The sequence below is a fragment of the Gopherus flavomarginatus genome, unplaced genomic scaffold, assembly GCF_025201925.1.
Source record: "Gopherus flavomarginatus isolate rGopFla2 unplaced genomic scaffold, rGopFla2.mat.asm mat_scaffold_43_arrow_ctg1, whole genome shotgun sequence".
NCBI lineage: Eukaryota > Metazoa > Chordata > Testudines > Testudinidae > Gopherus > Gopherus flavomarginatus.
Window position 1 is genome coordinate 458,022 of NW_026115085.1, and position 71,092 is coordinate 529,113.

The following is a 71,092-nucleotide window of genomic DNA, read 5'->3' on the forward strand; positions in this document are numbered from 1 at the left end:
GGGATCTCTGAGTGTCTTAGGTGTTTGGTGGGAGGCACAGATACCTACGTCCAGGCTGCAGGGGTCTCGGAGGGGCTTAGGGTCTGTCACGGAGTGTGGGGACAGTCCGGTCCTGCACCCCTCTTCCTGGGACTCACAGTGACTCTCAGCCAGTCCAGTAAAACAGAAGGTTTATTGGACAACAGGAGCGAAGGATACAGCAGAGCTTGGAGGCACAAGCAGGACCCCACAATCAAGTCCTTCTAGGGGTTCAGGAACTTAGTTCCCAGTTTGGGAATCCCTGAATTCCAACCACCCAGCCCAAAACCGAAACTGAACTAACCCAACTCCCTCCAGCTGGCCATTTGCTGTGTCCAGCTTCCCGGGCAAAGGTGCTGACCCCTCCCCCCGCCTAGCTCAGGTTACAGGCTGAGCACGTGTCCGGTCCTAAAGTTACCCCCTGCTCTCCCATCCCCCATACAGACAGTCCCTACTCCATCACACTAATGCACAGAGCATTTCCCGCTTGGAGCAACAGTGACACAGTGTGGCCACACTGGGTAATGCACAGAACATTTCCCGCATGGAGCAACAGTGACACCATGTGACCACACCAGGTAATGGACAGAGCATTTCCTGCATGGAGCAACAGTGACACCATGTAGCCATGCAGGGAAATGCCCAGAGCATTTCCTGGATGGAGCAACAGTGATTCCATGTGGCCATGCAGGGTAATGCACAGAGCATTTCTCTCATAGAGGAACAGTGACAACATGTGGCCATGCAGGGTAATGCACAGAGCATCACGCCTATGTAGAGGCTGTAGAGATCCCTGGGGGGCTTAGGGGTCGTGGGGGGCACAGATAGCTACGTCCAGGCTGGAGACATTCTGGTGGGCATTAGGGGCTTCATGAGGGGCACAAATATCTACGTCAGGGCTGGAGAAGGTCCCTGGATGGCTTAGGGGGTTGTGGTGAGCATAGTACATACTGTCCACGCTGCAGGGGTCCCAGAGGGACTTAGGGGGTGTCACGTAATGTGGTGGAATCTGGCCCTGCACCCCTCTTCCTGGGACACACAGTGACTCAGCCAGCCAGTAAAACAGAAGGTTTTTTTGGCCAACAGGAACGAAGGATACAGCAGGGCTTTTGGGCACAACCAGGACCCCTCAATCGAGTCCTTCTGGGGGTTCAGGAAGCTTAGTTCCCAGTTTGGGATTCCCTGAATTCCAACAACCCAGCTCCAAACCAAAACTGAACTAACTCCCTCCAGCCAGCCCCTTCCTTTATTCAGCTTCCTGGGCAAAGGTGCTGACCCCCTCCCAGCTGCCTAGCTTAAGTTACAGGCTTAGGTCTTGTCCCTCACCTAAAGTCACCCGCTGCTCTCCCATCCCCCACACAGACAGTCCCCACTCCATCACAGTAATGCCCAGAGCATTTCACGCATGGAGCAACAGTAATACTGTGTGGCCACACAGGGTAATGCACAGAGCATTTCCCGCATGAAGCAACATTGACACCTTGTGACCACACCAGGTAATGGACAGAGCATTTCCTGCATGGAGCAACAGTGACACCATGTGGCCATGCAGGGAAATGCACAGAGCATTTCCTGGATGGAGCAACAGTGATTCCATGTGGCCACGCAGAGTAATGCACAGAGCATTTCTCTCATAGAGGAACAGTGACAACATGTGGCCATGCAGGGTAATGCACAGAGCATCACGCCTATGTAGAGGCTGTAGAGATCCCTGGGGGACTTAGGGGTCAGTGGGGGGCACAGATAGCTACGTCCAGGCTGGAGACATTCTGGTGGGCATTAGGGGCTTCATGAGGGGCACAAATATCTACGTCAGGGCTGGAGAGGTCCCTGGATGGCTTAGGGGGTTGTGGTGAGCATAGATACATACGTCCATGCTGTAGTGGTCCCTGGGGGTTTAAGGAGTTGGTAAGGGTCACAGAAACCTACGTATGGTCTGGAGGGGTCCCTGGGGGACTTAAGGGTTTGTGGTTGCGCAGATACCTACGTACCGGTTGGAGGGGGCCCTGGGGAGCTTAGGGGGTTTGTGTGGCGTACACATAGCTATAACCAGGCTGGTGGGGGCCCTATGGGTCTTAGAAGGCTGGTGGGGGGCAGAGATACCTATGTAGGGACTGGAGAAGTCCTGGGGAGGGCTTTGGGGGTTCCTGGAAGTCACAAATATCTACGTCCAGGCTGGAGGAGTTCTGGGGGTATTAGGGAGTTGTGCGGGGGCACAGATACCTATATCGAGGCTGTAGGGGTCCTGGGGTTGCTTTGGGGAATTTTGGGGTACAGATACCTACTTCCATGCTGTAGGGGTCGCTGGGAGGATCAGTGGGTTCGTGAGGGTGCACAGATATCTACGTCCGGTCTATAGGGATCCTGGGGGGGGGCTTAGGGGTTTGTAAGGGGCACAGATACATTCATCCAGGCAAGAGGGGTCCTAGGGACCTTAGGGGGTTCATGCTGGGCACAGATACCTGCGTCTAGGCTGGAGGGGTTTTGGGGGTCTTAGGAGGGTTGTGTGGGCACAGATACCTATGTCGATGCTGGAGGGGTCCTGTCATGTCTTAGCGGATTCGTGGGGTCAGAGATACCTACATCTAGGCTGGAGGGGTTCCGGGGGGATTAGGTGTGTTTGAGGGGGGGAACAGATACCTACATCCTGATGGTAGGTGGCCCTGGGTAGCTTAGGCGGTTTTTGTCGGTCACAGATACAAACATCCATGCTGTAGGGGTCCCGAGGGACTTTGTGGGGCTCTAGGGGTCACAGATACCTACCTACAGTCTGGAAGGTTCCTGTGGGTATTAAGGGGTGTGTGGGGCATACAGATGCCTACATCTGGGCTTGTGGGTTCCCTGGGGGGCTTAGAGGTTTGTGGAGAGCACAGATACCATTATCCAGGCTAGATGGGTTCTGGTGGGATTAGGGGGTTGTGGGGGCACAGATACCTATGTAAGCAGAAGCAGGATGAACTCTACCCTCACATCTGGTGGTGAATTATGGCAAGTGTGGAAAAGGATTTCAGGGTCTGATCATGTTTGCATAGACACACTCACCGTGCGTGACACGGCCACGGCAGCCTGGGATGGTTACTTTGGCAGCTATGGTATCCCCAGTTTATTTGTTGTTGGGGTGTGAGATGTGGAGTGTTGTCACCCTGATTGTGTGGATGAGGAACTGTGAAACAGCTTTGAGACAGGGATTCTCACCATCAGTTGAGTGGCACTCACTAGACAAGGGAGTGGGCTCCTTGGGTGAGCTAGAGTCACCAATTGCACTTTTTTTCTTTTAACAGTTGAATAGCAGTGTTGATTTTTTATTCTCTTAAAAGTTGAATTTCTAGGTTCTTGAGCTGAAATCACTGAAAAGATGTGTTAGCTTGTGGGGGACTCTGAAACTGTATTGCAGAACACAGTAGTTGGCAGACAGGAGCAGTTTGTGGGAGTGTCCCACGGAGTGAGGTGAGTCTAGCAGTTTTGGGGGATAGCTGGAGCAGAACACAGGTCGGCTGGCAGAGCAGCTGGTGGACCGAGCTGAGCAGTTTGTGGGGAAGGCAAAAGCAGAATCCCATGGAGAGGCAGAGCAGTCAGCAGTGGACCACATAAGGTGCCCCTTTCTACTCAGGCTGGCAGGGGGAAAAACCCTGCAGATAGACTCTTGAACTCTGGGGTTGCGCAACTGTGGGTGATTTTGGGGTTGCTGGACTCTTGAAACGTTGGAGATATTGGACTTTGGAGCCTTGGGGTGATTTGGGGATTGCTGGACTCATGAGCCCAGGGAAAAGGACACGGCCTAGTTGAGGTGTTTTCCCAATTTAATGCTATGTTGTTTATCTCACGTTATTAAACATTTTCTGCTACACCCAGACTCTGTGCTTGCGAGAGGGGAAGTATTGCCTCTTTGAGGCACCTAGGAGTGCGTATGTAAAATTTTCCCATGTCACTGGGTGGGGACTCGAGCTGGTTTGCATTACATTGTAGGCAAGGGACCCCTATGTATTGAACCCAGTCCTTGCTGCTATCAGTTCAGCCTGGCAGAAGGGTTCCACCTACGTCCAGGCTCAAGGGGTCCCTGGGGGGCTTAGGGAGTTCGTGGGGGGCACAGATATCTAGGTCCAGGCTGTAGGGGGTCGGGGGGGGCTCAGGAGTTTGGTGGGGGGCACAGATACCTACGTCCAGGCTGCAGGGGTCCCAGAGGGACTTAGGGGGTGTCACGTAGTGTGGTGGAATCTGGCCCTGCACCCCTCTTCCTGGGACACACAGTGACTCAGCCAGCCAGTAAAACAGAAGGTTTTTTTGGCCAACAGGAACTGAAGGATACAGCAGGGCTTTTGGGCACAACCAGGACCCCTCAATCGAGTCCTTCTGGGGGTTCAGGAAGCTTAGTTCCCAGTTTGGGATTCCCTGAATTCCAACAACCCAGCTCCAAACCAAAACTGAACTAACTCCCTCCAGCCAGCCCCTTCCTTTATTCAGCTTCCTGGGCAAAGGTGCTGACCCCCTCCCAGCTGCCTAGCTTAAGTTACAGGCTTAGGTCCTGTCCCTCACCTAAAGTCACCCGCTGCTCTCCCATCCCCCACACAGACAGTCCCCACTCCATCACAGTAATGCCCAGAGCATTTCGCGCATGGAGCAACAGTAACACTGTGTGGCCATGCAGGGTAATGCCCAGAGCATTTCCCCTGTGGAGCAACAGTGACACCATGTGGCCACACAGGATAATGCACAGAGCATTTCCTGCATGGAGCAACAGTGGCACCGTGTGGCCAAGCAGGCTAATGCACAGAGCATTTCCTGCATGGAGCAACAGTGACACCATGTGGTCACGCAGGGTAATGCACAGAGCATTTCCCTGCATGGAGCAACAGTGACACCTTGTGGCCACAGAGGGTAATGCACAGAGCATTTCCTGCATGGAGCAACAGTGACACCATGTGGCCACACAGGGTAATGCACAGAGCATCGCACCTACGTGGAGGCTGTAGAGATCCCTCGAGGGCTTACGGGGGTTCGTAGGGTCACAGATATCTACATCCAGTATGGGCGGGACCCTGGGAGAGTTAGGGGGGTTGTGAGTGGCATAGGTACTTGCATCCAGGCTGTAGAGGTCCTGGTGGGGATTAAAGGCTTCCTGGAGGACAGCAATATCTACGTCCAGGCTGAAGGGGTCCCTGGACGCTTAGGGGGTTGTGGTGAGCACAGTGATCCCTGGGGGTATAGGGACTTGGTGAGGGGCACAGATACCTATGTATGTCCTGGAGGGGTCCCTGGGGGGGGCTTAGTGGTACTGTAGGAGACACAGATACCTACGTCCAGGCTATAGGCATTCTGGGGGGGCTTAGGGCTTTAGGGGGGCACAGATACCTACATCCAGGCTGGAGGGGTCCCGGTTGGCTTAGGTGGTTTGTGGGGAGGGGCACAGATATGTACATCCAGGCTGGAGAGGTTCCGGAGAGGATTAGGGGTTTTTGCAGATTGCAGAGATATCTATCTCCATACTCTAGGGGTCTCGGGTGGCTTAGGGCTGGATGTGTCCCGAGGAGCTTAGGGGGTTTGTGGGGTGCTCAGACACCTGTGTCCAGGCTGTAGGGAACCCTGGGGGCTTAGGGGGTTCGTGGGGGTCACAGGTAGTTACGTCCACGTAGGTGTGATGCTCTGTGCATTACCCTGTGTGGCCACATGGTGTCACTGTTGCTCCATGCAGGAAATGCTCTCTGCATTACCCTGCGTGACCACACGGTGTCACTGTTGTTCCATGCTGGAAATGCTCTGTGCATTACCCTGTGTGGCCACACGGTGTCACTGTTGCTCCATGCGCGAAAATGCTCTCTGCATTACCCTGCGTGACCACATGGTGTCACTGTTGCTCCATGCAGGAATGCTCTGTGCATTACCCTGCATGACCACATGGTGTCACTGTTGCTCCATGCGGGGAAATGCTCTGTGTATTACCCTCTGTGGCCACACGGTGTCACTGTTGCTCCATGCGGGGAAATGCTCTGTGCATTACCCTGCGTGATCACATGGTGTCACTGTTGCTCCATGCAGGAAATGCTCTGTGGATTACCCTGCGTGGCCACACGGTGTCACTGTTGATCCATGCTCTAAATGCTCTGTGCATTACCCTGTGTGGCCACACGGTGTCACTGTTGCTCCACAGGGGAAATGCTCTGGGCATTACTGTGATGGAGTGGGGACTGTCTGTGTGGGGGATGGGAGAGCAGCGGGTGACTTTAGGTGAGGGACAGGACCTAAGCCTGTAACTTAAGCTAGGCAGCTGGGAGGGGGTCAGCACCTTTGCCCAGGAAGCTGAATAAAGGAAGGGGCTGGCTGGAGGGAGTTAGTTCAGTTTTGGTTTGGAGCTGGGTTGTTGGAATTCAGGGAATCCCAAACTGGGAACTAAGCTTCCTGAACCCCCAGAAGGACTCGATTGAGGGGTCCTGGTTGTTCCCAAAAGCCCTGCTGTATCCTTCGTTCCTGTTGGCCAAAAAAACCTTCTGTTTTACTGGCTGGCTGAGTCACTGTGTGTCCCAGGAAGAGGGGTGCAGGGCCAGATTCCACCACACTACGTGACACCCCCTAAGTCCCTCTGGGACCCCTGCAGCCTGGACTGTAGGTATCTGTGCCCCCCACCAAACTCCTGAGCCCCCCCGACCCCCTACAGCCTGGACCTAGATATCTGTGCCCCCCACGAACTCCCTAAGCCCCCCAGGGACCCCTTGAGCCTGGACGTAGGTGGAACCCTTCTGCCAGGCTGAACTGATAGCAGCAAGGACTGGGTTCAATACATAGGGGTCCCTTGCCTACAATGTAATGCAAACCAGCTCGAGCCCCACCCAGTGACATGGGAAAATTTTACATACGCACTCCTAGGTGCCTCAAAGAGGCAATACTTCCCCTCTCGCAAGCACAGAGTCTGGGTGTAGCAGAAAATGTTTAATAACGTGAGATAAACAACATAGCATTAAATTGGGAAAACACCTCAACTAGGCCGTGTCCTTTTCCCTGGGCTCATGAGTCCAGCAATCCCCAAATCACCCCAAGGCTCCAAAGTCCAATATCTCCAACGTTTCAAGAGTCCAGCAACCCCAAAATCACCCACAGTTGCGCAACCCCAGAGTTCAAGAGTCTATCTGCAGGGTTTTTCCCCCTGCCAGCCTGAGTAGAAAGGGGCACCTTATGTGGTCCACTGCTGACTGCTCTGCCTCTCCATGGGATTCTGCTTTTGCCTTCCCCACAAACTGCTCAGCTCGGTCCACCAGCTGCTCTGCCAGCCGACCTGTGTTCTGCTCCAGCTATCCCCCAAAACTGCTAGACTCACCTCACTCCGTGGGACACTCCCACAAACTGCTCCTGTCTGCCAACTACTGTGTTCTGCAATACAGTTTCAGAGTCCCCCACAAGCTAACACATCTTTTCAGTGATTTCAGCTCAAGAACCTAGAAATTCAACTTTTAAGAGAATAAAAAATCAACACTGCTATTCAACTGTTAAAAGAAAAAAAGTGCAATTGGTGACTCTAGCTCACCCAAGGAGCCCACTCCCTTGTCTAGTGAGTGCCACTCAACTGATGGTGAGAATCCCTGTCTCAAAGCTGTTTCACAGTTCCTCATCCACACAATCAGGGTGACAACACTCCACATCTCACACCCCAACAACAAATAAACTGGGGATACCATAGCTGCCAAAGTAACCATCCCAGGCTGCCGTGGCCGTGTCACGCACGGTGAGTGTGTCTATGCAAACATGATCAGACCCTGAAATCCTTTTCCACACTTGCCATAATTCACCACCAGATGTGAGGGTAGAGTTCATCCTGCTTCTGTTTACATAGGTATCTGTGCCCCCCACAACCCCCTAATCCCACCAGAACCCATCTAGCCTGGATAATGGTATCTGTGCTCTCCACAAACCTCTAAGCCCCCCAGGGAACCCACAAGCCCAGATGTAGGCATCTGTATGCCCCACACACCCCTTAATACCCACAGGAACCTTCCAGACTGTAGGTAGGTATCTGTGACCCCTAGAGCCCCACAAAGTCCCTCGGGACCCCTACAGCATGGATGTTTGTATCTGTGACCGACAAAAACCGCCTAAGCTACCCAGGGCCACCTACCATCAGGATGTAGGTATCTGTTCCCCCCCCAAACACACCTAATCCCCCCGGAACCCCTCCAGCCTAGATGTAGGTATCTCTGACCCCACGAATCCGCTAAGACATGACAGGACCCCTCCAGCATCGACATAGGTATCTGTGCCCACACAACCCTCCTAAGACCCCCAAAACCCCTCCAGCCTAGACGCAGGTATCTGTGCCCAGCATGAACCCACTAAGGTCCCTAGGACCCCTCTTGCCTGGATGAATGTATCTGTGCCCCTTACAAACCCCTAAGCCCCCCCCAGGATCCCTATAGACCGGACGTAGATATCTGTGCACCCTCACGAACCCACTGATCCTCCCAGCGACCCCTACAGCATGGAAGTAGGTATCTGTACCCCAAAATTCCCCAAAGCAACCCCAGGACCCCTACAGCCTCGATATAGGTATCTGTGCCCCCGCACAACTCCCTAATACCCCCAGAACTCCTCCAGCCTGGACGTAGATATTTGTGACTTCCAGGAACCCCCAAAGCCCTCCCCAGGACTTCTCCAGTCCCTACATAGGTATCTCTGCCCCCCACCAGCCTTCTAAGACCCATAGGGCCCCCACCAGCCTGGTTATAGCTATGTGTACGCCACACAAACCCCCTAAGCTCCCCAGGGCCCCCTCCAACCGGTACGTAGGTATCTGCGCAACCACAAACCCTTAAGTCCCCCAGGGACCCCTCCAGACCATACGTAGGTTTCTGTGACCCTTACCAACTCCTTAAACCCCCAGGGACCACTACAGCATGGACGTATGTATCTATGCTCACCACAACCCCCTAAGCCATCCAGGGACCTCTCCAGCCCTGACGTAGATATTTGTGCCCCTCATGAAGCCCCTAATGCCCACCAGAATGTCTCCAGCCTGGACGTAGCTATCTGTGCCCCCCATGACCCCTAAGTCCCCCAGGGATCTCTACAACCTCTACATAGGCGTGATGCTCTGTGCATTACCCTGCATGGCCACATGTTGTCACTGTTCCTCTATGAGAGAAATGCTCTGTGCATTACTCTGCGTGGCCACATGGAATCACTGTTGCTCCATCCAGGAAATGCTCTGTGCATTTCCCTGCATGGCCACATGGTGTCACTGTTGCTCCATGCAGGAAATGCTCTGTCCATTACCTGGTGTGGTCACAAGGTGTCAATGTTGCTTCATGCGGGAAATGCTCTGTGCATTACCCTGTGTGGCCACACGGTGCCACTCTTGCTCCATGCAGGAAATGCTCTGTGCATTACCCTGTGTGGCCACATGGTGTCACTGTTGCTCCACGGGGGAAATGCTCTGGGCATTACCCTGCATGGCCACACAGTGTTACTGTTGCTCCATGCGCGAAATGCTCTGGGCATTACTGTGATGGAGTGGGGACTGTCTGTGTGGGGGATGGGAGAGCAGCGGGTGACTTTAGGTGAGGGACAGGACCTAAGCCTGTAACTTAAGCTAGGCAGCGGGGAGGGGGTCAGCACCTTTGCCCAGGAAGCTGAATAAAGGAAGGGGCTGGCTGGAGGGAGTTAGTTCAGTTTTGGTTTGGAGCTGGGTTGTTGGAATTCAGGGAATCCCAAACTGGGAACTAAGCTTCCTGAACCCCCAGAAGGACTCGATTGAGGGGTCCTGGTTGTGCCCAAAAGCCCTGCTGTATCCTTCATTCCTGTTGGCCAAAAAAACCTTCTGTTTTACTGGCTGGCTGAGTCACGGTGTGTCCCAGGAAGAGGGGTGCAGGGCCAGATTCCACCACACTACGTGACACCCCCTAAGTCCCTCTGGGACCCCTGCAGCCTGGACATATGTACCTATGCTCACCACAACCCCCTAAGCCATCCAGGGACCTCTCCAGCCCTGACGTAGATATTTGTGCCCCTCATGAAGCCCCTAATGCCCACCAGAATGTCTCCAGCCTGGACGTAGCTATCTGTGCCCCCCACGACCCTAAGCCCCCCAGGGATCTCTACAGCCTCTACATAGGCATGATGCTCTGTGCATTACCCTGCATGGCCACATGTTGTCACTGTTCCTCTATGAGAGAAATTCTCTGTGCATTACCCTGCGTGGCCACATGGAATCACTGTTGCTCCATCCAGGAAATGCTCTGGGCATTTCCCTGCATGGCCACATGGTGTCACTGTTGCTCCATGCAGGAAATGCTCTGTCCATTAGCTGGTGTGGTCACAAGGCGTCAATGTTGCTCCATGTGGGAAATGCTCTGTGCATTACCCTGCCTGGCCACACGGTGTCACAGTTGCTCCATATGGGAAATGTTCTGTGCGTTACCGTGCGTGGCCACATGGTGTCACTGTTGCTCCATGCGGGAAATGCTCTGTGCATTACTGTGATGGAGTAGGGACTGTCTGTGTGGGGGATGGGAGAGCAGGGGGTGACTTTAGGACCGGACACGTGCTCAGCCTGTAACCTGAGCTAGGCGGGGGAGGGGTGAGCACCTTTGCCCGGGAAGCTGGACACAGCAAATGGCCAGCTGGAGGGAGTTGGGTTAGTTCAGTTTCGGTTTTGGTCTGGGTGGTTGGAATTCAGGGATTCCCAAACTGGGAACTAAGTTTCCTGAACCCCTAGAAGGACTTGATTGTGGGGTCCTGCTTGTGCCTCCAAGCTCTGCTGTATCCTTCGCTCCTGTTGTCCAATAAACCTTCTGTTTTACTGGCTGGCTGAGAGTCACTGTGAGTCCCAGGAAGAGGGGTGCAGGACCGGACTCCCCCACACTCCGTGACAGACCCTAAGCCCCTCCGAGACCCCTGCAGCCTGGACGTAGGTATCTGTGCCTCCCACCAAACACCTAAGACACTCAGAGATCCCTCCAGCCTGAACTTAGGTATCTGTGCCCCCCACAAACCCCCTAAGCCCCCGAGGGACCTATACAGCCAGAACATTGGTATCTGTTCCCCATATAGACTCCATAAGCCCCTTGCAACACTCCAGTGTGCACGTAGGTATATGTGCCCCTCAGAAACCCTCTAAGCCCCCAGGAACCCCTACAGCCTGGACATAGGTATTTGCACTCCCACAACCCCCCTAACCCCCCCCTCCCGGGACATCTACAATCTGGACGTAGATATCTGTGCCCCTCACGAAACCTCTAACCCCCCTGGGAACGATACAGCCTGGACATACGTATCTGTGCCCACTCGAACCCCTAAAACCCACTGGTACCCCTACAGCCTGGACATCATAGGTGTCTTTGGCCCCCACAAATCCCCTAAGACTCCCAGGATGCCTCCAGCCTGGACGTAGGTATCTTTGCCCCCCACTAACCCCCTAAGCCCCCCTGGTAACCCTACAGCCTGGATGTAGGAATATGTGCCCCCCACGAACCCTCTAAGCCCCCATGGGACCCTAGAGCATGGAGATTGGTATCTGTGTCCCCCCCAAACTCTCTAAGCCCCCCAGGGACCGCTATGGCCTGGACATAGGTATCTGTGCACCCCAAGGCCCCTAAGATCCCCCGGACCTCTGCAGCCTGGCTGTAGGTGTGACGGTGCTGCCCGTGGGAGCCAGCTCAGCTCACTCAATCAGAGTGAATTGCAAACAAAACAGGGCAGACAAATCCCAAACGCTGCTGGTTATTTCAATACTTAGATTTACCAAGCCAGCACAAAACAGCTTCTGTAGTACCTCACTGGTTACTTAGAAGTTTAAACCACGCAGTTCCCTTAAATTACCCAGCCTCAGGCCTCCGTCCAGACACACCTGTTAGATATGATGATGATTCCTGAAAATCTTACTTCATCATATAAAAGAAAAGATTCTTCCGATCCCAAAGGATCAGCCACATAACCAGGTTCAATTATAACTTAGATTTTACCTAAAATACATGCTATAGCCAATTCTTATTAACTAAGCTAAAATTTATTAGAAAAGAAAAGAGAGAGAGTGAGTGTTGGTTAAAAGATTAATAGACATATAGACTTGAATTCAATTTTTGAGGTTCAGATACAAAGTAGAGATGAGCTTGTAGTTGCCAAAAGTCCTTTTAGAAATAGTCCATAGGTTATAATCCAATGTCCATATTCAGGGTGGCTCCAGTCAATGACTGGGGATCTCAATCCTTGTGGCTTAAGGTTTCCCCCTCTTGAAACCCAAAGCAGATCTGAGATGAAGAAGGATCGTGTCCCAGGTTCTTAAACATTTCCAGCAGCCTTTCAGCCTGAGAAAACAATAGGCTTAACTCTTCTTCCAAACATCCTGGCAATTAGTACATCCATCAAACAGTTCAGATACAGATTACCACAACCTTCAAAGAGACACAGACAATAATACTATTTCACTCAAGTATCATCATAAATGTTAATATTCTTTTTTTGCTCTTTGAATTAAAACTAGAGCAATAGACAAGACTTGTTTGCTGACATCACAAGACCTGAGCAAACACCTCCCCTTCTACCTCTAACACTGCAGACTTGCATTTCAAAGCTCTGTTCATTTACATATCTTGTTAACCAGTTTTTAAGGTTCACCCACGGGTCAGGTCAGTCGGTGAGGTGAGTTAATTAACTCTTTCTGGCCCTGTCACCTTTCAATGAGATATTAGATTATACTTATGTCAGGGACTCTAACCCAGACGGCAAAGTTCGTTGTCTGACCGCGAGAGAGACAGGCAACACCAGCAAGGTCCGATCAAAAGCTCTTTATTGACAAGTGCACGCATCAATAGAGAGCAGCTCGTCTCCAGAGAGAACCAGCCTGCTCTTTACATCTTAGTATAAGCCTATGTAGACAGTTCCGTCGCGTCATAAATTATTCACTGGAGCAACCCACCCCCTTCTTCTAACAACTAGAAACTAGACACCTTTAGTATACATGCATGCCTAAAGTTAGAAATGTAGGGGAGTTAAAAACAAACAAAGAACAAAACCAGGGAGCGAAAACAAGGAGGCTGGGAAACTAGGACTCTTATCAGTTCTTCGAAGGAGCTGCCCGAACACAGCACATCTGGTACTATGCCAGGAATGCAGCTTCTCTCTTATCTCACTTTTTCCCAGCGCTTGTGAGACATGCTGCTGCTTCTCAGTGTTTTCCACTCAGGGATTACCCACAAACCTCTGTTAGCCTGACTTTGGTCAGGTTGGCATACCTGGTTTTGTCTGCTATATCTTTATTCAGGCCTAACAATCCCCCCTTTGTCCCTAGAGGACCATAATGGGACTCTTGGGACACATATCCATTTAACAATTGTACGGGGGAGGCTAGTAAACCATGACCCAAGGTCTGAGTGGAGGTCCTTAAAACTAAAAGTGTGATCAAGAGATATAGCATGGAAAACAACAGCAACATTCTTAATAGCTTGTAAATCTTTGTCAATTAAGCCAGAGTGATTAACAGCAAAGCAACATTTTTCCCCAATGCGAGCACAAGCCCTTCTCTAATTCAGCATTCATGGCATTTAGCACACGTCTATTTTGCAAAGTTACTTCTGCTACTTCATCAGTCTTTCGTTGCAACTTTTGGAAAGCGTCTATTAATGCATTAGCTGTTTTTTTTCAAGCTCTGCAGAAATATTTACAACTGCTCTCTTGAGCTTAGCCACCCACAATCCAGGAATGAGTGCACGGACAAAAGAGTGGAATCCTGTTTGTCTGACAACTAAGGGATTGGGGCACTGACTATAAATCAGTTAGGTATACCAAGTGGTCTAATTTCCCAGATGTTTCGGTGAATAATCCAGTCCCATGTGCATCCTCCCCATGGACCCGTCAGGATTCGGTATGTGGAAGCCCACACCCCCCAGTCCAAATGCTTGGAAGGAGCACTGTAAATGTTTACACTTCCACCCAGAAAGTCTTTAGTATATCTCCATGACCACAGATCAGATGGTACTCCTGATGTGTCTGTAAGGGCAGTGGGCCAAGTCTGGTACTCAAGATCACTCCAAATGGCCATCAGCTGGTCATTCAGGAAATTCTGAATCTCCAAACATACTAGATCCCACTGCAATGCCTTCCCAGCCTCAGTGATATTTAATACCATCTTTCCTTGGTGTAGTACTATATTACATTTGTTATTTAACTATTTTCAGGTACTTTTAAAAGGCATTGACATTAATAGCATAGGAGGGGGTTACATTATTAGTCACTGGAATGGTTTCAATACAGGTAAAATTTCCAGTGGCAGAACAAACTCTTCGGGTACTTGTTATTTAAAATCCAATTAGAGAGAGCAATACATGCTGAAGAATTTATCCACAACACAGGGCACAGCCTGTAGAATAAACCCCAAAATCCAATCAATACCACATTCCCAAGCATGGGTCCCACAAATTTTTTCTGCCAGTGTACAATTCTTTGTTTCTTCACCGGGGTCAGTTCTTAATGTCCTTTCTAGTCAGGAATTCCTGGACTTTAGCAATTTCAGTGGAGTGAGTGTTCCTTCTTCTTTCCCAAAACAGTCTTGGTGCAGCATCATATAGGGGAGAGGTTACTAGCACATCACCCTGTAATGGTTTTGCTTTTTCTAGAAAAATTCAAAGGCACAGTAGATCTGTCAGTGGATAAGGGAGAGGCTACTAGCACTTCACCTTGTACTTTTTCCCTACTGTCCAGAAGGCACAGTGGAGCTAGAAGGTGAAATAGGCTAATCATCAGTAGGAGAATTCTCCCAATGTGGAGGGGTCTTTTTGCAGTGAGAATCTTGGGTCCAAGCAGTCAGTCTTTGGTACTTCACAGCGGTGTTGGTAGTCATCAGGACTTAAGGGCCTTTCCAGCATGGAGCCAAGGCAGTCTTTCGTTGGTGGACCTTTACATCAATCCCGTCTCCTGGTTCCAAGGAGTGGCAGGGCTGCTAGGGTCTTTGGGTAGCGCTTCCTTACCTGTGAGAAAAAAAACTTAACACATTTCATTAGTGCCTGGCAGTGTTTTTCAGATCTCATAGCTGCATGGGCAAATTCAAGCCCTCCTTTTCCTGGTTGTTAACCAAGTCTTAACTGTGAGCAGTGTCCTTGAATGGAGTCAGTGTCTTATCTATAGCCTGAGCTTGCTATTTTATTTTATTTTATTTTTTCAGTTAATTCATTCTGTTCTTTGTGCTTCTTCCCTTCTTGGCTTCTTTTAACCTGCAAAGGAAACTTTCACTTTTTACTTATACACCTTTTTCCCAACAATGAACACCTACACATTGTCATTATACAGTACATTAGTCTTATTATTTAATATATGCCACACACACCCTTTTACTAAAATAACCTTATTACAGAGCTTTCGAGCAACAAGCCAGGACAAGCACACCCACTTTGAGGAGTTCACTCAATACAACCTCTAGTCCAATAGCCTTCCACCATCCCCAGCCCTCTGGCTAGAAATCTGAGGTAGCCAGAAAGATCCCATGTACAATATGGGGAGTGGGTTAACTTTTCATGTCCTTGCTTTCAAAGACTGTTGGTATGCAAATTTTAACAACAATTTTTGCAATTAACAATTTGACCAATAAAGTTTCTTTTCCTTACTTAAGGAAATGCATTAGACTTTAGTATATCACATTCTCCTGATTTATCTAAACACTTTGTATTCCAAGTTGAACAAAACAAGTATCTGCATTTTAATTTAACCTTTTTGTTTGATTTTAAACTAGATTATTTTATAAAAATATTAAACACAAAAATTCCGGCCACAAGACAAACACCACAAGACAGAACATAGAACACAAAACATAATTTCTATTGTGCCAGTAAATGCATGGTACGTTGAATGCTGTTTAGCTGGCATCAGTTTTCTCTGATTATCTGAAAGACAAAAAAACAGAGGTCTACCCCTTCTGGGCAGACAATCATTGCTTAAAATAGACAAATACCCTTGTTGATTTCAGGAAAAACAGAGGAATTATCCCATATTTTATGTGTTTCATAGGCAGCCCAGGTTTCAGTGGCTCCTACCTTATCAGTTAGATAATTTGCATGAATACAGATGCTTTCTGGCTTGCTTTTTACTTTTAACTCTTGCTTTCAAACACTGAAAGAAAACATCACTACTTATAGTGCCCTTACAGCCTAATAAAATTTCAATTACATAGCACTATATACATTTCTTCAGCTAATTTAACTAAATTCTAAATGATTGCAATTAACAATTTCTTTGCCTCAATTTATTTACAAACATTTCAAAGACACCAAGAACTTTCCTCTTTAGCATTTTTACAAAGTTCAACTGCTGTTTCCTCCAGCAACTACAGAGTTAACTTCTCACTCTCCCTTAAATCACTTGCTTGTCTCCCAACAGCCACTTTTATCAACTCAAATCACCATTCCAAGTAAGTTCTGGGTATTTGAAATCCCCATGCTTACACTTACTTACTCCTTCCTTCCACTACACCCTTAAAGTTTTCCAACCTGTTTTCCAATCTCTCTGTCTGTTGCCTGCCCGCCTGGGCCCGATCCTGCTTTTCTCACTGAACCGTCCCTTCCATAGGCACCAACTTCTTCCACTACCAGTTTAGCTAGGAGGGTGGGCTTCTCAACTAGCCCCCCACCCCTCCTGGTCTCTTCCCTTAAACATTCTTACTCACAAGACTACCCGAGTCCTCCTTCATGAGGCTTGCCACCTAGACGAAGACACATGGCCCATTGGGCAAAGGCCATTTACTTAACATATAATTTGAAGGACTACTCTTAGAGGGTTTACCCAGAGACTCATTCATCTGTTTGACACTTAAACAGAAAAGAGAATTACACAGAGAGCAGAGGGAATTACAGTCTAAGCCAGACTTTCCCACTTCTATACACTGACCGCTACAGGGGACAGGACAGAAGGATCTCAATTTAACCTCAGAGCTGTCTCGCACACATGGCTTCCACTCCGAGGAATTACGAACAAGAGGTTCAGTTCCACCCACACTCCTAACACCCAAATGAACAGAGAAAAAAAACAACAACAGTAACTGGTTAAATAGAACAGAACCAGAACCAAATAGTGTTTCCTTATCCTATTAGGACTCACTTTTACTCATGCAGTTCTCAGCATATAACACCAACAGTACCAAGCAAAGCAAACACAAAATAACAAGGGTAAAACAAATAGATGGTGTAAATTCTGCAGGGCTCCCCCCTTCTTAATTGCTCACCAAACTGTGACAAATTTCTGTTACCAATCTATCCCTCATGTCAGATGATCAGGCTGACACTACAGGATCGTTGGGGGAAGATAAAGAAAACACACCATATAACTGAATTTTAAAGCTTCATTAATAAAATAATAAAACAACAACGGAGAGTGTTGGGAACGCTCTCACATCACTCAGGAAAATATTAATGCCCCAAGCCCGAAGCTCCTTTCATACTTACACACGTACGTCCAGACTGGCCACTTCTGTGTATAATGTTCAGAGGAGGGGGAGAGGTGGAAGGGAGATTATCCTGTATACAGCTTGTCCAGAATTTCCAACATGCTTCTGCTCTTGGGAGGGCTGTTCTTTTACACCCTGGAATCTCCTGCGGCGTCTCTTTCAGAGATTCCAGTCCAGGTCGGCTGCCTGTGGCTTCTTTGGTGTCACCAAGCCACACCGACTCCAGGGTCACAAAGGCACACTGTTGGATCTTACTGGACAGTTAAGCTTTGCAAATGTAATTTCAGTTCTGTAACTTGTATTTCCTTTGCTTCGCCTCTGTCTATATTTTTTCCTTCACAGCCAGCTGGGGCCGAAAGCAGCCCCTCCCTGCACCAAGCACAGTCCGCGCCGATTCCTGACCCTGAACGCAGAGCACCCCCCTCCTTCCATCCCGGGGCCAAGATGATTTTTAAATTAACCCGTTCCTTATGTCTTTTTCTTTCTTTTTCTCTTTCCCATTAAACATTCTAGTAGCAATGCTAACTACTTCAGACAAACTTTTCCCTTGCGTACCATCTGGATGCTTTCTAAATCTTTTTGCAATATCCTTTGCACATTGTGTCATGAAAACCATTTTAACCATCTCCTTTCCATGATCAGTTTCAGGATTTAAATTCCCATGCTTTTTAACTTCACAAATCAGTCGAGCACAAAAGTCAGAGAGGTGCTTATCTGGATGCTGAACACAAGCAGTCACCTTGCTCCAATTTGGAGTAGCCTCCCCTGCATCTCTAATACCATTCAAAACAGCTTTTAAAAATCCATCCAACTTTGTCTTTTGAGCTGGATTATTGGGATTCCAGTTAGGGTCAGTAATTAGCCAAGGTGCATTCAAATGAGCTGCAGATTTTTCTTTTACTTTTTGTCTTTCATCTTCTGTCATGAGAGTATCTAATAACTGATTTACATTTGCCCAAGTGGGCACATGAGTGAAAAAGATTGTGCAGAACATTCTTTCCACTGCCTCAGGATTGTCTCATAAGTGAGGCATAGTGCACTGCCAGTTAAACAAATTTGAAGTTGCAAACAGGGTATGGGTAAAACCATCTCATGTTCCCCAGCAACCAGTAGAACCAGATAAGTTCTCAATGAGGCTTGTAATATCAGAGGTGTCTCAGAAACATTCTCTCTCATGGAGTTAAGTAACCTAGTGGGGGTCCACAAGGGCAAGGACAAGGGCTGCTGTAATATTGGGGGTGTTTGAAAAGCAGTCCCTGACCAAGTTTGCAAAAGGCTGGCTGGAGGCTGCACAGAGGGGGTGAGGCTGCCTGATTCCTCTGAAGATGAGGGAACATCACTCTGAGCTCCCCCTTGATTCTCCTCTGTCCCTGAACTGTCCCTAACCTGCTTTTGAATCCTTGCACTCCATCAGACGGGGAAGAACAGGAACAAAATTGTCCTCCTCCCGGTGCGGCTCTGGTGCATATGGTGGGTGATTTTTTTACAAGAGCTCTCCATACAAACAGCTTCAAAAGCTACCCATCCCTCCATGGGTTTATAATTATACCATACAAACAAGTAATCCATTTGTCTCGGCCTAAGATCAACCAAAATATCCCTTAAGGAGTTCCTCCTATCTGTGGAAAAGGTTTCACCCACCGGCCAGTCTCTAGTTGGGGACAAATGAAAGGTAAATGATGGCCATTGGATCCAACACAGATTTCTCATCTTAAATTTAACTAGATCAGCTGTCTCAGAAATCTCTTTCCAATCTCTAAGTATCAGAGACAACGGGGCATCCCCCGGGCACTTACTGCCAACTTGTCTCATTTTAATGAAGGGACTCTAACCCCTCCTTCATGAAGGGACTCTAACCCCTCCTCCCCGGGTCGAGGTAAAGGGACTCTAACCCCCACCTCCCCGCGTCGAGCGCTCGCTTACCTCTCCAGGGACTTGAACACCTGGACTGAGACTCAAACCCAGGCTGGGACTCTAACCCAGACAACTTGGATCCTGTGCAAACCTGGACTGGGACTCTAACCCAGACCTGGACTGGGACTCTAACCCAGACCTAAGTAGTCAGGGACTCTAACCCCGACAACCTGGACCCTACTCAATGGGTAGGTGGACGTTGCTGGATTTCCAAGAGTTTCAGCTGGTTCACAGAACACGCCTTATCGCCAACGCAGAGATCAGATCACCAGGCAAGGCTCCTCTAAACTGGAGGATGCGCGCTGCGTTGCCTCAGGGTCCGATCCCCCGCCGGAGAGTCAGACGGGTCCCGGCGGAGTCGCCAAAGATGTCAGGGACTCTAACCCAGACGGCAAAGTTCGTTGTCTGACCGCGAGAGAGACAGGCAACACCAGCAAGGTCCGATCAAAAGCTCTTTATTGACAAGTGCACGCATCAATAGAGAGCAGCTCGTCTCCAGAGAGAACCAGCCTGCTCTTTACATCTTAGTATAAGCCTATATAGACAGTTCCGTCGCGTCATAAATTATTCACTGGAGCAACCCACCCCCTTCTTCTAACAACTAGAAACTAGACACCTTTAGTATACATGCATGCCTAAAGTTAGAAATGTAGGGGAGTTAAAAACAAACAAAGAACAAAACCAGGGAGCGAAAACAAGGAGGCTGGGAAACTAGGACTCTTATCAGTTCTTCGAAGGAGCTGCCCGAACACAGCACATCTGGTACTATGCCAGGAATGCAGCTTCTCTCTTATCTCACTTTTTTCCCAGCGCTTGTGAGACATGCTGCTGCTTCTCAGTGTTTTCCACTCAGGGATTACCCACAAACCTCTGTTAGCCTGACTTTGGTCAGGTTGGCATACCTGGTTTTGTCTGCTATATCTTTATTCAGGCCTAACAATTATAATGTCACAGTCTCGGGGAGTTGACTGCTGCAGCTCCCCGTAGACTCTGCCTGCGCCTCTCACCGAGCTGGAGTACAGCAGGCGAGGGGAGAGCACTCAATGTATTGCATCTACACTAGACGCGATATATCAACCCCCGCTGGATCGATCGCTGCCCACCGATTCGGCAGGTGGTATAGACATACCCCGAGTATCTGGTGATCGGAGCTGGACCCCCGAGGGGGACACATTGAAGGAACTCAGGGGTTAAGGTGCCTCTATTGTCAACTGTCAGGGCTGCTGTGGCTCAGAGGAGGGTGCCTGACTGCCTGGCAGGCTTAGGCGCCGCAAGCCTTGGAGGTGGGAGAAGTGAAGCGGCCACGGCGTGCTCGGGGTGCTCGTGCTCGGAGCAGGGGTGAGCTCGGGCGACGGGGATGCCGCAGGGCAGAGCAGGAGAGTTGCCACAAGAGGGGAGCCTCAGGGTGGAGGGGGGAGCTGCCACGGGTGGGGCGCCTCAGGGCAGGGGTGCGGGGGGGGGAGGGTGCAAGGTGGAAGTTTCGCCTAGGGCATGAAACTTCCTTGCACCGGCCCTGCCCCACGCCCTGCCTGCAGCCAGCCCTGCACCCCCTGCCCTGCCCTGCCGGCAGTCAGCCTCTGTCTCCAGCCAGCCCTGCACCTTCTGCTTTGCCTGCACCAGCCGCATCCTCCCTGCCCTGTCTCCAGCCAACCCCTGATGCACCCCCCTGCCATGAAGCCAGCCAGCCACGCAGCCCTTGCCCTGCCTGAAGCCAGACCCTACCTCCAGCCAACCCCACATCCACTGGTGCCCTGCACTTCCCAGGGCAGTAACCCTGCACATCTGCTTCACTGAGGGGGGCAGGGAGCAGCTGGGACCCACACATGTGCACACCCTAGGGTGACCAGACAGCAAGTGTGAAAAATCGGGACGGCGTGGGGGGTAATAGGATCCTAGATAAGACCCCAAAATTCGGACTGTCCCTATAAAATTGGGACATCTGGTCACCACAGCACACCCCCAGGACTCCTGAGTTCCATTGCTGGGTTTCCTATTGGTTCCTCTGCTGGTTGTTTTCCTTTTTCTGGGGACTTTGGGCAAGTTGCTCCCCACTCTCGGGCTCTGTCCCCAGCAGTCAAATGGGGATTTCATACCTTCCCGCTATTGGAAAGTGCTGGGAGAATCCCCCAGCAAAAGCTGCTCTGACAGTGCTAAGCAGCATCTGACCATTCAAGGTCGGAGCTCACTGCCCAGGAGGAGTGCTTGGCTCTGGGGTTTCACTTCAGCCCAGTGTAGAGAGAGAGCCCTAACCATGGAGTTTGGCTCAAGAAGACCAAGTCTCCAATTTGTTAAGGGTGTTTTGAATTTCAATCCTGTGCTCCAAAGTGCTTGGTGTCAGTTGTAAACTTTAGGAGCATGCTCTCCACTCCATTTTCCAAATCATTCATGAAAATATAGAATAGTACCTGACACCGGACTGATCCCTGCCAGACCCACTAGGTTCACCCTCCCCGTTGGGCAGCTAAACATGGAGAAGGGCTCCTGGAGTCTTGGCTTTCAACCAGCTCTGCACCCACATTACACTGATTGCAGCTGGACTACATTTCCCTCGTTTGCTTCTGAGAATGTCCTATGGGACTGTGTCGAAAGCCTTAGTAACACCAAGCTAGATCCCATCTATTGTTTACTCACCTCTACCAGGCCCAGAACCCTGCCAAAGAAGGAAAGAGGATTGGTTTGGAATGATTTGTTCTTGACAATTCCACGCTCACTAGTCATAAGAACCAAATCATCCTGTAGGTGCTGCTGACAAACTGAGTGTTTAAGAATGTATTGCAGGATCTCTCCAGCTATGGCAGTCAGGCTAGCTAGTCTGTAAGTCCCAGAGGTCTTTTTGTTCCCCTTTGAAAGATAGGTCCTGTCTTGTTCATGGATGGGAAGATGTTCTTTTTCAGGGGTCTCAGACGAGAACTGGGGCACAACACCTGGTTTGTTAAGGCCACAAAAACGGAGGCAGGAACCTCTTCTCTGCTGCTGGCAAAGAACCACAGGTACCTAAAAGATAGGGACTCACATCTTTGAATGGGCTTTAAAAAGGCAGTGGTTAATAAGTTTGGCCCCGACCATTTCTTGTTTCCACAGACTAGACATTTTAGCAAACTTTAGAATTCCTTGGTGCTAAACACTGTGAAACTCCCCTTTCTCCTTCACAGAGGGCTTTAATACCCCTTATCTCACTTGGGCTCTAAACTGCCCATAGTTCGAGAACTGTTCCTGTTCCGATTGGACAGATGGGAGAAGGGAAGTGACCTACCCAAGGCCTACACAACAAGGCGATGGCAGAGCCAGAAAGAGAAGCAACCAGTTCTGACTCCTGTTCTAACAGATGAAAACACCCCAGAGCCCAGGAATCGAGATGGTGGGAAAATTTCATTCAAACCGTTTCTGTCCGAAAATCCCATTTAGACTAAACCAGTTTGTTTCTCAGAATCATAACAAGTGGGATGAAAGATCTTTGCAAAAATATTTTGTTGCAAAACAAAAGCATCTCCTCTTTGTCAGAGTGTGTTAAATTGTCTCCTCGCACACAAAGAGGAGACACTTACATCTCAACCATTAGATAAGATGCTTCAATCTGAGCTAAGTCGTTGCTACTATTAACAATTTCAAAATAAAAAAATACAAATAAAATAGACGATTTCAGCTAATCTATTATGTCATAATCTGGGAAACTTCATATTATGCACTACTTCTAGTGACACTCCCAAATGGATCCGCATCCTTCACCCACCATGAGGTAGGTAAGAGCGGATCATTATTATCCCTACTTGAAAGAGGGAGAAGCTCAGGCTGAGAAAGGAAGAATTGACTTGTCTTAGGTCACACAGCCCGTCAGAGGCAGTGTTGGGAATAGGACCGAAGAGCCCTGATTTTCAAACAAACCATCGGATCTTGAATTTCAGACATTGAATGACCTGAATACTGTGCTCTCAGATGAGCTCCAGACCAACAACAGTGACAGTAATTATTCAGCAAGTATTTGAGGAGAACTGCAATGTTAGAGGGAATCATCAACTGCTCAGAGACAATTAATGCAGAGAAGCAGCAAAATTAATCAAAGATAGAACTGGTTCTGACTTATTTACTTGATCTTAAAAGAGAACAACAAGGACCTGAGTCTCCTCCCTGTCAACATCCCCCTGCTCAACCAATCAGGGTAGAGACGGAGGACGGGAGGCTGAGGGTTCTCACCAGAGAGCCCAAAGGATGGCCCAGGTCACCGGTGGGGATCACTGCCCGAGCACTATTTCAGTCCCACATTTTTGGGTGGACCTTCCATAGTGGGAGCTGCAGAGGACTTCCCTGCAACACACACACACACACCTCCGTCCTGTTGTTGGGAAGGGAACAGGAGAAAGGACAAAAGAAGCAAGAGAAGAAGAGGAGGGAGGGATGGAGGAAGAGGTGAAACAAAAAGGACAAACCCTAATGTCCCCAGCGATTCTAAGGGACAAAATCCCAGGTGCGCAATAAAATTCTGCCTCCTTAAGCTCGTGTTTTCCATGCCTAGAATTCACTTGTCACCAGATAGATCAGACTGAACAGGTTTCAAACCTCCAGGAGGCTCTTACCTTCTAAACAGGGACGGCTGTTTTCTAGTAAAATCACTACAAGGGAAGGAGGAAACTCGAAAGAGGTTCCTCCTGGCGCTCACGTCCATGACCCCAAATAATCTCTCAGTCCTCAAAGAGAGACCTGGAGAAGGAAACGTGCTGAAGCAAAGCCACAGAGGTCTCTGAGGTTTCCCTGGCCCCTCGCCCCTGTCCTGCCTGGCTGATGTCAGCATCTCTCTGTGAGGTCACCACCTCCCCACCACCTTTGACCAATAGTCTGAGGTCCTGCAAAAGGCCTTTGTGATGTCACTGCCACACCCCTCCCTTGCTGGGCTAATGTCCTGCCCCTGGCCAGGCACTTTGGAGGTTTGAGCTACTCCCTGTGGATCACCCCACTCAAGGAGCGTTCGTTCTAGGCAGCAAGCCGGCTAGACAGGAAAACATCAGACGCTGCTCCCAATGCTACACTCAGTTTTTCAGAAATTAGTCGACTTCATGGTCAGAAGACACCATTAGAGCATCTAACCTGCATATCACAGGCCTCCTGTATGACATAACAGCTACTTTGGGGGCAAACACATTCCAGAAAGGCATCTAGTCTTCATTAAATGACATCAGGAGATGGTGAATCCACCACTTTCCTTGGTAGCTTGCTCCTGTGGTGAATCATCCTCGCTGTTGACTATTGTGCCTCAGTTGTAATATGAATTTGTCTCTTTTCACTTTCCAGCCATTGGGTCTTGTTATGCCTTTCTCTGCTCCATTCAAGAGCCCGTAAATACCCAATCTTTTCTCTCCATTAAGGCCCTTCAACATTTCAATGAAATCACCTTTCAATCTTCTTTTGATAAGCTAAACAGGTTGAGCTCTTTCAATAGCTCACTGGAAGGCATTTTTCTCCAGCCCTCAGAACATTTGGTGGCTATTTGCTGCCCTAGCTCCAATTTCACAACATCTTTTTCAAATGAGGATACCAGAACTGGAGGCAGTATAAAGGTTGTATAAAGGTAAAATTAAATAGGTTGCAGAGGAGTTTTTTTTAATTTCGGCTTTTGTTGCTAAAAATTTTGTCTCTCTGCGGTGAGAAAAAACACTCCCCGAATGCCAAAATTTGAGCCATGAAAAGCGGCAGTGTGAACAGCGCATCATAGGTGGAGCTGTGCTCCCGGTGACAAAGCTCCTGCCCCTCATTGGAGGTAGTTTGGCTTTGTTGCCGGGGAAGCTCTCTCTCAGCGATAAGGACGGCCACACAGCGCACCTTACAATGGCACTGGTTAGAGTGGCACAGCTGCACCGTGGTAAGGTGCGCGGTGTAGACACAGCCTCAGAGCTGGGGAAAGCCGACAGGCGCTGAGGAGCACAGGGTTCAGACAGAGACATCCGTTAGGAGAGGAACTATTCACAGGGATTCTCTATAGCCTAGTAAGGTGGAGAGGATGGAAGATGATAATGTACAGGTAGGTTCTGATGAGAAACAGTGAAATGAAAGAGTCTCCCTCAATTACATCATGTAATAGCAGACAGCTAAAATGGGACACATTTTAGAAGTGCTTAAATACAAACGCTAAACGTCTAAGTACTAAGACTGGTGAATTTGAGTGCCTGGTATTGAGTGACGATATTGATAGAATAGGCATCACAGAAACCCTTGCACCCCCCTCCTGCACCCACATGGGGAGACTGACCTGTGTGCATGGAGCAGCTGGCATTGCTGCCCCCCACTCCTCCCTGGAACGCTGCTCATCTGGGCACCCCTAGGGGCTGTGGGATGTGGGGGCAAGAAGTGAGATCATCCGAGCTCCCTGCATCCAGGTCACTTTCCTCAGCCGGGCTGCATAGCGGGAGGGCAGAGAGCAGCAGCTTCTGATGCTCCCCTCACAGCACAGCCCAAGTGGGAAAAGTGACCAGGACGCATGGAGCACATAGGGTTGCTCCTTACTCCCCTCAAACCTCTATGGACCCATGGAGGAGCATTGGGGCAGGGGAGAGCAGTGAGCACCTTTGCACTGCCACACGGTGCCATTTGACCCCTGGAGCCCTGGGCGGCTATCGGGGGGCACCACCCCTAAGGCCGGCCAGGCTCCCCAGAACGAGCAGCAGAAAACACAGAGACTGGCCACACACTGAGCAGTGGTAGCCTGGGCGGCTCGTAATGGAGGCTCAGGGGGGAGGGGCGTCATAACATTTTTTCCCAGATTTGGACCTTAGCGTCCAAAATATGGGTGTTAGCATGAAAACCTCCAAGCTTAGTTACCAGCTTGGACCTGGTAAAGCTGCCACCAGCCAGGGATTTATACAGTGCCTGGCTCGCTGTGGTCTCCCCAAAACCTTCCCCGGGGGACCCCCAGACTCAGATGCCTTGAGTCTCACAACAAAGGGGAATAAACCATTTCCCTTCCCCCTCCTCCCCTCCAGGTGTTCCCTCCCTGGGTTCCTGGAGAGATATACAGAAGCAAGCTCCGTGAATCTAAACAGAGGGACTCCCCCCTCCCTGTTTCCAGTCCTGGAAATAGAAGTACCAAGATAGCTAATCTCTCTTCCCCCTTACCCAGAGGGTATGCAAAGTCAGGCTAGTAAATCTAACACAACGAGATTTTCCCCCTGACTTCTTCCTCCCACCAATTCCCTGGTGAGCTGCAGACTCAATTCCCTGGAGTCCCCACTAAAGAAAAAATCCAACAGGTCTTAAAAAGAAAGCTTTATATAAAAAGAAAGAAAAGGACATAAAAATGGTCTCTCTGTATTAAGGTGACAAATACAGGGTTATTTGCTTAAAAGAAAAAAATGAATAAACAGCCTTATCCAAAAAGAATACAATTTAAACATTCCAGCAACTACACACATGTAAATACAAAAAAAACCCAATATAAACTTATTGTCTTATTATCTTTGTACTTACAACTTGGAAACAGAAGATTAGAAAGGCAGGAGATAGAAAAATCACTCTCATAGCCGAGACGCCACAGACACAAGACAAAGAACAAAGAACTCACACACAAACTTCCCTCCACCCAGATTTGAAAAAGTCTTGTTTCCTGATTGGTCCTCTGGTCAGGTGTTTTAGGTTACTGGTGTTACCCCTTTATAGGTAAAAGAACATTAACCCTTAGCTATCTGTTTATGACAAGGGGGCTCAGCCTCCCCAAACCTTGCACTGCCAAGGGGACAGTGGGGCCCATGATCAGGGGCCCTGGCCAAGTTAGGTCCCCCTGGAAAAGTCTCCCCTATGTCAGCCCCAGGGCTGGAGGAGCTCCCACTCCCTGCTACAGCCCGGGGGCTGCAGCAGGGGCACAGAGCTTCTCTGGTCTCAGGGCCACAGCGAGGCAGGGGTAAAGGAGTGATAGGGTGGGGCTGGTGGGGGAAGGGGTGGAACAGAAGTGACAGTGGATAGGGGCCATGGGTGGAAGGGGGTAGAGCCACAGACAGAAGGTAGGGGCATGGTTCTGGTGCTGGGGCCCCCACACTTGTTCTCCCTTTCCCGGGGGTTTGGCATCACTAGCCCCGGCTTAGCGAGTAGGGTTCAGTGGTCCCCATAATGTGGGGTGCGACTCCTAGGGGGACACAGAGGAACATTCATGGGGGCACCTCAGGACCTGAGCCAGCCCACATAGAGGGCAGGGAGGGAGCACCACTCTGCCACAGCTCTTCCCCAACCCCACCCTCAGCCTGAGACTCTGGCTCCCAGCCCGGCGTCGACCCCTTTACCCCTGTCCGCACCCCTCACCCCAGCAAGCAACAGCCCCACTCCTCCCAGCCCCGGTTCTTGACCGTGGCTTCCGAGGGGCCACAGCCATGGCTAAGAGGGCACAATGTGAAATGTTTGGGGACCACTGGTTTAGGGTGACGTCCTCAATCACTTCTCTGCAGTCCAATAAAAGCTATTCCTCACTCACCTACCCCTCCATCAGGACGGACTAGGTATGTTCTGCTGCCCTTCACTCATACAGGAAGGAGAATAACATTTCATTCCACTCAATCCTAAAGTCATTTGTAACCCAAGACCATCCCAAACTGGTCATTTTGGGGAAGCGGCCCCATCATGCTGCATAGCTAGGCAGAGTAGGTGTGTCTATGCAAACACGGTCTGTTCCGGAAGTCTTTCCCCAGCTCCTCACTAGGTGAGAGAGGGGAGCTCATTCAGACCCTGCTTTCGCTTAGTATTTAAAAACTCCTTAGTGTCCCTATCTCTGCCGGCCTTAGATTTCTCCTCCTGTCCGTTTTTTGACAGCTCAGATGAGGTGACCGAGTGGTTAAGGTGATGGACTGCTACCCCATTATGCTCTGCCTGCATGGGTTCAAATCCCATTCTCATCAGAGGCATTTAGTCTTCACCCTCCTTTATAGACAACCATCTCCCCCTTTGGTACAATAACAGATCAAACAATGTTGCTTGTGTTACCCAAAATTGGGTCAGTTAGTAAGCTTAGAGAGGACTAATAATGCCCCTCCCCCCCAGAGTTTGGCAGAAAGCAGCACATTTATTAGCTTGATAGCTAAGCTCAAAAGAAGGGATGGGGGAGGGTGTCACACTCATACTCACGCTCCCAGGACAGGCCTGGCAGTGGAGATGTCAGGATCCTTTAAGGTAAGTGTCCCACAGCGCAGCGATGGACGGTGCGATGAAGATCAGTCTCCCTGAGGTGCAATAGAATGTAACACAGCGAACCACTGGCCAGATGGGCCGGGTGAAGGGCATTCACTGGAGGTACAAAGGAGAGTGGGAAAGCCACTTCACAGGCATTCAAAGCGGGAAAGGACACAAGCTGGGGGAGTTTAACAGACCTTTTGAGCATACAGGTTATACAGAGCATACAGATCACTGCTGCTCCTACAACAGGATAAGTTCTCAAGCAGCATGTTTCTTACTTTGCCCATCTGTCAATTTTGATGATTATTGATGGAAATATTTTGCCATTGGGTTGTGTGTTTACACAGAAATTGACATTTACCAACAAATACACAATTCTTCCAAGCCTGCCTAGTCTGCAGTTGATGGGTTTAGAGGGACACATTCACTCTTCCAGGTCCCCATTCCAGGCCTGTGCTCTCCAGGTTGTCAACTTCCCGCACTGCTGGGATCCTTCCCTCATCTCCCCCCAAACCACTGCCCCACCCCCACTTCTGGGGTCCCCTCCCTACACTGTCTAACTCCACTGCTGGCAGGATCCCTTCCTGTTCCTTTCATTTCCTGCCTCCACTCTGGGCAAAAGCTCTGCACTCTTCCCACACCAGAAGCTTGAACCCAGGCCACCTGGGTGAAAACCAGGAATCCTGACCACTAGCCCATATGGGACTATTGTTGCATCTGACGAAGTGGGTATTCACCCACGACAGCTCATGCTCCAATACGTCTGTTAGTCTATAAGGTGCCACCGGATTCTTGGCTGCTATTATTACTACAACTCAGGCCTTGGCTACACTTGAGAGTTACAGTGCAGGTGGTGGCTTTACAGCGCTGTAACTTACTCCCCGTCCACACTGGCAAGGCACATACAGCGCTGTATCTCCCTGGCTACAGTGCTGCATGTGCTCCACCTCGACGAGAGGAATAAAGAGAACAGAGCTGGTGATGCAGCGCTGGGGTGCCAGTGTAAACAGTGATTAATCTTACTACGCTGTCACTGACCTCCGGAACCTTCCCATAATGCTTTTAAGTAGAGATAACGCTCTTTGTTTTGGTGTGATGCCTCTGTTTGCTTTGCTGTGAGCTCAAGGCTCCCGGAGCTGCTTATCTAAAAACCAAACACAGTTACTGTTTGCAGTGAATGAGCAGAGGCAGGGGGATCCCTTTGGAACACCCACAGCTGGTGTTTGCTTGAGGAGAGAAGCAGCCGGGTGGGCACGGGGGAGGGGGGGTCTGTTTTGGATCAGCGGCTTATCTGGTCTGTGAGGAAAAGAACAAAGGCGGCTATTTGCATTTAGTGAATGAGAGAGGGGTGGGGGAGGAGGCTTGAACTTGCCAGGCAGGGAGCTGACACTGTGTCAGCTCCAAAAATCCACTCGCTCTGTCTCCCCCACGCTCCGTGTCACACTCCACCCCACCCTCCTCTTTTGAAAAGCACATTGCAGCCACTTGAATGCTGGGATAGCTGCCCATAATGCACCACTCCCAACAGCGCTGCAAATGTGGCCATGACAGAGTGCTGGTAGCTGTCAGTGTGTCCACACTGCAGCGCTTTCCCTAAACAACTGTAGGAAGACAGCTTTAACTCCCAGCGCTGGACAGCTGCAAGTGTAGCCAAACCCTCTCTAAGCCTACCCCTTATGAGAACAGCAGGGACTAGCATGACTAGATGTCCCGATTTTTGGGTCTTTTTCTTATATAGGTGCCTATTAACCCCACCCCCATCCCAATTTTTCACATTTGCTGTCGGATCACCCTAGCAGGGGTTGCACACAGGGCTGCATTAACCTTCAGGTGCTGAGGTTTCCCTCTCTCCATTCCCAGAGCCTGTGATCAGGAAACAGACATCAGGGCTCCCAGGTGCTGCACAGACCATGACTGAGATCAGACCCCATATTATGCAAGGTGCTGTACAAACCCTGGGCAACGCTGAGACACCCAGGAGGTTCCCCTCAATTTCCCTGAGCCTCTGCTGCCCAACTTCTTCTGAATCCCTCTGGCTCACCCCCCCCCCACAAAAAAACCCCACCTTTCCAAACAGTCCTTCTTTCCTTGCCCCCTGATTCTCGTTTCACACCCTGGGACCATCTCCTCTCTTTGTCTCTCCCCCTCCAGGTGAAGCAGAGATGGAGGCAACTTCAGCCACTGGAGTCAGCCTCAGCAAGCACTGCAGCCGGCCCCGGGGGAGGGGGGGTGTTTGCAGACACAGGAAGGGAGCAGGGGGTGCTGGGAAGAAGGCGGCAGGAGAACAAAGCTCAGAGACCCAACATGGGGAAATTCCAGGGGGCGGGGCTCTGACACATCCCAGGTGCGGACAGCTCCTGGGGGCGGGGCTCTGGCTCAGCTCGGGAGCAGGGCAGCTCCTCGGGGCGGGGCTCCAGCACAGAGCAGGGGCAGGGCAGCTCCTGGGGGCGGGGCTCTGGCACATTGTGACACCGAGCCCGGGCCAAACAGCTGCTTCTTGGTTCTCCACGTGTTGCCAGCAGCGCTGGAGCTGCCCGAGCCGCAGCGGAGCCGCTGTTCTCAGCTGCAGCCAGGATCTGCCCCCGGCCCCGCTGGGATCCAGGTGGGGACAGAGACTGGGGCCCGGGGGTTCCCCTTGGTGTGGCTGGCGGGGGCGGGAGGGGAGAAGCCGGAGCTGCAGGCGGGGGAAGGGCGGTGGGACATTGTGACCCGGAGCCCCCGGGGAATGAGAGGCGCTGGGGGGCAGGAAAGTGACTCTGCCCCAGGGAGCCTGGGAGAAGCCTTGAAGGCGCCTCGGCCCCAGTGGAGCTGCAGGAGGATCCGTCCTGCCCGCCCCGCTGGGATGGGGGGGGCGGGGCCCGGCCGGTGGTGGGGGGGGGAGGGGCGGACCCCGGGCCAGGCTGGGGGGGGGCGGTGTATTAAATCCCTCCCCATAGCAATGTGCTTCTCCCGGGCACTGCGCATGCCCAGTAACAGCCGCTGAAGCCGCTGCCCTTCCCTCTGCCCGGACCAGCCGTAACGTTCCGCCGGGCGCTGGGGGCGGGGCTGGAGCGGGGCGGGCGAGTAACAGGGAGCGTGGGAGGGGCGGGCGCAGAGCAGGAAATTGATGGGCGGGGGGGGTCAGGCAGCTGGAGGCAGGGTTCGTGGGGGGCTAAAGGGCACAATCCGGGCTGGGGGGAGGAGCAGGAGTTGAGCTCAGGGGGAGGCGCTGGCAGAGCCCCCCCCTTTGGTGTGAGGGCGGAGGTGTCGAGGGGGGAGGAGAAGCCGGAGTTGCAGGTGGGGGAGGTCACTGGGGTGGGGGTGTAGATCTGTCTCTGTGCAGCCAGGACATTCCCGGGGTGGGAGGGAGGTGAGTTAACTGGATCCTGTCCCTGTTTTTGCCACTTCCTCCCACACACACATTCTCTCAAGATTTCCCCTTTTCTCTCTCATTATCACACGTGGCTATAAAATCCAGGGAGATTCTCCTCTCCCCCCCGCCAATGATCAGCTCTCTAATTGCCTCTGATTTTCCCTTTTCTCTCCATACTTCTCAAATGTCAATTTAAAATCTCTCCGATGGGGGGTGGATTTTCCCACCCATTTTATCTGCAGCGATTTGTCCTTGTTTGGGTGGGAAATTGTTGCCCTGGGTCATTCCCCAGAACATGGCTCCCACTGGAGTGGGATGGGATGAGGTTCCCGTTCTCTACCAGGGAAGGGAAGGGAGGAGCACATCCCCCATGGAGACTGCCCAGACCCCATTTCCCAATTCCCCTGCGGCCCCCTTCCATTGTCCAGGGAGCCTTCCAGCTCCCCCCCCCCGCCCTTAAATCAGCTCCTCAAAGGGCTCTGAGCTGCTCACGTGAATGGTTGCCCCGTGGCCGGGGGGGACCATCACATTCTGTTTATGTATTGGACAGTCATATAAAATCCAGTCCAACAGTCCCCCTTTTCCACTAGTTATTTAATAGCAACATCAAATCCCCTCCGATCTTGGTGGTTTTCTCTCATGTTATCAAATGTCGTTTGTGACAGGGTTCTCTCTGCGTGTCTCAAAGATTGATATAAAATACCCCAAACATTTGCCCCACTTCTCTCTAGTTGTTTTATTTCTAATTGAATATGATGGGTTGTTTCCCAATGTGCTAAGATGCAGCCGCCTCTGGGGTGGATCCATGGTGGCCATTATTTGCTAGTGACAGCCCGTGGATCTTTCTTGCCCTCCAGGCCTTCCATTCTCCTGTTAAAGAAGCACTCCCCAGGCTCCCTCTGCCTGTGTGACTGGCCAGCAGGAGGTGGTGTTAACTTTCTAGCCACTTCTCACACTCTGTGAGGTAACACTTGCAGAGGCAGGGAAGGTGTCTGTGTGGGGAGATTGCAGCTGAAGGGGCATTGTGGTAGGGGGAGGCCTCTGGGTGGCTGGGCAGGGGGTACCCTAGTCAGGTTGGTGGGTTGTGAGGTTTGGGGTTTTCGGGGGTGGTGGTTCTGATGTGCCCATCCCTGAGGCTATGGGTCCTGGAGGTGGGTATCGCTGGGGGCCTGGTGGCTGCAGAACAGTGGGGGTGGGTGTCTCTTGGGGAGGCGGGACAGAGGGTTAGAGGGAGCCTGGTTCTGTGCCAGGGGCTCTGTCTGTGCTTCCCCCGCTGGTTCCTGGTTTTGTTGCCATGCCCAGTGCACAGAGCTGGGGGAGGGGATCCCTGGCACTAGGTGAGGGCATGCCAGGGAAGCAGAGTGATGGGTCGCACTGTAAAGCATCAGGGGGTCACACTGGGCAGAGGAGGGGGTCCCAGGCAAATGTCAGGGTAGATCGTTCTGGAGGGTGGGGAAGTTCCTAGGCAGGCAGTGAGGGACTGAGTTCCCAGTGTGGGGGTGGGTCCCTTGAGGGGGTCCCTGGCTGCTGGGGGCTCTTGGTGGGGGGAACCCTTTGGGATTCCCAACCTGGCAATCATGGTGTGGTGGGGGTTCTCTGGCCGGTGGGGCTTTGAGGGGTATCTGGGGTCCCTGGCCAGGGACTCTGGGGGCTGCGTCCCAGGGAATATCTGATGGGATCCTGGCTGGGGGGTGTCTGGGGCCCCTGGCTGGGGGTCTGGGCTCTGGGTACTAGGGGGTGTCTGGGGGCTGCTGCTAACCATGATCCTTCTCTCTGGTCAACTTGTACCAGAGTCCTGGCTCCTAGTCACCAGGTCACCAAGTCCATTCCCCAGTCACGTGCCCTGTCACTGTGATAACTTTCTGTCCACTTAGCAAACACTGTTAGTGTGAATTCACAGAATTTACTTTTCTCCTCTTTTGAAAACTGCAGGAACTTTCGGTTCTGTTTGGAAAATTTTTGCCCCCAGTCCTTGTCCTAGATCTGCGGGGGTGAGGGAGGTGGGAAGGGAGTCAGCACTGCCACACGATGGTCTTTTCCACAGCGTTCTGAACTCATTCTTTCTGAAATCCGGTGTCATTGAGACCGTTGTTAATCCAGAGTCACTGTATGGAAAGACAAGGAGTGATTCCAGATGGACAGTGGGTCAAATGAGATCAGCCATTCTCCCTGTGAGGAGGGGCTCCCATTAGCTGCTCTCCCCAGAGAGCTAAAGGAGGGAAGCTGCTCATACACTCCGTCCCTCTCTGCTCAGGATATTGGGGTTCAGCTTCCTGGGTCAGATGCTGCAGCCTCCATTGTGATCTGGGAGACCAGGCTTGGCAGCTGCTGCTCCCCCAGTGGGGCTCTGTGCTGGGAAGTGACCTTAATTAAAGCTTCTTCTCTGCCCGGCCCAGGGGATGACTTTCTGCAGCTGGTCCTAGCCCCCTAGGGCAGTCCTGGGCCCTGTTACTACTAAATTCTGAGCCAGAGTCTCCAGGTAACTGAAAGACCTCAGGGAATGTCCTAGGGTCTGGCAAGAAAGTGACTCTGCACAAACACCACCACCTCATTTCTCCTCCCATTAGCGGTGGCCAGGAGGAAATCCAGCCATGGGAGAGCAAAGCCCCCAGGAATAGGGACTGTCCCAGCCAGAGGGGCAGGGAGAGAGGACAGGGGAAGGAGAGACTGAAAGGGGCAGTGGGAGAAATGAATGTGGGGGAGAGATTTCCAGCTCTCTAGTCCACCCAGACACATGTATTGCTGCATCCTGGGGCAGAACCATCTTTCCAGTGAACAAAACAAGGATCAGACAGAGCAAAAGCCAGTTCCTGACTCCATATTCCCCCTGCTGGGGTGTGGCTGCCGTGGGGTCAGTGTCTGAGGGAATCCCCCACAGTGACTCCTTTGGTTCTGCTCTTATCTAGCCTTGTGTTCAGAGAAGGGGTGAGGGGAGAGAGAAGGGAGGTTAAAAATGTGTCTGTGGACTTAGCCTGGCAGGAGGGGCCAGGTCTAAATTGTAATAAACAGATTGAGCATTTCCCAGCATGACAGAATCTAGGGTGTCTGTCTGCAGGGAAAGGGCCTGGGGGAATTGTGATGTGAAATTAACTAAAACCGGTTCTGAAACGCCCACAACTGCCCTTCTCCCCCAGACAGGCTGCAGAATGTTTTGCTCCAGCTCATCCCAGCCTGGCGTGGGACAGGGAAGAGAAATGGCTGCAGTGGAGTCAGTCCAGGTAGAGATTATCGGGGGGTTGCTGGTGGGTTCCTGCTGGAGGAAAGGGAGAGCAAATACACCAGAGGTGGGAAGGTTTGCAGAGTCTGGTTTGGAGGTTGGAGCGGGGCAGGAAATTCACAGCGTGGGGAAAGGAGGAGGCCAGGGTGTGGCAGACCTGCTGGGAGTTATTTACTAAGTGGCCTAGATTCTAGGAACAGACCCAGGAGGTTTGGAGGTGGAAATGCCCTAATTTGTGAAGAGAGAAAATAACCCACCTACATGGAGCTAGTCAAACTGACCAGACTCCTAGTGCTGGAGCCTGACCTCACTAACCATCAGCTGCTGTGAGATATAAAGGGGACACCCATGAGTCAGGCTTATTGGAGCTGCCTCTCCCTTCATATCCCACTCCTCACAATGAGGAGGGTGTTGGGCATCCTACCAGCGAGCTCTCCCTGGACCCTGCTAGGGGCTCCATCTCCTGTATCAGTCAGTGGCTAGTAGGGGGGTGATGGATATGCTGGGAGAGATAAGGGGCTCTCTCTTCATCCCCTCACCCTGGCAATTGCTGGATACTCTGAGCCAGGTCGAGCTGGGACTCTCCTGACTATGATCCACCCAGAGCTTCCATTTGATTCACTCTTCTCTGCCACAAATAGTGGGGCAGCAAGTCCTTAGTGTTGGACTCTTACTCTTTCAGGGGCTGGTGACCTTCAAGGAGATGGCTATGTATTTCACCAGGGAAGAGTGGGCTCTGCTGGACCCCACTCAGAGAGCCCTCTACTGGGATGTCATGCAGGAGAACTATGAGACTGTGACCTCGCTGGGTAAGGGTTCCTGTCCCTTCTGTTCTTGGAAGGGGAAATGAAGAGTGAAGGTTCACGCCACCCCCACAATGCCATCTGTACCCTGTCCTGTTTCAGCATCACCCCAATAGGCCAGTGACACACATAATACCAGAGACCCTCCTCTGCTGCAGAACACTTTGGGAACAGAGCACAGGAGCCGTATTGCACAGTGTCAAATATCTCCTGTTTGCTCAAGTGAAACTGGGGGTTAGGTCTGGCATAACTGTCCCATACCCCTAATCATTTTTCTTGCCCTTTTCTGAACCTTTTCCAATTCCAATATTTCTATTTTTGAGACGGGGTGACATGTGCATGCAGTATTCAAGATGTGGGTGTATCATGGATTTATTTGCTGTTTTTACAAATATGATCTATGAGATATTCTGTCATATCTATCACTTTCTTAATTATTTCCTACATTGTTCACTTTTTTTCACTGCTGCTGCACATTGAGTGGATGTTTTCAGAGAACTATCCACAGTGACTCCAAGATCACTCTCTTGAGTGGAAACAACTAATTTAGACCCCATCATTTTGTATGTATAGTTGGGATTGTGTTTTCCAATGGGCTGCACTATGTGCTATCCTGTCATCTAGTACTGCTAAGATCCTGGATTCAGTAATATCCCTGCCCTTCCTGTTCCCTTTCTCCACCGAACCCCGCCAGCCCATGCTTCCTGTTCCCAGGTTCCCCAGGATCTCACACTGTCTCTGAACCTCTCTGTCAGCAAGAAGCAGTGCCAGGGACACTTGCCCTCTGTCTGGAGTCTTCGATTTCTGGGACATGGATTTACTCTCTCTGTGTTGTAAGAGGCTCTGTCATAATGAGTGTCTGTGATGTTACCCAGAGTACAATCTGGACTGTTAAATAGCTGTACCTCAGTCCTCCAGCATGGGGTGCCTTTTCCACTGTTTTCCCGCGAGAACAGCCCCTCTTGGCCAATTAACACACAGTCTGCAGCATGTAACTCACTCCCAGCTACACAGTATTGAGTGCTGCTAGACAGCCACTCATGAATTACACCTCAGGAGAAAACCAGCAAATTCTCAAGTGCCCAACTTTCCCCCAGAAATGTGCATCTTGCACTGTCCAGCACGCTACTGAACGACCCAAGCTCATATGAAGTCTGTCATTTCATCAGCGGAAAATGACATGCACCAGCTTGTTATCCCAAACAGAGTTTCCAACACACTTCAATCCACACATACTGGTTAGATGAACAATAAACCAAGCTAGTTAACTACCAAAAACTAAAACTAGGCCCAGTCCATGAAAGGGGCACTCCCAGGAGAGACTGTACAAAGGCTGGAACATGAAACACCTTTGTAAACCTGACACAGCTGCCTTGGGGACGATGACAGGGAGAATCCCCCAAAGTGACTCCTTTGTTTCTGCTCTTCTCTGGCCTCCGATTGTTCCTTCCAACGTGGAGTACTTTGCACTTGTCTCTACTGAATTTGATCCTATTTACTTCAGATCATTTCTCCCGTTTGTCCAGATCATTTTGAATTTTAATCCAATCCTCCAAAGCACTTACAACCCCTCCCAGCTTGGTGTTGTCCGTAAACTTGATACGTGTAAGAGAGAGACTGTTACTGGGAGGGTTTCCCCATGTGACAGAGGGTTACACCCTGGTGGGAGGGGGCTAGGCCTGTACTGGAATAAGGTCACTCTGTGCTTCACAGTGTGCTAGATCCTAGAATGTGCATTAGCAGGGGAAAAGCTGGGGGGAATCGGCTTGTGGAATGGACAAAAGCCTAGTCTGAATTCTCACACCTTGCCCTTTTCACCCCGGCAGGCCAGAGAATAACATCCATGTTTCGCTGCAGATCATCTCGTCCTCCCAGGGGCAAGGAAATGGCTGCAATGGAGCTGGCTCAGGTAAGAGATTATCAGGGTGGCGGGCTTTGCTTGGAGGTTGAGGAGCAGTAAATGCATAAGAGGGTGGGAATTGCTAGAGGTGGTGGGAAGCAGGAAATATCTCGGGTGGAGAAAGGGAGGGGACAGCATGTGACAAACCTGCTGAGACTTGTGTAGTGTAGGGCGTGATGGGTTGTCACCCCCAGGAGGCAGTTTGTGGAGCTTCTGGGAACTGCTGTGTCCTCTAACCCTCACGCTGGGCTGGCCCTTCTCACACTGCTTTGCTGGAGATTTCGCCAGCCTCTCCAGGGCCTGTTATCACCCAACACAACAGCAGGTGGCGCCATGCAGCCAACTAAGCTACCTGAGTGCGTTACCTAAGCCACTCAAGGACAGATAGAAGACAAGAGCCAATTTCCCACTCCCCAACCTTGCACACTTGCTGTAGTATAAATCCAGAATGATACCATCTTATAGTGCACAGGGATCTCTATAATACAAGCTCATTAATGTAGTTCCCCTTCCCCTCGATATGGGACAGATGTGCACAACAAGCTGAGATTTTCCCCAGACACTTCACTCAAAATACGCTGGTTAAGATAAAGCATCAAACAAGTTTATTAACTGCAGAAAGATAGATTAAGTGATTATAAGTGATAACAAACAGATCAAAGCAGATTATTTAGCAAATAACCAAAACTCAGACTAAATCTAACATGCTAGATGGATAGAATTTGAATTAGCAATTTCTCACCCTGACTGATGGTACAAGCAGTCCCCCAAGTTTCCATACACAAGCTAGAAATCTCTTGATCCTGGGAGCAGCACTTCCCCCACATCCGTTTTTGTTTCTCAGGTGTTTCCAGAAGTTCTCTTGTGTGGAGAATGAGGCCAAGAGATGATGTCACACCCCACCTTATGTAGCTTTTCCATATGGTGGGAACCTTTTGTTCCAAACTCAGTTCCTAGTCCAGTTTGTGGAAAAATACAGCTACTAAAATGGAGTTTAGTGTCATGTGGTCTGGTCACAGGCCCTGCTGAGTCATAGTAGCCATGACTCATAGGCTGGCTGAAACATTCATAGGAAGGCTAAGCTCTTCCACAGTCCATTGTCTTTGTTGAGCCATCAGCACTGTCTGGCTTCTTCATTGTTGTACCTGAAAGGCTCATTGTGGGTGTTACCCAGAGTAAGCACATTTGAAATACAGATACAGAGTCAATATCCATAACTTCAGATACGAACATGATATGTGCACACAAATAGGATAATCATATTCAGCAAATCAGAACTTTTCCAGTGACACCACACATGATGCATCTTCTACAAAATAGATCATAATTATGTCCTAACCATATTATAATCATACCACTATGATGAATATGGGGGTGTAGTGTCAGATAGGTCCTAATTTCAAGGCACAGGAGTTGGGAATGGAACTTCCCCTCTTTGTGGAACAGGAAATAACCCTCCAGCCAGGGCTGGGACAACTTCCCAGACTCTCAGCGATGGAGCCTGAATCTACTGACATTTCATTAATTACCACCAACCCCAATCTTTGTGGCAACTGTAAACTTTATCAGTGATGATTTTGTACTCTCTTCTAAGTCATGGATAAGAATGTTAAATAGCACAGGGCCAAGAACCAATCCCTGCAGGAACCTGCTAGAAAGAAATCCACTCGATCATGGTTCCCCATTTACTATCAGAGTTTTTAATCTATTTAATGTATGCCGTGTTTATTTTGTATCATTCTAGTTTTTTTTAGTAAAAATATTGTGCTAATCAAGTCATGTCCCTTACGGAAGTTTAGGTATATTACATCAATACTATTAGCTGCAACCAAACTTTTGATCTCATCCAATAAGGATATCCCGTTAGTTTGATAGGCTCTATTTTCTCTAAACCTTTGTTAATGGGCACTACAATTCTGACCTTCTAACTTCTATTCTTTATGATTGACTTCCCCTTTCTTCCATATATTTTATTTGGAGAGTGCCTGGATTCCTACCAGGGAGCCACTATCAGGGTCCAGAGACAGCCCCATCTCCTATATTAAGCTCTGGCTAGTAGCTATGTGATAAATGTGAAGACCCTGCTTCTGTCTGTCAGATGGGAGACACAAAGGTTCTCTCTTTCTACCCTCTGATGCCTCCTGGCTGCTGTAAGCAAGGTGGGGTGGGACTCTGTTAGCATGTGCCTCCCGGAGCTTCCATTTCCCTGGTGCTGCTGTTCCGTGAATAGTGGGGTTGTGAGTGGGTCAGCAGGTACTGAGTATTGGACTCCTGCTCTTTCAGGGGCCGGTGACCTTGGAGGAGGTGGCTGTGTATTTCTCCAGGGAAGAGGGGACTCTGCTGGACCCCACTCAGAGAGCCCTCTACAGAGATGTCATGCAGGGGAACTATGAGACGATGGTCTTGCTGGGTAAGGATTCCTGTCCCTTCTGTTCTTGGAAGGGGAAATGAAGAGTGAAGGTTCATGCCACCCCCACAATGCCATCTGTACCCTGTCCTGTTTCAGCATCACCCCAATAGGCCAGTAACATACATACTACCAGAGACCCTCCTCTGCTGCAGAACACTTTGGGAACAGAGCACAGGAGCAGCATCACACAATGTCAAATATCTCCTCTTTACTCAAGTAAAACTGGGGTTAGGTCCAGCATAATGAACAGAAGCTTCCTACCCCCAGCCTTCTCTCAAACCCTGAGCCTTCCCTACCCAAACCAGAATGTGCTTGGGGTGTAACAAGCAGGCGGCTGGAGTCAGAGCTGCCAGTCCAGGGTTACTTATCATACAGACACTCAGTGCGTCCTTGAACGCTGGCTGGGAGTATCCAGACAGGGGAGCTCCAGCAGCAGAACACTGAATCTCACCCAGGATTACAGATGACACAACTCCTCGCCGATCTGGATTGCACCCCAGCATGTGAAAATGGCCTAGGTTGGTAGTGACATTTCTTGAGACATGGAGAGTCTTGCTCCCATATCACCAGGTGTAATAAAAATAACAGGAAAGGCCAAATATGGAAAACTGATTGTTCAGCTTTCTTTTGACCTGCATCATATTTTGCAATATATTCCAAATAAGGAAATTAACGTGCAACGTATGTGTCATTGTCTGTGGTTTTAAGCTGTAAAAGGCTTGTGTGATTTTTAGCTCAGGAACAGTATTCCAATAGCTGTCGCCCCCTGCGTGCTTGTAACCAAGAAAAGAGCCTCAGGCTGAGCTGATTCAAATATTAATCCTGTGGTCGTTTTCCACAACAGCCTCAATAGGTCCCTGTGATGGAATGTAAGGCTACATCTAGACTACCCACCGTATCGGCGGGTTAAAATCGATTGCTCGGGGATCGATATATGGCGTCTCATCTAGACGCCATATATCGATCCCCGAGCGCGCTTATATCGATTCCGGAACAACACCAACCCCAACGGAGTTTCTGATTTGACAGGGGGAGCCGCGGACATCGATCCCGCGCGGTGAGGATGGGTGAGTAATCCGATCTTAGATATTCGACTTCAGTTACGTTATTCACGTAGCTGAATTTGCGTATCTAAGATCGATTTCCCCCCGTAGTGTAGACCAGCCCTTAATGTCTTCACATCTTCCCCCTGCAGGAGAATGGCTGTTTGACCAGCTGTTTGCCTTGCTGTCTCTGAGGAACTGGTCTGTGGGTGTTCCCCAGAGCTGTAACTTTTTCTTAATATCATACTGTAAAATCTCACAATTTTACATACAGTGTTACTACACATTTTAACAGGAGGATAATATTCAGTAGGTTATGCGTTTTCTAATGATACCTCACAAGCCATACTGGGTACAAAATTGATCATAATTTTCTAGAAGAGTGAACACAGGGGTACAGATTGACACAGTGTCTGTGTGTGTGTTCCCAGCAGATATGTGGGTATTTCAATCCCTCATAAGCACAATGTTTGGCATCTTCAAGGACCTGGGGAACTGGTCCTGGGAATTCACTAGTTTAGCAAGTGTGAGACTGCATGAAATTGTGAGACACTTTGGTATTAATAATAAAATAATATAATCTGATAAAATTGGAAAGAATCATGCTAGGTATGCCATGTAAAGTGTCAGTGAAAATGTTATGAGTTGCCAAGTATGATAATTTTGTTTCTATGTTTCTATCACCTTTGTATTGTGAGTTACAGATATGTAAGGTATATCTGTATTTCCAGACTTGTGCAGTTTTTCTGGGTGACACCCCCAGACATATTGGCATCAACATTGCCTAACATGTTTGATGGCCCATTGAGGGTCATCAGCTGTACAATGAACCTATGGACCAAGGGGACACACCTATTGAGTCAGCAAGACATGCCGGGGTTTGCCTGTGTAATGAAACCTCCAAAGCTTTTCCATGCCATGTGCTGTGAAGCTTGTGTTTGGGACACAGGAAGTACAAGCCACATGGCAAAAGGAATATAAAGCGCAGCTGCATCATCTCCATCTTGTCTTCAATCCCCCTTCCTACCTCTGGAGCAACTTCTCTACAAACTGAACCCTGGAACAAAGGACTGAATGACCCATCCAAGCTGTGGATGCGTTCCAGACAGACTTTCAAGCCAGCAACTCACCAATACTGCTAAGAACCTGATATATCCATTTTGGAATGTATCTGACTGCTTTTCCATTTAAATTCTTTCTGTCTTTCTTTCTTTTAAACCTTTAGTTTAGATGCTAAAGAATTGTCTGGAAGGATGGAATTTAACTTCATTCTTTCATTTGTTCTTTCTTCTAAACATTTAGTTTAATTGCTAAAGGATTGGCTGGCAGCATGGTATTTTGGATGAGATCCAAACCTGGGTAATGTGGCTAACCTTCTACCCACCCACTTCCTGGATCCAATTAGGATCACTCTCCTGCTGCCCTCTGGCCATGCTGTATCACAGTGAGCAGAGTTTTTAAATAACCTCTCACTGTACGGGACCTAGTTGCTGATTAGGAGTCAGAGAACTGTCATGCAATAAAGGGGGCCGTGTGATTTCTTTTTACAGAGTCTCGTTAACCAGTGTGTGGGATCAGAAACACAGTTTGTGACTGGTCAGTGAGTTTAACTTCAGTGTTAACCACCAGTATGGGGAGCATCTGCTCTCCCTTTTTCAGCCTGCTCTGACCTTGGCATTTTCAGTGAGGACTGCCCCAGGCACACTAGGTCACACTAAGCACTGAAGATAAATTAACAGAATGTTTTTGATGATCAAGATGTATGAAATCAACTGAACTCCTTTGTTTTCTTTCATCTGAGCGGAGTTTCTGGTTTTCGAACGTGATATGATCTCCCAGCTGGAACAAGGGGAAGAGCCATGGGTCCCAGAGCTCCAGGGTTCAGAGGAAAGAGAGATCCTGAGATCTCCCCGCACAGATGAGGAAACATTAAACCAACTCAGAATCTGTAAGTGCCTGAAGGAAACATCTAGGATGCCCTACAAAGCTCTTGGGAAGTCTCTCAGTTCATTATTGTCCATAGCAGGGGTCGCATCCACAGGGTAAATATAGCTCAAGGCTTCCTATAGATGCTAGCAGACACCGGGCAGTAGCTTTCTCCCTTCCCCCTGTGAAGTTGGATGGGATGTGAAGGCTGAATTGATCCCCTCCTCTCTCCTGTTGGGGGGAGCTGAGTTCCTGATTTTTATTTGTCCTCTCTCCAGCACTTGTTTTGGTTTGGCCTTCCCCTTTCCATCCCTGTTTGAGGTTTCTGTCTCTATCACAGCAGGTGATGCAATGACGTGTGAGGTTCAGCACAGACCAGAAAAAGAGCAGGGAAACCAGCCAGGGGAGAAAATGGATAAATTTATTTCCTGTCAGGGAACTCAGAAGGGCCTTAAGGAAACCAGAATACAGCAGGAAATCTGCAGGGAAAAGCAAAAAAAATACATGTGCTGAGTGTGGGAAAAACTTCACTTACAGATCAGGCCTTTCTCAACATCAGAGAATCCGCACAGGGGAGAGGCCCTGTGAATGCAATGAGTGCGGGAAAACTTTCAGTCGCAGCTCGCACCTTATTGGGCATCAGAGAATCCACACAGGGAAGAGATCCTATCATAGAATCCTAGCTTATAAGGGTTGGAAAGGACCTCAAGCGATCATCTAGTCCAACCCACTGCTCAAAGCAGGACCAATTCCCAAATGGTTCCCTCAAGGATTGAACTTACAACCCTGGGTTTAGTAGGCCAATGCTCAAACCACTGAGCTATCCTCTCCCTCCTGAATGCAGTGAGTGCGGGAAAACCTTCAATCGCAGCTCTCACCTTATTCAGCATCAGAGAATCCACACGAGCAAGAAGCCCCGCGAATGCCGTCAGCAGGCCTGCACAACTCGTAAAGTGGTGATGTAGAGAAATCTCTGTATTAACTATCTCTATAAATCTTTATAACGTTGCATTGTGTTATTTTGTATTAAGTATCTTTATCTTTATGACATTGCATCCGGCTTGATGTTATTTTGTAATTCATATGACTTGGCATTGTGCCTCTCTATTTTCATACAACTTTGTATTAGATCCCTATATAGAGAATTGGTAGAAAACTTTGTATCAAATGTTATAGCCCCTAAGGATAGTATAGTTAAAGTAAAAGAAAACATGTGCCTTTTTGCTAGAAGTAGAATAAGATCTTCCCCCGCACTCTGTAATCAATTGCTCTATTGACTGAATGAGGTGTGAATGAGTGAGGCTTGGAAGACACCCACCTCCAGACAGCTACAACAGTTGAAGAGGGAATGGGAGCCAGAGCAAAGGACAATACAACTTGTCAAGTGGGCCCAATAAAGAAGAGCAGACATATTGATGGCCTGTCATAAACAGATAGCTAAGGGTTAATGTCTCTTTCACCTGAAGCACCTGACCAGAGGACCAATCAGGAAACCGGATTTTTTTCAACTCTGGGTGGAGGGAAGTTTGTGTCTGAGTCTTTGTTTTCTGTCTGCCTGCTTTCTCTGAGCTTTGGAGAAGTAGTTTCTACTTTCTAGTCTTCTGTTTCTAAGTGTAAGGACAAAGAGATCAGCTAGTAAGTTATATGGTTTCTTTTCTTTGATATTTGCATGAATATAAGTGCTGGAGTGCTTTGATTTGTATTCTTTTTGAATAAGGCTGTTTATTCAATATTCTTTTAAGCAATTGACCCTGTATTGTGTCATCTTAATACAGAGAGACCATTTGTATGTATTTTTCCTTTCTTTTTTATATAAAGCTTTCGTTTAAGACCTGTTGAAGTTTTCTTTACTGGGAAATTTCAGGGAAATTGAGTCTGTACTCACCAGGGAATTGGTGGGAGGAAGAAAGCAAGGGAGATCTGTGTGTTGGATTTGCTAGCCTGATTTTGCATTCCCTCTGGGGGAATAGGAAAGTACTTTTGTTTCCAGGACTGGGAACAGAGAGGGGGGAAGGGAAAAAGGATTATTTCCCTTTGTTGTGAGACTCAAGGGATTTGGGTCTTGGGGTCCCCAGGGAAGGTTTTTCAGGGGGACCAGAGTGCCCCAAAACACTCTAATTTTTTGGGTGGTGGCAGCAAGTACCAGGTCCAAGCTGGTAACTAAGCTTGGAGGTTTTCATGCTAACCCCCATATTTTGGACGCTAAGGTCCAAATCTGGGACTAAGGTTATGATAGAAGCTAGCACCTTCTTTAGAAAACACCCTCTTTGAGCAGCATTGGGACAACACACAGAGAAAAGCAGCACAAAGACCAACGGACGCAGACCCAGATTTTGAATCTGGTCTAGATTTGCATAAGAGGGAAGCTGCTATAAATGCGAGGTGTCTTGCAGAAGGACCCCGGATCTCGTCTTGTCACCATCGGACCATTGATTTGGATCGGTAGAAGCCCGGCTCCACCCTTCCCCCATCTAACTCACCTGGCCAGTGCAGTTAAGGGGAGCAACTAGTTGGTAACAACAGCAAGACGGAGTGTGTTTATGTCTGTGTGTGTGCGTGAATGCATGACTGTGATATATATCTCATGTGCATATCATAGAGTATTAATTGATACCTGTATTACTAATAAATGTGGCATTTTGCCTTAATCCCCCTGAAAAGTTCCTGTACAGTACTTTGAGTAAAACAGCGAGGGCCACAATGCTCCAAAGAAAACAGCTGAGGACCGAAACCCCCCGGCCCTGCGGAAACACCCCCCACTCAGGACCTCCCAGCCTGGCGGAAACACCCCGCCCCGTCCTGCAGAAACAAACCCTCCTTCCCCAGCGCCGCCCCACCAAAACAGCTGTGGGTCAAAAAGGAAGGTTGGTGGTGGGGAGGTGTTACTTGATGTTAAATCAACCAGGGACTCCCAGCCAAAGAGGTGGCTGGGAGCTCTCAGGGTCAAATTAAAGGGCCTGGGGCTCTGACGACTGGGGGAACCCGGAGCTTTTCAGGGCTGGGGCAGGGATTTAAAGGTCCCAGAGCTCCTGCTGCTGAGGGGAGCCTGAGCCCTTGAAATCCCAGCCTCACTCCATCCCCTGGAGCTGCCGCCAGGATTCAAAGGGCTCTGTGCTGCCTGCAGCCACAGGGATCCCTGAGCCCTTTAAATCTCAGCTGCTGCCGGGATTCAAAGGGCTCTGGGCTGCCCGTGGCGGTGGGGAGCCCTGAGACCTTTAAACCTCAGCTGCGGCCGGGAATCTCTGCGAGCAGCCCAGAGCCCTTTGAATCCCGGCCGTGGCTGGCAGGCCGGCTTTAGGAAGTGCGGGGCCCCGCAGGGATGACTGGGGAAAAAAAAGCCTTTCAGTTCTTAACAACCGGTTCCCTATACAAAGTTCTGCCACAGTATGTATTTTTTGTACCAGTAGGGTTACCATACGTCCGTATTTTCCTCCCAGATGGCGATTTAAGAACCAAAAAGCCTGACATGTCCGGGAAAGTACAGATGTATGTTAACCCTACCTAAAAGTTCTTTTTTAAAAAGATGGGTCTGAACTAGAAATGAGCTCTGCCACTCCCTTAGGGTGTGCTAGGGTGCACATGTGTGGGTCCCAGCTGCTCCCTGCCCATCTCATTGAAGCAGGTGTGCAGGGTTACTTTCCTCGGAACTGCAGGGCACCAGTGAACATGGGGCTGGCTGGAGGTGGGGGGAGGGGGAGGATGCGAGAGGTAGGGTCTGGCTGCAGGCTGGGCAAGGGGTGTGGGGCAGGCTGGAGACAAGAGGTGTGGGGTGGGCTGGCTGGCTTCAGGCAGGGCCACAGGGAGGGTGCGGCATGGGTTGGCAGGGCTGGAGACAAAGGAGTGCGGGACTGGCTGGCTTCAGGCAGCGGGGTGTGGCAGGGGTTGGCTGGAGACGGGTTAGTGCAGGGCTGAAGGCAAGGCAGGGGGTACGGGGTTGGCTGGAGACAGGGCAGGGGGTGCAGGGCTGGTGCGGGCAGGGCAGGCAGTGTGGCAGAGGCTGGCTGGAGACAGGGAAGGGGGTGCAGGGCTGGCTGGAGACGGGTTGGTGCAGGGCTGAAGGCAAGGCAGGGGGTGTGGGGCTGGCTGGAGATGGGCAGGCTGCAGGCAGGAACTGGTGCAAGCAGGGCAGGAGGTGCGGGGCTGGTGTGGGCAGGGGGTGCAGCAGGGGCTGGCTGGGGACGGGCTGGCTGCAGGCAGCGCAGGGGGTGCAGGTACAGGGGGTACAGCCCATCCTCTATGGTGAGTGCCTCCTTCTCCTCCTCCTCCTCCTCCCCCCTCTCCCACTAGGGTAGCAGCAGCAGCCTGGGGCTTGGGGGCTATTTCAAGGGCCCGGGGCGCCCCTGCTTCCACTGCCCCAGCTCTGTAAATAGCCGCGGGAACCCTGGGGAAGCGGCGGGGCTCCAGTGGCTATTTAAAGGGCCGGGGAGGTAGAAGCAATGGGAGTCCTAGACTTTTTAAATAGCCCCCAGAGCCCCGCAGCCATACCCCAGGGCTCCAGCAGCAGGGCTCTAGTGGCAATTTAAAGGGCCTGGGCTTCCAGCCCCTGCTGGGAGCCCCAGGCCTTTTAAATTGCCCCCTGGGGAAACTGGGCCACCCTGGTACAGCGCACTGGCTTTTGCTGGTACTGGGGCTTGGGTGCGGGGTCCTCTTAGGAGCGAGGCCGATTCAAGGGAATTGGTTAAATTGGCCTAAAGCCGGCCCTGGTGGCTGGGATTTAAAGAGCTCTGAGCTCCCCGCCCGCCTGCCCAGAGCCCTATAAATCCTGGCCGCGGCTGAGATTTAAAGAGCTCTGGGCTCCCTGCGGCTGCCGGCAGCTCAGAACCTTTTGAATCCCGGCCGCGGCTGAACTTTAAAGGGGTTTGGATTCCCCGCGGCTACGGGCAGCCCAGAGCCCTTTGATTCCCGGCTGCGGGACGCACAGTGAGACTTCACGGGCCGCACGTTGCCCGTGGGCCGTATGTTGTGCAGGCCTGGCATGGAGGGGCAAAATAGGTAAGAAATTTCCGTGGCCTGTCACTAGCAAATAGTAGCCACCATGGATCCTGCCAGAGGTGGCTACATCTTAGCACTGTGGGAAGCAACCCTTCACAGAGACCATTTGTCTTGTGGTTTGGGATACTTCTCAAGACATGCTGTACTCAGAGTGAGCCCCTCATCCTGTGCCAGCTGGAGAAAAGAAAAGGGGCCAGCCAACTCTCCCACTACCAGCTGCGAACCACTGATCCCCAAACAGGGGGAGGCCTCTGACTTTGATGTGTATTAAATATCAGGCTGGTCTCTTTCTTTAGCTAAAAGAGGGAACAAATGATCCTCAAAGGAGAGGGGAAAGACAATCACTGGGAAATTTAATCCCCTGCAACATCCAGAATGGAGAGCGACTCAGGGCAACAGGTTCCCCCGAAGGAAGAAGTTTTTGGGATTTAGAAACATAAGGAACAGCACAAAACTTGAGAGGATTGTTAATTGACATTTGATAATGACACAGAGGGAAAACCTGAGCTTTCAGATCAGTGTTCAGAAATGAAAGACAAAGGGTGGAAATCAGAGATTTTGGATCCATTTTGCAAATTATAGAGAGGAAAGTGGAAAATCAGAGGGATTTCATATCAGTTGTTGATAGGAGGTAAAGTCTGAGTGTTTCACATGAATACTTGATAAATGAATAAAGAGGAAATGGGCAACATTTGCAAACATTTTGTGTTCAATAATCTGAGAAAAGGTGTAAATCTGAGATTTTCTTATTATTTTATAATTAGAGACAGGAAAATCTCAGGGCATATTCAATTAGAAATAGACAACTAGAGAGAAGTGGGGCAAATGTTTAGGTTATTTTATTTGAATCTTTGAGATTTGCAAAGAAATTGTGTAAAAAACTGCATATTTGATAACATGAGAGGAAAACACCAAGATCTGAGGGGAGAGAGTCACTTTCCTGTCAGGGCCCAGTGCTCCCTCCTCCTCCCCCTCCGGGGTCTCTCACTCACTGGGGGCTCCAGGCGGGGCTGGTGCGGTCAGAGCCTGGGGCTGCCTAGGGGGCAGGTCCCAGCTGGAGAAAGCCCCCCCCCCCGGCCAGGATAGGAATGTGCTACTGGTAGCAGCCTGGGGCTGGACCCTCTCTATGGGGGACACTTGCTCCCCCCTCCCCTTCCTGGCCCTTCCCACGCCCTGTTGCCAGCAGAGAGTGGCCCCCCCAGCCCAGCCCAGAGGTGTCCCTGTCTCAGGCCCCCCCCCAGCCTCTGCCCAGTTCAGAAAGCACTCGGGGGAACCATTTCCCACCTACACAAGGACAAATCACTGCAGGTGAAAATGGGGGGAAACACCCCAAACCTGAGATCTGAACTGGCCATTGGCAAAGGGGAGAGAAAATGGGGCACAATGGGGGAAGGGGAACAGGGAACTTCTCAGGGGTTTGAGGGAAGGGGGTGTCAGCCTGGATGTTGCTTGTTGCTCTCTAGGGAGAAAGGGGGCAGGACAGGAGAGGAGGGGGGTCTCCACGGAGGGGGCAGTGGTAATTCCGACGGGATCTCAGCCCTCCCTTTTTCTCCCCGCTCCTCAGGGGTCACCTGCTCTTCTCCCCTCGCCCCCTGGCCATGTCCCGGCTGCACAGACATTTTCCATCCATCCCTTTCCCAGGTCTCCCCCCTCCGCAGCCCCTGCCCGACCCCACGCAGGGGCTGCTAGGTGTAATGCATGTTCAGTAGGGATTTCTCCCCTACTAATGCTGGGGTGTCCTTCTCCTATAGGTTAGTCTACTAATGATCTCATCTTGGTGCCATGTGTGTCAGTTCATTGCCATGGCACTCGTGTGCTTAGACATCTGAGGATGCTCTATAGAAAAGCTCCTTGAGTGAGGTGATCCACAGGGAGTAGCTCAAAGCTCCAAAGTGCCTGGCCGGGGCAGGACATTGGCACAGGAAGGGCGGGGTGTGGCAGTGATATCACAAAGGCCTTTTGCAGGACCTCACACTATTGGTCAAAGACTATTGGTGAGCAGGTGGTGACCTCACAGAGAGATCCTGACATCAGTCAGGGGCCAGGGGCTAGGGAAACCTCAGAGACCCCTGTGGCTTTGCTTCAGCAAGTCTCCTTCTCCAGGTCTCTGTCTGAGGACTGAGAGAGTATTCGGGTTCACGGACGTGAGCGCCAGGAGAAACCTCTTTCCAGTTTTCTCCTTCCCTTGTAGTGATTTTACTAGAAAACAGCCGTCCCTCTTTAGAAGGTAAGAGCCTCCTGGAGGTGTGAAACCTGTTCAGTCTGATTCATCTGGTGAGAGTTGAATTCTAGGCATGGAAAACATGAGCTTAAGGAGGCAGAATTTTATTCCGTACCTGGGATTTTGTCCCTTAGAATCATGGGGACATTAGGGTTTGTCCTTTGTGTTTCACCTTTTCCTCCATCCACCTGTCCCTCCCTCCTTTCTCTTCATCTCTTCTTTTGTCCTTTCTCCTGTTCCCCTCCCAACACCAGGACGAGTGTGTGCGTGTGTGTTGCGGGGGAGTGCTCTGCAGCTCTCACTGTGGGAGTTCCACCCAAAAATGTGAGGCTGAAATAGTGCTCAGGCAGTCAGGGCTGGATTAACCTTTTGTTGGCCCTGGCACCAAACATATTTGTGGGCCCCAATACAGTCACTGTGGGCTCCGAGTGTGGGCCTGGTGGGGCAGTGCCATTGGTGCCTTCGTATAACCGGTACTGAACCTCAGAGACATTTTTCATTTTGATCACACACCTCTCCATGACTATATGCATTGCCATACACAGCTCCCTCAGCCCGCGGGTTTTCTTATTGAGCTGTACACCCATGTGGGTTTACCAGTGTCCACAGTGAGCAGAACTTTCATAGTGACCAAGGAAACTCCCCACAGATTTATCTCTTTCCTCATTCAGACCTTCTCTAGCCATGTCTCCAGTACCCCCCCATGTCACCAGTCACTGCATGTGGTCCTAGTCTCAGCTCAAAGTCCTAAAGCCAGCAGACACCTAATCAGTTCTGACAGATCCCTCCCTCAGCCCCCATCCTGCCATGTGAGCAAGCCACCTGCAAACACCATTTCCCCAAAGTGAGGACTTAGCCCTTGGGAATCTGAAGACACCAGCGTCTCTCCCTCTGCTCCCATCTACGTGCTAGTCTGCTACCTGGTCACCACCACCTCTCCCCATACTTGTTTCCTTTCTACTTTGGACATGCTCCCAACCAGCTGGAAGCTCCCTCTGCAAGCCTGACCTGCTCCCGCCTTCCCTGCTCCCCCGACATTCCTTTCCTACTGGTGACCTCTGTTCCTTGAGGTTAACTCCAGTGTCTTTAGGTGCTCTAGCTTAATGGCCCCAGGAGTCATACAGCCACTTGTAGTTTCTCTAGCTACAGCCATGGGGCAACTGCCAGAGGCCAGACTTAGACAGCTGCAGCTACTAGCCGCAGGAGCGGAGGCAATGCCAAGGCTGAGCATGCTTGAACCTTGCAAGGGCAGCACTAGGGACTCTAAATCCTCAGCACTGGCCCTAGGCAGCTGCAGACTCTGGAGTTAGGCACTTTCCTCCTCTAGGTTTCTGCATGGTTACAGAACTGCAGTAAAGTGGAACAATTATCAGCTTCTGTGATTGGAAGATGTCTGGATCCATCTAATAAGACCGTCCTATATAAATGAGGAAAGTTGAGGTGCCTTTATTATTCTTTTGTTCCATTCTTTGTTTCTATGGGGAATTTGCCAGTGCAATATCACTGTCTTCCTTTTAAACAAACAAAACTAAAAAAAAAGTGTAATGGCTGTTGAAAATAGCAATTCCAGCCCTCGTTAGCACTGTGAAGACCCCATCGTTTGTTGCTCAATTTTCTCCTACTTTTTCTACAGTAAATGACAGTGGATCAGCATATTTGATTTGGGAGAAATGAAGTAACAGCTGCCCAAATTGAGCTAGAGCACTCCTGATTTTGAGGTGTTCAGATCTGGAAGGCAGGGGCTAGATTCCCTTTATGAATATTAGATACATCTGGAAAGGAAAAGTCAATTTCTATTTTCATGGCTCAGAAGTGGAAATCCTCCTGTCCTGTATCTGAAGCTGTCCAGGTCCAGTAGAGCCTCCCCTTCCTTACTTACCATTTTACCTTCTGTTGGGATCCACATACCTCCCTTGCCCAGCTTCAGATAGAGAGGGGCCCTGTCCAGTTAGTCCACCCAGTTCCATCTTTGGGGGCTGCCAGGCGAGGTCACACCAGCATCCCTAAGCCTGTCTGGGGAAGTCTTCTGAGGGTGCTACCTGGGCCAAAGCCTTCTACTCCTTGGTCACACCTCTTCCCTATTCACAGGTGGCACCCCCTTCTAGCAGCCAGCCAGCCCCCCAGCCCCAGCAAGCTGCAGCACATGGAGTCTCACAGCTTCCCCCCTCCCTTTCCTGTTGCTCTGGGGATTACTGTGATGGAGTGGGGACTGTCTGTGTGGGGACTGGGAGAGCAGCGGGTGACTTTAGGTGAGGGACAGGACCTAAGCCTGTAACTTAAGCTAGGCAGCGGGGAGGGGGTCAGCACCTTTGCCCAGGAAGCTGAATAAAGGAAGGGGCTGGCTGGAGGGAGTTAGTTCAGTTTTGGTTTGGAGCTGGGTTGCTGGAATTCAGGGAATCCCAAACTGGGAACTAAGCTTCCTGAACCCCCAGAAGGACTCGATTGAGGGGTCCTGGTTGTGCTCCTTGCTTTCAAAGACTGTTGGTATGCAAATTTTAACAACAATTTTTGCAATTAACAATTTGACCAATAAAGTTTCTTTTCCTTACTTAAGGAAATGCATTAGACTTTAGTATATCACATTCTCCTGATTTATCTAAACACTTTGTATTCCAAGTTGAACAAAACAAGTATCTGCATTTTAATTTAACCTTTTTGTTTGATTTTAAACTAGATTATTTTATAAAAATATTAAACACAAAAATTCCGGCCACAAGACAAACACCACAAGACAGAACATAGAACACAAAACATAATTTCTATTGTGCCAGTAAATGCTTGGTACGTTGAATGCTGTTTAGCTGGCATCAGTTTTCTCTGATTATCTGAAAGACAAAAAAACAGAGGTCTACCCCTTCTGGGCAGACAATCATTGCTTAAAATAGACAAATACCCTTGTTGATTTCAGGAAAAACAGCGGAATTATCCCATATTTTATGTGTTTCATAGGCAGCCCAGGTTTCAGTGGCCCCTACCTTATCAGTTAGATAATTTGCATGAATACAGATGCTTTCTGGCTTGCTTTTTACTTTTACCTCTTGCTTTCAAACACTGAAAGAAAACATCACTACTTATAGTGCCCTTACAGCCTAATAAAATTTCAATTACATAGCACTATATACATTCTTCAGCTAATTTAACTAAATTCTAAATGATTGCAATTAACAATTTCTTTGCCTCAATTTATTTACAAACATTTCAAAGACACCAAGAACTTTCCTCTTTAGCATTTTTACAAAGTTCAACTGCTGTTTCCTCCAGCAACTACAGAGTTAACTTCTCACTCTCCCTTAAATCACTTGCTTGTCTCCCAACAGCCACTTTTATCAACTCAAATCACCATTCCAAGTAAGTTCTGGGTATTTGAAATCCCCATGCTTACACTTACTTACTCCTTCCTTCCACTACACCCTTGAAGTTTTCCAACCTGTTTTCCAATCTCTCTGTCTGTTGCTTGCCCGCCTGGGCCCGATCCTGCTTTTCTCACTGAACCGTCCCTTCCATAGGCACCAGCTTCTTCCACTACCAGTTTAGCTAGGAGGGTGGGCTTCTCAACTAGCCCCCCACCCCTCCTGGTCTCTTCCCTTAAACATTCTTACTCACAAGACTACCCGAGTCCTCCTTCATGAGGCTTGCCACCTAGACGAAGACACATGGCCCATTGGGCAAAGGCCATTTACTTAACATATAATTTGAAGGACTACTCTTAGAGGAGCAAAGAATCCTGTGGCACCTTATAGACTAACAGAGGTTTTGGAGCATGAGCTTTCGTGGGTGAATACCCACTTCCTCAGATGCATGTAATGGAAATATCCAGGGGCAGGTATATATATGTGTGCTAGCAAGCAAGCTAGAGATAACGAGGTCAGTTCAATCAGGGAGGATGAGGCCCTGTTCTAGCAGTGGAGGTGTGAAAACCAAGAGAGGAGAAACTGGTTCTGTAATTGGCAAGCCATTCACAGTCTTTGTTCAATCCTGAGCTGATGGTGTCAAATTTGCAGATGAACTGAAGCTCAGCAGTTTCTCTTTGAAGTCTGGTCCTGAAGTTTTTTTGCTGCAGGATGGCCACCTTAAGGTCTGCTATAGTGTGGCCAGGGAGGTTGAAGTGCTCTCCTACAGGTTTTTGTATATTGCCATTCCTAATGTCTGATTTGCAGGTACCTGCACATCCACCAATGTAATATACGCCATCATATGCCAGCAATGCCCCTCTGCTATGTACATCGGCCAAACTGGACAGTCTCTACGGAAAAGGATAAATGGACACAAATCAGACATTAGGAATGGCAATATACAAAAACCTGTAGGAGAGCACTTCAACCTCCCTGGCCACACTATAGCAGACCTTAAGGTGGCCATCCTGCAGCAAAAAAACTTCAGGACCAGACTTCAAAGAGAAACTGCTGAGCTTCAGTTCATCTGCAAATTTGACACCATCAGCTCAGGATTGAACAAAGACTGTGAATGGCTTGCCAATTACAGAACCAGTTTCTCCTCTCTTGGTTTTCACACCTCCACTGCTAGAACAGGGCCTCATCCTCCCTGATTGAACTGACCTCGTTATCTCTAGCTTGCTTGCTAGCACACATATATATACCTGCCCCTGGATATTTCCATTACATGCATCTGAGGAAGTGGGTATTCACCCACGAAAGCTCATGCTCCAAAACCTCTGTTAGTCTATAAGGTGCCACAGGATTCTTTGCTGCTTTTACAGATCCAGACTAACACGGCTACCCTCTGATACTACTCTTAGAGGGTTTACCCAGAGACTCATTCATCTGTTTGACACTTAAACAGAAAAGAGAATTACACAGAGAGCAGAGGGAATTACAGTCTAAGCCAGACTTTCCCACTTCTATACACTGACCGCTACAGGGGACAGGACAGAAGGATCTCAATTTAACCTCAGAGCTGTCTCGCACACATGGCTTCCACTCCGAGGAATTACGAACAAGAGGTTCAGTTCCACCCACACTCCTAACACCCAAATGAACAGAGAAAAAAAACAACAACAGTAACTGGTTAAATAGAACAGAACCAGAACCAGATAGTGTTTCCTTATCCTATGAGGACTCACTTTTACTCATGCAGTTCTCAGCATATAACACCAACAGTACCAAGCAAAGCAAACACAAAATAAAAAGGGTAAAACAAATAGATGGTGTAAATTCTGCAGGGCTCCCCCCTTCTTAATTGCTCACCAAACTGTGACAAATTTCTGTTACCAATCTATCCCTCATGTCAGATGATCAGGCTGACACTACAGGATCGTTGGGGGAAGATAAAGAAAACACACCATATAACTGAATTTTAAAGCCTCATTAATAAAATAATAAAACAACAACGGAGAGTGTTGGGAACGCTCCCACATCACTCAGGAAAATATTAATGCCCCAAGCCCGAAGCTCCTTTCATACTTACACACGTACGTCCAGACTGGCCACTTCTGTGTATAATGTTCAGAGGAGGGGGAGAGGTGGAAGGGAGATTATCCTGTATACAGCTTGTCCAGAATTTCCAACATGCTTCTGCTCTTGGGAGGGCTGTTCTTTTACACCCTGGAATCTCCTGCGGCGTCTCTTTCAGAGATTCCAGTCCAGGTCGGCTGCCTGTGGCTTCTTTGGTGTCACCAAGACACACCGACTCCAGGGTCACAAAGGCACACTGTTGGATCTTACTGGACAGTTAAGCTTTGCAAATGTAATTTCAGTTCTGTAACTTGTATTTCCTTTGCTTCGCCTCTGTCTATATTTTTTCCTTCACAGCCAGCTGGGGCCGAAAGCAGCCCCTCCCTGCACCAAGCACAGTCCGCGCCGATTCCTGACCCTGAACGCAGAGCACCCCCCTCCTTCCATCCCGGGGCCAAGATGATTTTTAAATTAACCCGTTCCTTATGTCTTTTTCTTTCTTTTTCTCTTTCCCATTAAACATTCTAGTAGCAATGCTAACTACTTCAGACAAACTTTTCCCTTGCGTACCATCTGGATGCTTTCTAAATCTTTTTGCAATATCCTTTGCACATTGTGACATGAAAACCATTTTAACCATCTCCTTTCCATGATCAGTTTCAGGATTTAAATTCCCATGCTTTTTAACTTCACAAATCAGTCGAGCACAAAAGTCAGAGAGGTGCTTATCTGGATGCTGAACACAAGCAGTCACCTTGCTCCAATTTGGAGTAGCCTCCCCTGCATCTCTAATACCATTCAAAACAGCTTTTAAAAATCTATCCAACTTTGTCTTTTGAGCTGGATTATTGGGATTCCAGTTAGGGTCAGTAATTAGCCAAGGTGCATTCAAATGAGCTGCAGATTTTTCTTTTACTTTTTGTCTTTCATCTTCTGTCATGAGAGTATCTAATAACTGATTTACATTTGCCCAAGTGGGCACATGAGTGAAAAAGATTGTGCAGAACATTCTTTCCACTGCCTCAGGATTGTCTCATAAGTGAGGCATAGTGCACTGCCAGTTAAACAAATTTGAAGTTGCAAACAGGGTATGGGTAAAACCATCTCATGTTCCCCAGCAACCAGTAGAACCAGATAAGTTCTCAATGAGGCTTGTAATTTCAGAGGTGTCTCAGAAACATTCTCTCTCATGGAGTTAAGTAACCTAGTGGGGGTCCACAAGGGCAAGGACAAGGGCTGCTGTAATATTGGGGGTGTTTGAAAAGCAGTCCCTGACCAAGTTTGCAAAAGGCTGCCTGGAGGCTGCACAGAGGGGGTGAGGCTGCCTGATTCCTCTGAAGATGAGGGAACATCACTCTGAGCTCCCCCTTGATTCTCCTCTGTCCCTGAACTGTCCCTAACCTGCTTTTGAATCCTTGCACTCCATCAGACGGGGAAGAACAGGAACAAAATTGTCCTCCTCCCGGTGCGGCTCTGGTGCATATGGTGGGTGATTTTTTTACAAGAGCTCTCCATACAAACAGCTTCAAAAGCTACCCATCCCTCCATGGGTTTATAATTATACCATACAAACAAGTAATCCATTTGTCTCGGCCTAAGATCAACCAAAATATCCCTTAAGGAGTTCCTCCTATCTGTGGAAAAGGTTTCACCCACCGGCCAGTCTCTAGTTGGGGACAAATGAAAGGTAAATGATGGCCATTGGATCCAACACAGATTTCTCATCTTAAATGTAACTAGATCAGCTGTCTCAGAAATCTCTTTCCAATCTCTAAGTATCAGAGACAACGGGGCATCCCCCGGGCACTTACTGCCAACTTGTCTCATTTTAATGAAGGGACTCTAACCCCTCTTCATGAAGGGACTCTAACCCCTCCTCCCCGCGTCGAGGTAAAGGGACTCTAACCCCCACCTCCCCGCATCGAGCGATTGCTTACCTCTCCAGGGACTTGAACACCTGGACTGAAACTCAAACCCAGGCTGGGACTCTAACCCAGACAACTTGGATCCTGTGCAAACCTGGACTGGGACTCTAACCCAGACCTAAGTAGTCAGGGACTCTAACCCCGACAACCTGGACCCTACTCAATGGGTAGGTGGACGTTGCTGGATTTCCAAGAGTTTCAGCTGGTTCACAGAACACGCCTTATTGCCAACGCAGAGATCAGATCACCAGGCAAGTCTCCTCTAAACTGGAGGATGCGCGCTGCGTTGCCTCAGGGTCCGATCCCCCGCCGGAGAGTCAGACGGGTCCCGGCGGAGTCGCCAAAGATGTCAGGGACTCTAACCCAGACGGCAAAGTTCGTTGTCTGACCGCGAGAGAGACAGGCAACACCAGCAAGGTCCGATCAAAAGCTCTTTATTGACAAGTGCACGCATCAATAGAGAGCAGCTCGTCTCCAGAGAGAACCAGCCTGCTCTTTACATCTTAGTACAAGCCTATGTAGACAGTTCCGTCGCGTCATAAATTATTCACTGGAGCAACCCACCCCCTTCTTCTAACAACTAGAAACTAGACACCTTTAGTATACATGCATGCCTAAAGTTAGAAATGTAGGGGAGTTAAAAACAAACAAAGAACAAAACCAGGGAGCGAAAACAAGGAGGCTGGGAAACTAGGACTCTTATCAGTTCTTCAAAGGAGCTGCCCGAACACAGCACATCTGGTACTATGCCAGGAATGCAGCTTCTCTCTTATCTCACTTTTTCCCAGCGCTTGTGAGACATGCTGCTGCTTCTCAGTGTTTTCCACTCAGGGATTACCCACAAACCTCTGTTAGCCTGACTTTGGTCAGGTTGGCATACCTGGTTTTGTCTGCTATATCTTTATTCAGGCCTAACAATTATAATGTCACAGTCTCGGTGAATTGACTGCTGCAGCTCCCCGTAGACTCTGCCTGCGCCTCTCACCGAGCTGGAGTACAGCAGGCGAGGGGAGAGCACTCAATGTATTGCATCTACACTAGACGTGATATATCAACCCCCGCTGGATCGATCGCTGCCCACCGATTCGGCAGGTGGTATAGACATACCCCGAGTATCTGGTGATCGGAGCTGGACCCCCGAGGGGGACACATTGAAGGAACTCAGGGGTTAAGGTGCCTCTATTGTCAACTGTCAGGGCTGCTGTGGCTCAGAGGAGGGTGCTTGACTGCCTGGCAGGCTTAGGCGCCGCAAGCCTTGGAGGTGGGAGAAGTGAAGCGGCCACGGCGTGCTCGGGGTGTTCGTGCTAGGAGCAGGGGTGAGCTCGGGCGAGGGGGGTGCCGCAGGGCAGAGCAGGACAGTTGCCACAAGAGGGGAGCCTCAGGGTGGAGGGGGGAGCTGCCACAGGTGGGGCGCCTCAGGGCAGGGGTGCAGGGGGGGGAGGGTGCAAGGTGGAAGTTTCGCCTAGGGCATGAAACTTCCTTGCACCGGCCCTGCCCGCAGCCAGCCCTGCACCCCCTGCCCTGCCCTGCCGGCAGTCAGCCTCTGTCTCCAGCCAGCCCTGCACCTTCTGCTTTGCCTGCACCAGCCGCATCCTCCCTGCCCTGTCTCCAGCCAACCCCTGATGCACCCCCCTGCCTGAAGCCAGCCAGCCACGCAGCCCTTCCCCTGCCTGAAGCCAGACCCTACCTCCAGCCAACCCCACATCCACTGGTGCCCTGCACTTCCCAGGGCAGTAACCCTGCACATCTGCTTCAATGAGGGGGGCAGGGAGCAGCTGGGACCCACACATGTGCACACCCTAGGGTGACCAGACAGCAAGTGTGAAAAATCGGGACGGCGTGGGGGGTAATAGGATCCTAGATAAGACCCCAAAATTCGGACTGTCCCTATAAAATTGGGACATCTGGTCACCACAGCACACCCCCAGGACTCCTGAGTTCCATTGCTGGGTTTCCTATTGGTTCCTCTGCTGGTTGTTTTCCTTTTTCTGGGGACTTTGGGCAAGTTGCTCCCCACTCTTGGGCTCTGTCCCCAGCAGTCAAATGGGGATTTCATACCTTCCCGCTATTGGAAAGTGCTGGGAGAATCCCCCAGCAAAAGCTGCTCTGACAGTGCTAAGCAGCATCTGACCATTCAAGGTCGGAGCTCACTGCCCAGGAGGAGTGCTTGGCTCTGGGCTTTTACTTCATCCCAGTGCAGACAGAGAGCCCTAACCATGGAGTCTGGCTCAAGAAGACCAAGTCTCCAATTTGTTAAAGGTGTTTTGAATTTCAATCCTGTGCTCCAAAGTGCTTGGTGTCAGTTGTAAACTTTAGGAGCATGCTCTCCACTCCATTTTCCAAATCATTCATGAAAATATAGAATAGTACCTGACACCGGACTGATCCCTGCCAGACCCACTAGGTTCACCCTCCCCGTTGGGCAGCTAAACATGGAGAAGGGCTCCTGGAGTCTTGGCTTTCAACCAGCTCTGCACCCACATTACACTGATTGCAGCTGGACTACATTTCCCTCGTTTGCTTCTGAGAATGTCCTATGGGACTGTGTCGAAAGCCTTAGTAACACCAAGCTAGATCCCATCTATTGTTTACTCACCTCTACCAGGCCCAGAACCCTGCCAAAGAAGGAAAGAGGATTGGTTTGGAATGATTTGTTCTTGACAATTCCACGCTCACTAGTCAGAAGAACCAAATCATCCTGTAGGTGCTGCTGACAAACTGAGTGTTTAAGAATGTATTGCAGGATCTCTCCAGCTACGGCAGTCAGGCTAGCTAGTCTGTAAGTCCCAGAGGTCTTTTTGTTCCCCTTTGAAAGATAGGTCCTGTCTTGTTCATGGATGGGAAGATGTTCTTTTTCAGGGGTCTCAGACGAGAACTGGGGCACAACACCTGGTTTGTTAAGGCCACAAAAACGGAGGCAGGAACCTCTTCTCTGCTGCTGGCAAAGAACCACAGGTACCTAAAAGATAGGGTCTCACATCTTTGAATGGGCTTTAAAAAGGCAGTGGTTAATAAGTTTGGCCCCGATCATTTCTTGTTTCCACAGACTAGACATTTTAGCAAACTTTAGAATTCCTTGGTGCTAAACACTGTGAAACTCCCCTTTCTCCTTCACAGAGGGCTTTAATACCCCTTATCTCACTTGGGCTCTAAACTGCCCATAGTTCGAGAACTGTTCCTGTTCCGATTGGACAGATGGGAGAAGGGAAGTGACCTACCCAAGGCCTACACAACAAGGCGATGGCAGAGCCAGAAAGAGAAGCAACCAGTTCTGACTCCTGTTCTAACAGATGAAAACACCCCAGAGCCCAGGAATCGAGATGGTGGGAAAATTTCATTCAAACCGTTTCTGTCCGAAAATCCCATTTTGACTAAACCAGTTTGTTTCTCAAAATCATAACAAGTGGGATGAAAGATCTTTGCAAAAATATTTTGTTGCAAAACAAAAGCATCTCCTCTTTGTCAGAGTGTGTTAAATTGTCTCCTCGCACACAAAGAGGAGACACTTACATCTCAACCATTAGATAAGATGCTTCAATCTGAGCTAAGTCGTTGCTACTATTAACAACTTCAAAATAAAAAAATACAAATAAAATAGACGATTTCAGCTAATCTATTATGTCATAATCTGGGAAACTTCATATTATGCACTACTTCTAGTGACACTCCCAAATGGATCCGCATCCTTCACCCACCATGAGGTAGGTAAGAGCGGATCATTATTATCCCTACTTGAAAGAGGGAGAAACTCAGGCTGAGAAAGGAGAATTGACTTGTCTTAGGTCACACAGCCCGTCAGAGGCAGGGTTGGGAATAGGACCGAAGAGCCCTGATTTTCAAACAAACCATCGGATCTTGAATTTCAGACACTGAATGACCTGAATACTGTGCTCTCAGATGAGCCCCAGACCAACAACAGTGACAGTAATTATTCAGCAAGTATTTGAGGAGAACTGCAATGTTAGAGGGAATCATCAAATGCTCAGAGACAATTAATGCAGAGAAGCAGCAAAATTAATCAAAGATAGAACTGGTTCTGACTTATTTACTTGATCTTAAAAGAGAACAACAAGGACCTGAGTCTCCTCCCTGTCAATATCCCCCTGCTCAACCAATCAGGGTAGAGACGGAGGACGGGAGGCTGAGGGTTCTCACCAGAGAGCCCAAAGGATGGCCCAGGTCACCGGTGGGGATCACTGCCCGAGCACTATTTCAGTCCCAAATTTTTGGGTGGACCTTCCATAGTGGGAGCTGCAGAGGACTTCCCTGCAACACACACACACACACCTCCGTCCTGTTGTTGGGAAGGGAACAGGAGAAAGGACAAAAGAAGCAAGAGAAGAAGAGGAGGGAGGGATGGAGGAAGAGGTGAAACAAAAAGGACAAACCCTAATGTCCCCAGCGATTTTAAGGGACAAAATCCCAGGTGCGCAATAAAATTCTGCCTCCTTAAGCTGGTGTTTTCCATGCCTAGAATTCACTTGTCACCAGATAGATCAGACTGAACAGGTTTCAAACCTCCAGGAGGCTCTTACCTTCTAAACAGGGACGGCTGTTTTCTAGTAAAATCACTACAAGGGAAGGAGGAAACTCGAAAGAGGTTCCTCCTGGCGCTCACGTCCATGACCCCAAATAATCTCTCAGTCCTCAAAGAGAGACCTGGAGAAGGAAACGTGCTGAAGCAAAGCCACAGAGGTCTCTGAGGTTTCCCTGGCCCCTCGCCCCTGTCCTGCCTGGCTGATGTCAGCATCTCTCTGTGAGGTCACCACCTCCCCATCACCTTTGACCAATAGTCTGATGTCCTGCAAAAGGCCTTTGTGATGTCACTGCCACACCCCTCCCTTGCTGGGCTAATGTCCTGCCCCTGGCCAGGCACTTTGGAGGTTTGAGCTACTCCCTGTGGATCACCCCACTCAAGGAGCATTCGTTCTAGGCAGCAAGCCGGCTAGACAGGAAAACATCAGACGCTGCTCCCAATGCTACACTCAGTTTTTCAGAAATTAGTCGACTTCATGGTCAGAAGACACCATTAGAGCATCTAACCTGCATATCAAAGGCCTCCTGTATGACATAACAGCTACTTTGGGGGCAAACACATTCCAGAAAGGCATCTAGTCTTCATTAAATGACATCAGGAGATGGTGAATCCACCACTTTCCTTGGTAGCTTGCTCCTGTGGTGAATCATCCTCGCTGTTGACTATTGTGCCTCAGTTGTGATATGAATTTGTCTCTTTTCACTTTCCAGCCATTGGGTCTTGTTATGCCTTTCTCTGCTCCATTCAAGAGCCCGTAAATACCCAATCTTTTCTCTCCATTAAGGCCCTTCAACATTTCAATGAAATCACCTTTCAATCTTCTTTTGATAAGCTAAACAGGTTGAGGTCTTTCAATAGCTCACTGGAAGGCATTTTTCTCCAGCCCTCAGAACATTTGGTGGCTCTTTGCTGCCCTAGCTCCAATTTCACAACATCTTTTTCAAATGAGGATACCAGAACTGGAGGCAGTATAAAGGTTGTATAAAGGTAAAATTAAATAGGTTGCAGAGGAGTTTTTTTTAATTTCGGCTTTTGTTGCTAAAAATTTTGTCTCTCTGCGGTGAGAAAAAACACTCCCCGAATGCCAAAATTTGAGCCATGAAAAGCGGCAGTGTGAACAGCGCATCATAGGTGGAGCTGTGCTCCCGGTGACAAAGCTCCTGCCCCTCATTGGAGGTAGTTTGGCTTTGTTGCCGGGGAAGCTCTCTCTCAGCGATAAGGACGGCCACACAGCGCACCTTACAATGGCACGGTTAGAGTGGCACAGCTGCACCGTGGTAAGGTGCGCGGTGTAGACACAGCCTCAGAGCTGGGGAAAGCCGACAGGCGCTGAGGAGCACAGGGTTCAGACAGAGACATCCGTTAGGAGAGGAACTATTCACAGGGATTCTCTATAGCCTAGTAAGGTGGAGAGGATGGAAGATGATAATGTACAGGTAGGTTCTGATGAGAAACAGTGAAATGAAAGAGTCTCCCTCAATTACATCATGTAATAGCAGACAGCTAAAATGGGACACATTTTAGAAGTGCTTAAATACAAACGCTAAACGTCTAAGTACTAAGACTGGTGAATTTGAGTGCCTGGTATTGAGTGACGATATTGATAGAATAGGCATCACAGAAACCCTTGCATCCCCTCCTGCACCCACATGGGGAGACTGACCTGTGTGCATGGAGCAGCTGTCACTGCTGCCCCCCACTCCTCCCTGGAACGCTGCTCATCTGGGCACCCCTAGGGGTTGTGGGATGTGGGGGCAAGAAGTGAGATCATCCGAGCTCCCTGCATCCAGGTCACTTTCCTCAGCCGGGCTGCATAGCGGGAGGGCAGAGAGCAGCAGCTTCTGATGCTCCCCTCACAGCACAGCCCAAGTGGGAAAAGTGACCAGGACGCATGGAGCACATAGGGTTGCTCCTTACTCCACTCAAACCTCTATGGACCCATGGAGGAGCATTGGGGCAGGGGAGAGCAGTGAGCACCTTTGCACTGCCACACGGTGCCATTTGACCCCTGGAGCCCTGGGCGGCTATCGGGGGGCACCACCCCTAAGGCCGGCCAGGCTCCCCAGAACGAGCAGCAGAAAACACAGAGACTGGCCACACACTGAGCAGTGGTAGCCTGGGCGGCTCGTAATGGAGGCTCAGGGGGGAGGGGCGTCATAACATTTTTTCCCAGATTTGGACCTTAGCGTCCAAAATATGGGTGTTAGCATGAAAACCTCCAAGCTTAGTTACCAGCTTGGACCTGGTAAAGCTGCCACCAGCCAGGGATTTATACAGTGCCGGGCTCGCTGTGGTCTCCCCAAAACCTTCCCCGGGGGACCCCCAGACTCAGATGCCTTGAGTCTCACAACAAAGGGGAATAAACCATTTCCCTTCCCCCTCCTCCCCTCCAGGTGTTCCCTCCCTGGGTTCCTGGAGAGATATACAGAAGCAAGCTCCGTGAATCTAAACAGAGGGACTCCCCCCTCCCTGTTTCCAGTCCTGGAAATAGAAGTACCAAGATAGCTAATCTCTCTTCCCCCTTACCCAGAGGGTATGCAAAGTCAGGCTAGTAAATCTAACACAACGAGATTTTCCCCCTGACTCCTTCCTCCCACCAATTCCCTGGTGAGCTGCAGACTCAATTCCCTGGAGTCCCCACTAAAGAAAAATCCAACAGGTCTTAAAAAGAAAGCTTTATATAAAAAGAAAGAAAAGGACATAAAAATGGTCTCTCTGTATTAAGGTGACAAATACAGGGTTATTTGCTTAAAAGAAAAAAATGAATAAACAGCCTTATCCAAAAAGAATACAATTTAAACATTCCAGCAACTACACACATGTAAATACAAAGAAAACCCAATATAAACTTATTGTCTTATTATCTTTGTACTTACAACTTGGAAACAGAAGATTAGAAAGGCAGGAGATAGAAAAATCACTCTCATAGCCGAGACGCCACAGACACAAGACAGAGAACAAAGAACTCACACACAAACTTCCCTCCACCCAGATTTGAAAAAGTCTTGTTTCCTGATTGGTCCTCTGGTCAGGTGTTTTAGGTTACTGGTGTTACCCCTTTATAGGTAAAAGAACATTAACCCTTAGCTATCTGTTTATGACAAGGGGGCTCAGCCTCCCCAAACCTTGCACTGCCAAGGGGACAGTGGGGCCCATGATCAGGGGCCCTGGCCAAGTTAGGTCCCCCTGGAAAAGTCTCCCCTATGTCAGCCCCAGGGCTGGAGGAGCTCCCACTCCCTGCTACAGCCCGGGGGCTGCAGCAGGGGCACAGAGCTTCTCTGGTCTCAGGGCCACAGCGAGGCAGGGGTAAAGGAGTGATAGGGTGGGGCTGGTGGGGGAAGGGGTGGAACAGAAGTGACAGTGGATGGGGCCATGGGTGGAAGGGGGTAGAGCCACAGACAGAAGGTAGGGGCATGGTTCTGGTGCTGGGGCCCCCACACTTGTTCTCCCTTTCCCGGGGTTTGGCATCACTAGCCCCGGCTTAGCGAGTAGGGTTCAGTGGTCCCCATAATGTGGGGTGCGACTCCTAGGGGGACACAGAGGAACATTCATGGGGGCACCTCAGGACCTGAGCCAGCCCACATAGAGGGCAGGGAGGGAGCACCACTCTGCCACAGCTCTTCCCCAACCCCACTCTCAGCCTGAGACTCTGGCTCCCAGCCTGGCGTCGACCCCTTTACCCCTGTCCGCACCCCTCACCCCAGCAAGCAACAGCCCCACTCCTCCCAGCCCCGGTTCTTGACCGTGGCTTCCGAGGGGCCACAGCCATGGCTAAGAGGGCACAATGTGAAATGTTTGGGGACCACTGGTTTAGGGTGACGTCCTCAATCACTTCTCTGCAGTCCAATAAAAGCTATTCCTCACTCACCTACCCCTCCATCAGGACGGACTAGGTATGTTCTGCTGCCCTTCACTCATACAGGAAGGAGAATAACATTTCATTCCACTCAATCCTAAAGTCATTTGTAACCCAAGACCATCCCAAACTGGTCATTTTGGGGAAGCGGCACCATCATGCTGCATAGCTAGGCAGAGTAGGTGTGTCTATGCAAACACGGTCTGTTCCTGAAGTCTTTCCCCAGCTCCTCACTAGGTGAGAGAGGGGAGCTCATTCAGATCCTGCTTTCGCTTAGTATTTAAAAACTCCTTAGTGTCCCTATCTCTGCCGGCCTTAGATTTCTCCTCCTGTCCGTTTTTTGACAGCTCAGATGAGCTGACCGAGTGGTTAAGGTGATGGATTCTTATCCCATTATGCTCTGCCTGCAGGGGTTCAAATCCCATTCTCATCAGAGGCATTTAGTCTTCACCGTCCTTTATAGACAACCATCTCCCCCTTTGGTACAATAACAGATCAAACAATGTTGCTTGTGTTACCCAAAATTGGGTCAGTTAGTAAGCTTAGAGAGGACTAAAAATGCCCCTCCCCCCCAGAGTTTGGCAGAAAGCAGCACATTTATTAGTTTGATAGCTAAACTCAAAAGAAGGGATGGGAGAGGGTGTCACACTCATACTCACGCTCCCAGGACAGGCCTGGCAGTGGAGATGTCAGGATCCTTTAAGGTAAGTGTCCCACAGCGCAGCGATGGACGGTGCGATGAAGATCAGTCTCCCTGAGGTGCAATAGAATGTAACACAGCGAACCACTGGCCAGATGGGCCGGGGGAAGGGCATTCACTGGAGGTACAAAGGAGAGTGGGAAAGCCACTTCACAGGCATTCAAAGCGGGAAAGGACACAAGCTGGGGGAGTTTAACAGACCTTTTGAGCATACAGATGATACAGAGCATACAGATCACTGCTGCTCCTACAACGTGATAAGTTCTCAAGCACCATGTTTCTTACTTTGCCCATCTGTCAATTTTGATGATTATTGATGGAAATATTTTGCCATTGGGTTGTGTGTTTACACAGAAATTGACATTTACCAACAAATACACAATTTTTCCAAGCCTGCCTAGTCTGCAGTTGATGGGTTTAGAGGGACACATTCACTCTTCCAGGTCCCCATTCCAGGCCTGTGCTCTCCAGGTTGTCAACTTCCCGCACTGCTGGGATCCTTCCCTCATCTCCCCCCAAACCACTGCCCCACCCCCACTTCTGGGGTCCCCTCCCTACACTGTCTAAATCCACTGCTGGCAGGATCCCTTCCTGTTCATTTCCTGCCCCCACTCTGGGCAAAAGCTCTGCACTCTTCCCACACCAGAAGTTGAACCGAGGCCACCTGGGTGAAAACCAGGAATCCTGACCACTAGCCCATATGGGACTATTGCTGCATCTGACGAAGTGGGTATTCACCCACGACAGCTCATGCTCCAATACGTCTGTTAGTCTAGAAGGTGCCACCGGATTCTTGGCTGCTATTATTACTACAACTCAGGCCTTGGCTACACTGGAGAGTTACAGTGCAGGTGGTGGCTTTACAGCGCTGTAACTTACTCCCCGTCCACACTGGCAAGCCACATACAGCGCTGTATCTCCCTGGCTACAGTGCTGCATGTGCTCCACCTCGACCAGAGGAATAAAGAGAACAGAGCTGGTGATGCAGCGCTGGGGTGCCAGTGTAAACAGTGATTAATCTTACTACGCTGTCACTGACCTCCGGAACCTTCCCATAATGCTTTTAAGTAGAGATAACGCTCTTTGTTTTGGTGTGATGCCTCTGTTTGTTTTGTTGTGAGCTCAAGGCTCCCGGAGCTGCTTATCTAAAAACCAAACACAGTTACTGTTTGCAGTGAATGAGCAGAGGCAGGGGGATCCCTTTGGAACACCCACAGCTGGTGTTTGCTTGAGGAGAGAAGCAGCCGGGTGGGCACGGTGGAGGGGGGGTCTGTTTTGGATCAGCGGCTTATCTGGTCTGTGAGGGAAAAAACAAAGGCGGCTATTTGCATTTAGTGAATGAGAGAGGGGTGGGGGAGGAGGCTTGAACTTGCCAGGCAGGGAGCTGACACAGTGTCAGCTCCAAAAATCCACTCGCTCTGTCTCCCCCACGCTCCGTGTCACACTCCACCCCACCCTCCTCTTTTGAAAAGCACATTGCAGCCACTTGAATGCTGGGATAGCTGCCCATAATGCACCACTCCCAACAGCGCTGCAAATGTGGCCATGACAGAGTGCTGGTAGCTGTCAGTGTGTCCACACTGCAGCGCTTTCCCTAAACAGCTGTAGGAAGACAGCTTTAACTCCCAGCGCTGGACAGCTGCAAGTGTAGCCAAACCCTCTCTAAGCCGACCCCTTATGAGAACAGCAGGGACTAGCATGACTAGATGTCCCGATTTTTGGGTCTTTTTCTTATATAGGTGCCTATTAACCCCACCCCCATCCCAATTTTTCACATTTGCTGTCGGATCACCCTAGCAGGGGTTGCACACAGGGCTGCATTAACCTTCAGGTGCTGAGGTTTCCCTCTCTCCATTCCCAGAGCCTGTGATCAGGAAACAGACATCAGGGCTCCCAGGTGCTGCACAGACCATGACTGAGATCAGACCCCATATTATGCAAGGTGCTGTACAAACCCTGGGCAACGCTGAGACACCCAGGAGGTTCCCCTCAATTTCCCTGAGCCTCTGCTGCCCAACTTCTTCTGAATCCCTCTGGCTCACCCCCCCCCCACAAAAAAACCCCACCTTTCCAAACAGTCCTTCTTTCCTTGCCCCCTGATTCTGGTTTCACACCCTGGGACCATCTCCTCTCTTTGTCTCTCCCCCTCCAGGTGAAGCAGAGATGGAGGCAACTTCAGCCACTGGAGTCAACCTCAGCGAGCACTGCAGCCGGCCCCGGGGGAGGGGGGATGTTTGCAGACACAGGAAGGGAGCAGGGGGTGCTGGGAAGAAGGTGGCAGGAGAACAAAGCTCAGAGACCCAACATGGGGAAATTCCAGGGGGCGGGGCTCTGACACATCCCAGGTGCGGGCAGCTCCTGGGGGCGGGGCTCTGGCTCAGCTCGGGGGCGGGGCAGCTCCTCCGGGCGGGGCTCCAGCACAGAGCAGTGGCGGGGCAGCTCCTGGGGGCGGGGCTCCAGCACGGAGCAGGGGAGGAGCAGTTCCTGGGGGCGGGGCTCTGGCACAGCCCATGGGCAGGGCAGCTCCTGGGGGCGTGGCTCTGGCACAGCCCATGGGCAGGGCAGCTCCTGGGGGCGGGGTTCTGGCACAGCCCATGGGCAGGGCAGCTCCTGGGGGTGGGGCTCTGGCACAGCCCGGGGGTGGGACAGCTCCTGGGGGCGGGGCTCTGGCACAGCCCGGGGGCGGGGCAGCTCCTGGGGGAGGGGCTCTGGCACATTGTGACTCGGAGCCCGGGCTGAACAGCTGCTTCCTGGTTCTCCACGTGCTGCCAGCAGCGCTGGAGCTGCCCGAGCGGGAGCGGAACCGCTGTTCTCAGCTGCAGCCAGGATCTGCCCATGGCCCCGCTGGGATCCAGGTGGGGACAGAGACTGGGGCCCGGGGGTTCCCCTTGGTGTGGCTGGCGGGGGCGGGAGGGGAGAAGCCGGAGCTGCAGGCGGGGGAAGGGCGGTGGGACATTGTGACCCGGAGCCCCTGGGAATGAGAGGCGCTGGGGGGCAGGAAAGTGACTCTGCCCCAGGGAGCCTGGAGAAGCCTTGGAGGCGCCTCGGCCCCAGTGGAGCTGCAGGAGGATCCGCCCGCCCGCCCCGCTGGGATGGGGGGGCCGGGGCCCGGCCGTCGTGTGGGGGGGAGGGGCGGACCCCGGGCCAGGCGGGGGTGGGGCGGTGTATTAAATCCCTTCCCATAGCTATGTGCTATTCCCGGGCACTGCGCATGCCCAGTAACAGCCGCTGAAGCCGCTGCCCTTCCCCCTGCCCGGACCAGCCGTAACGTTCCGCCGGGCGCTGGGGGGGGGCTGGAGCGGGGCGGGGAAGTGACTGGGAGCGTGGGAGGGGCGGGCGCAGAGCAGGAAATTGATGGGCGGGGGGTGTCAGGCAGCTGGAGGCAGGGTTCGTGGGGGGCTAAAGGGCACAATCCGGGCTGGGGGGAGGAGCAGGAGTTGAGCTCAGGGGGAGGCGCTGGCAGAGCCCCCCCCTTTGGTGTGAGGGCGGAGGTGTCGAGGGGGGAGGAGAAGCCGGAGTTGCAGGGAGGGGAGGGGTAGATCTGTCTCTGTGCAGCCAGGACATTCCCGGGGTGGGAGGGAGGTGAGTTAACTGGATCCTGTCCCTGTTTTTGCCACTTCCTCCCACACACACATTCTCTCAAGATTTCCCCTTTCTCTCTCATTATCACACGTGGCTATAAAATCCAGGGAGATTCTCCTCCCCCCCCCCAATGATCAGCTCTCTAATTGCCTCTGATTTTCCCTTTTCTCTCCATACTTCTCAAATGTCAATTTAAAATCTCTCCGATGGGGGTGGATTTTCCCACCCATTTTATCTGCAGCGATTTGTCCTTGTTTTGGGTGGGAAATTGTTGCCCTGGGTCATTCCCCAGAACACGGCTCCCACTGAGTGGGATGGGATGAGGTCCCGTTCTCTGCCCGGGCAGGGAAGGGAAAGGGAGGAGCACATCCCCCATGGAGACTGCCCAGACCCCACTTCCCAATTCCCCTGCGGCCCCCTTCCATTGTCCAGGGAGCCTTCCAGCTCCCCCCCGCCCTTAAATCAGCTCCTCAAAGGGCTCTGAGCTGCTCACGTGAATGGTTGCCCCGTGGCCGGGGGGGACCATCACATTCTGTTTATGTATTGGACAGTTATATAAAATCCAGTCCAACAGTCCCCCTTTTCCACTAGTTATTTAATAGCAACATCAAATCCCCTCCGATCTTGGTGGTTTTCTCTCATGTTATCAAATGTCGTTTGTGACAGGGTTCTATCTGCGTGTCTCAAAGATTGATATAAAATAACCCAAACATTTGCCCCACTTCTCTCTAGTTGTT

General features: G+C 50.2%; 1 long non-coding RNA gene across 2 annotated transcripts; it reads left to right on the forward strand.

Annotated features, from left to right (window-relative positions):
- Window positions 1–30,991: 30,991 nt before the first annotated feature.
- LOC127042438 (uncharacterized) lies at window positions 30,992–40,325 on the forward strand. 2 transcript variants are annotated; one of them, XR_007771948.1, is made up of 4 exons: window positions 30,992–31,082; window positions 34,967–35,050; window positions 35,732–35,908; window positions 40,213–40,325. It is a non-coding gene; the product is annotated as an uncharacterized LOC127042438 (long non-coding RNA). The 2 variants fall into 2 exon arrangements; XR_007771949.1 differs by having other exon boundaries at window positions 34,971–35,050.
- Window positions 40,326–71,092: the final 30,767 nt, after the last annotated feature.